Below are 69,034 nucleotides of genomic sequence, written 5' to 3'. Positions count from 1 at the left end.
TTCTTTGGAACGTCTTCCATCACCTACTTAAGGCCCAAGTCCAATCATTCTGCAAGAAGTGACAAACTGATCTCTATTTTCTACACCATTGTGACTCCAATGTTTAATCCCATGATTTACAGCCTTAGGAACAAGGATGTTATAGCAGCACTAAGCTCAAAAAGTAGCATTGTTCAGCTTAAATGTTATTGCTTTAACTGACTGTAACACAATTTTCAAAGATACATCTCCAATGTTACCCCTCTGACAAGATAATCATTTCTGTCTTGTGCTGTGATTTCAGATATGTAGCCTGCAATATACTGTGCTTGAATATATACTAGGCAAATAAATCTACCTTCAATACTATGTGCCTAAAAAGCAATCTTATCACATATATAAAACAGCAATTTGCATCACATTTTTCCATTAAAATCTGTGAAGAGAGTCCAAGATTTTAAGATATTTGACTTAAATATATTGAGAAGTATATATGATTAGTTCCCCAAATAACAGCATAAACCCTCACACTTGTATTTCCTAGCATTCTTCTCTGATTATAAGCACAGAATGCAAAGGTGATGGTTAGGTTTATGTTTCAACTTGGCCAGGTGATGGTGCTCAGGTGTCAGGTCAAGCAAGCACTGGTCTATTACTGCAAGGACATTTGAGGCTGGCTAATAAATCAGAAGGCTGGTTTATTAAATCAGTCAATTAACTGCATCTGTAGCTGATTGCATCAATGAAGCATGTGTGTTCTGCAATGAGAGAATTCAATCAGCTAGATTTAATCCAATCGTTAAAGACTTTTAAGGGAGAAGAGAGAAAACCTTCAATTTTTCTTTGGCTAGCCAGCATCTCCCGGAGAATTCATTGAACACCTTCATCGGAGTTGCCAGTTCACTGACTGCCCTATGGAATTTGGACTCATGCATCCCCACAGTTGCATGAGACACTTTTATAAAATCTTATAATTACAGATATCTCTTGTTGGCTCTCTTTCCCTAGAGAACCCTAATTAATACAGCCACTAAGTGAATAATGAATGTTGAGTGAATGAATAAATTACCAAATGGATAAATAAATATCCATTTAAATGAATATTGTTATGCCCTACTTCAAACTCTTGCCAAAATACACAAATTTTAAATCAGTAAATATTGGAAGCATATTTATTTAATCTCCTTTGTCCCTGTATAGATTTACTCATGCCATGTTCCCAAAAAACTTTACATGTATTTAGCTCTCTCATGTGTAAGTTCCTAACAGAGCACATGATATAATAGGAAACTCCTATCTGTCACAACTAATTTATTTTGTACTTATTTCTATGTTATTCTTAGCAATTATAGTCCTAAAGTAATGTTTTCAGATTATTTTATCTCTTTCATTACTTCACTACCAACAGATATATCCTCAGTCCATTTTGGATGAATGCTACTGTATATAAAATGTTGACTTTTGTCTTTCCTTCTAAAGGGCCAATTATAGGTGGTCTCCTTAATAATAGTGACATCTTTGATATAAGGTCTTTCTGTATCCAAAGAAAATATCCTTGAAAACTCAAAAAAAAAAATTATCCATGAGATAGTAGCATTAATTAGATATTACAAAAACTCATTTCATCAAAGAATTGTATGGCAACAAAAACAAGATGAATCTTGAGATGGAGAGATTATCCTGGATTATCTGCAGGGGCCTAATCTAATCACCTGTGCCCTTAAACAGGAAGAGGAAGAGGAAAAAAGTATATGTGCAAAAGATACAACAACAGAAGGAAAAACATAACAGAAGAGGCATTAGTTTTCCCTATGTGTTTCTGTTTTCAATATCATTGATTACTGCTTTAATCTTAATTACCTCCTTTCAAATGCTTGCTTCAGATGTTTGTTGCTATTATTTATCTAATTTCTCAGTTTGGAAATTTTTATCTAATTTCACTCAGGCAAAGCAAGCATCCTTTCTTGGGCGGGGGAGCTCTCTGGGAATTGGTGGGGACCCTGCCCAGCTGGCCCAGAACATCTCTTCCAACACCGAGAAGATCACACAATGTTCTGTGGAAATACAAAAGACTCTGAATCAACTTGCAACACCCAAGATTCTCCCAAATTGAGGCAACAGCTGCAACAGAAGCAGCAGTATACTAACCAACTTACCAACGAAACAAATAAACACATTAGAGTTTGGATCTCTTCCCACCACCCTCCAATGAACAGCAGCAAAAGAAAATAAAGAAGGATTGCTTAATGGCTGAATTCACAACCTCACTGACAAACTTTCAGAAAGTCCAGAGGCAAGTTGCTGAGAGAGAGAGAAGGAGTTTGTTGTTCAAGCAAGAGTCAACTCCAAGGTATCTGGTAGTTTTCCAGAGCACCATCCAGATGAAAGGAATCTTGTATCCTGGGAAAGCCAAACTCAACCTCAAGTGCATGTGCAGGATGAAGATATTACAGAGGATGACCTCTGCTTCATTCATGAGGCAGAGTCTTCTATTAGACAACTCGAAGCTGATTCTTATGGATATTAATGAAATATTTATAGATTTAGAAATGATTCAAGAACAAGGAGATGTCATAGATAGCATAGAAGTCAATGTAGAAAATGCTGAGGTGCACATTCAACAAGCAAACCCGCAGCTGTCAAGGGCAGCACATTACCAGTGCAAATCCAGAAAAACTCTGTTCACCATCATTTTATCCTTGTCATTGGAGTTGTGATACTGGTCTCATCATATGGGGAGTGATAGACTGAAATTCTAAAGGAGCACACTTTGACATACATTACCAAAATTATATAGGAAGATTCCTGTAATCGTGTTTTTGTTTTCTTATGTAAGCTATGAGTAAAAGGATGGTTCCACATACATTGTTATTTTTATTTGGGAGGAAGTTTCCTTTGAATTAAATCTGATATTTTCTTTAAAAATAAATAAATAAATAAAGAGTCCTGTGGGTTCTGCGGGATGACCATTTCTAATTTTAATTGGATTTCTTTATTTACTGCTAGGGTTTTACAGTTCTTTATATAGTCTAGATACCACTTTTCATTGTGTATCTTGGTTTGCAAATATATTCTCCCAGTTTGCAATTTGTTTTTCATCCTCTTTCAGAGAGCAAAACGTTTAATTTTTATGAGGTCCCATATATGGAATTTTCCTTTTATGAATTGTGTTTTTACTGTCAAATTTAAGCATTGTTTCCCTAATCTCAGATCCTGAAGATTTTTTCCTAGATTATTGACTTAACAAATTCTTTTCAAATATAAATGTTTGGCTTCCACAAGTTAGATTTATATTTCTCTCACTTCCTTAAAAGAATTGTAAGGATAAGATTTATACAGTGGCTTCAAGGAATCATCAGGGAACCATGTTCCAAACTTCCTGCTCTGCTATCTCTGAATTTGTCCTCTATCACTGGTTCACTTTATGGTTCAAGCTGGTTGTGGAACCTCCAGGCAGCAGGAATTAGAAAGTTCCCATCCTTTCTCAATTTTTTTAACTGTGACAATTGTAGATTCACCTAAATTTGTAATAATATCTTTAAGTATTTTCCCATTTTCTAATGGATTCCTTTATTTACTACTAAGGTTTTACAGTTCTTTATATAGTCTAGATAAAATTTTTCCTTTTATATCTGCTTTGCAAATATATTCTCCCAGTCTGTAGCTTGTTTTTCCATCCTATTCAGAAAGCAAAATATTTAATTTTTATGAGGATGAAGTCCCATATATGAAATTTTCCTTTAAAATTTATGTTTTTGGTGTCAAATTTAAGTATTGTTTCCCTAATCTCAGATCCCAAAGATATTTTCCTTTCTTTTCTAAAAGTGGATACATTTAAATTTTACATTAAAGACTATAGTGCATTTTGAATAAATTTCGTAAAAGAAATGAGATTTAGGTTGATATGGATTTTTTTTTTCCTATAGATTCCCAGCTGCTCCAGCACTATGTATTGAAAAATCTACCCTTCCACCAACAAAATGATTTTCCAACTTTGTCAAAATGAATTGACACATTCTACTATAGTGCACATGGGTCATTCTCAAGACTAAATGAAATGTTATGTCACAAAACAAGTGACAATAAACTTAAATATATAAAATCATACAATGAAATTTCTCCTACCACAATGGAATGAAGCTAGAAATCAATAAAAGAGGGTATAATGGAAAATTCCCCAATATGTGGAAATTAAACAACACACTCTTAAAAACTCAATCAGTCAAAGGGGAAATCACAAGATAAGTTAGAAAATAAGTTGAGTAAATGAATATGAAAATGCAGCATACTAAAACTTATGGGATTCAGCAAAAGCAGTACTGAGAAGGAAACTTATAGCTCTAAATGCTTGCATTACAAAAGAACAAATACCTCAAATCAGAGACCTAACCTCACAACCACAGGATCTAGAAAAAGAAAAGCAAAATGAACCTGAAGGGAGCAGAAGGAAGGAAATATTGAATGTTATAGCAGATATAAATGACAGCATAAAAAAAAAATAGAAACAAGAAAAGCAAAAGTTGATTCTTTGAAAAGATCAATAAAATAGATAAATATTTAACTTGACTGACAATCAATGACACTAATCAGAAATGAAAAGGGGTACATAACTACCAAACCAATATAAATGAAAAGGATTATAATAGAGTTCTCCAGAGAAAAAGACTGGTCAATACACACACACACACACACACACACAAACACATGTAGATAGATAGACAGATAGATAGATAGATGGACAGATAAAAATTGATTGATTATAGGAATTGGCTCATGCAACCACAGGGATTGCCACATCCGAACTCCACATTAAACTTCTGTCTTTCCTGAAGGCAACCTCCATTATTGATGTACATGTAATCAAGCCTAGATTCTATCAATTGACTTATTAGTTAAATCCATGAAACACCCTGACAGTAACAAGCAGGCCAGTGTTTCCTTTAACAATAATTGTGCACATTTCATCTCAACAGGTGAACTCGCTGCCCTCCCCCCTACGTGGGACCCAACTCCCAGGGGTGTAAATCTCCCTGGCAACGCAGAGTATGACTCCCGGGGATGAATGTGGACCCGGCATCGTGGGACTGAGAGTATCTTCTTGACCAAAAGGGGGATGCAAAATGAGACGAAATAGTTTCGGTGGCTGAGAGATTCCAAATGGAGTCGAGAGGTCACTCTGGTGGACATTCTTATGCACTATATAGATAACACCTCTTAGGCTTTAATGTATTGGAATAGCTAGAAGTAAATACCTGAAACTACCAAACTCCAACCCAGCAGTCTGGACTCCTGAAGACAATTATATAATAATGTAGATACAGGGGGTGACAGTGTGATTGTGAAGACCTTGTGGATCACACCCCCTTTATCTAGTGTATGGATGAGTGGAGGAATGGGGATAAAAACTAAAGGACAAATGGGGTGGGATGGGGGGATGATTTGGGTGTTTTTTTTTCACTTTTATTTTTTATTCTTGTTCTGGTTCTTTCTGATGTAAGGAAAATGTTCAGAGATAGATTATGGTGATGAACGCATAACTATGTTATCATACTGTGGACAGTGGGTTGTATATCATGGATGATTGTATGGTGTGTGAATGTATTTCAATAAAACTGAATTTAATAAAAAAAAAAAAAACAGGAAAAAAAAATAATTGGGCACATTTAACCTAGCCAGGTTGACACATGGATTTAACCATCACATTTCACCTCTTGTCAAATTTGAACACATACACATTTCCTTAAACCATACTTAAACTCTAAATAAAATTAACAACAGCCATACTTTTGCATAACATAATACAACTGTCTTTTGTACAACTGGAAATGCACTAACCCTTTCCCCAGCAGTCCTTGAGTAATGTACACTCTTAAACTTGATATCCTGTTACTTAAGTATCATGACAGAGAGCTAATAAAACTTATATGATAAGGAGATAAGCTAGGGAAGAAAACAAAGATATTTGCTTATTTGCTTTATGTAGCTATATAAACATATTCATAACAAAACCGTGAAAGAAATACTCATAACCATTATGCTCCACATTTCTGCAACTACTGCTCATAGCTCATATTTATTACTAGATTCTTCCACAACTCATTCCATACTCTCTTTACCCTCAGGAAACAACCACTGGTCATGATTCTTTGCCTGGTGGGGTGACTCAAACCTTCATTCCTGACCAGTCTGGGTTATCAGAGATCTTTCTGGGATTGAATTGCTGTAGTTTTCCATTGACTTTAATCACAGGGCATAGTAGTATTAAGAGATACCTGGAGATCTCTTTTATTCCAGGCAACCTCTTCTTTACCTCCATCATGTAGTAACATTCTTAATATCCATTTGATACACAGGATCATTTACCACAGTCAGTTCATTAATTTGCTTTTTTGCCTGTTGATTCAGAGGTATGAGGAATCCAAAGTAGTTGGACTTATATTAACTTCCAGTTCAGTGGAATCATTATTATTGATTCTGGTAGAAGCACTGTTCTTTTTGGAACTAAGACATGTAGACCAGAAGAGCTTAAGGCTGTGGAGAAAAAAAATAAAAACTTTTCTAGGGGATCACTAGGGCCAATAGTTAAGTGCTGCCACTCCCTTTTCCATCCCTTGATTCCTGGACCCATGAATCCTGGCTATTGGAGTATAATCATCATAAAGTAGATGCTGATTTGGACAGTATTCAGCCTCCTGAAGAATATTGCCTCAGCCTTACAAAGTATTGCCACCCAGTTGGTGCTGTAACTGAGTCTTCGAAAGGGCATTACACTTTTCTTTCATTGGAGCTGCTTCAGGATAATGGGAAATGTGATAAGACAAGTGAATTTCATGAGCATTTGCTCATTTAGAACTTCATTTGCTGTGTAGTGGCTCCTGTGATCTGATGCAATGTTATGTGAATTACCTGATAAATCATGAATGTTCATTTTGGCAGAAATATTATGTGCAGGAAAGGCAAATCTGTATCATGTCTATTCTTGTAAGAACAAAACATTGCCCCTTCCATGATGGAAGTGGTTCAATGTAATCAACCTTTCACCAGGTAGCAAGCAGATCAATTCAGGGAGTGGTTCCATATTAGGAACTGAGTGTTGGTTTCTGCTGCTGGCAGATTGGGAACTCATCAGTGGCTGTAGCCAGGTTGGCCTTGAAGAATGGAAGTCCTTGATGCTGAGCTCTGCCTAACCTCAATCCCTACCACCACGGCCTCTTTGGTCTTGAGCACTATAAGCAATGTCAGTACTTCTACTGGCTTCTAACAGGCCTTCCCTACCTTCATTCCACAATAATAGTCCTCATTCCACAAGTTCAGGAACCAATGTTGTGATTTTGCCAGTTGCTGATTTTAGTCCACAGTGGACCATTTCTCTGCCCAGGGAGTAGGTAGGGACTGAAGGGCTAGGTTTGGTCCCATGGCTGCACTGAGAGCTTGGCATGACTCCAGGGCTGCTCTACTTAGTGGCTCCAGCACAGTGTGAGTTAGGCAAGCGTATAGAAGGTGGGGGAAAGGAAGAAGGGAGAAGTGGTCCCTAAAATTCCTATGGAAGTTTTAATGAACAATTTAAGCTCAAATAGTGCAACAGATAATACTGTTGGAATATTATGAAATAAGTGAATGAAAATTGTAAATTATAAAATTATTCATTTACGGAAAATAGATCATATTCTTTCCCCTAAACCTTTCTTGAGAGTCATGATATCACTATATTGCTGAAACAATCTCATGAATATTTTTAGATATTTTGGAGCTGATGAAAATTAGTCAGGATTGCTTTCTTGGGCTTCAACAAAAGATGAATTTTTTTTGTGAAAATTCACATAAAATGGTATAATTTCTCTCAATTTCCTTATTGTTTGTATGAGGATTGTTACACTAGAAAAAGTACACCTCAGATTCCCTCCTGACAACATCTCAGGCAAACTGACCTTAGATATTTCTGTGCCTTAGACAGAGAATAATTCATTGGAAGTTCCTCCAGACAACAATGCCCAAATGGAGATGTCAGAACATTTTCTACTTTCATCTTCCGTTAATATTTTCCCTGATTTTGATCAAGAGCAGAGTAGCATATCTGAGAGGATCTTATCCCAAGTTTTACTGATGTTCTCTGGGTTAAAGTGGAGGAATAGCTGTTGAAAAATCTGATGTCAAAACGGGTGGCTTTTGTATTCTGGATTTAGATTTCAGATCTTCTTTCCTATGGAAAATTGAACTTGTTCCTGGAACCCCAGCATGTCACAGAGGGGAAGTTTTTCAGCTACCTAAAAATCATGAAGATTTTCATGGCTCCCAGACGTGCAGTGGCCAAAATGCAGGCAAGCCTGGAGCCTGCATCACCTGTATTTTCAATTTCCGTGATTGCGCGGGTCGGCCGCTAGGGGTCGCGCAGCCACTGATAACCTGGTGCTTGCAGACGCTTCCTGCGCGTGCGCAGACGGCTCGCAGAGAGCGCCGAACACGCTGGTTCTCGCCAAACCGCGTCGCAGACAGGGCAGGAAAGGCTTGTTTCCAGCGTGGCTGAAGTTGGTTCGCAGTCCATGGAGAGAACAAGAGCTTCCTTCTCGGCAGGACCCGCCAGCCGAGGGAGGTGCTGGAGCAGCTTTGGACCGACTTGGGGCCGCTTGGTTGGTAAAAAGCGTCCTTTGCCAGCCCAGAGTGCTGAGGTGGGAGCTTTGCTGAGTGCTGAGGTGGGAGCTTCTACCGTCATATTTCTCTTAAATGGAAGTCTCAGGACCTTTGTTTCCTGGACCGTCCTCAAGTGTTTTATTGTTTGCTTCCTATTATAGTAGTTTGGCGTGACTTATTTTACAAAAAATATGCTACTTTTTAGGGTTTTGATGGCCCAGTTCAGAGAAGCTATCGTGTTTTCCACATATTCATGATTGTTTAGGGGCAGAAATCCCGACACCAATTTAGAGAAAGGGAAACACAAACAATTGAGAAATGAGCACACAAAATCCTGGCACCTTCAGGGAATGAGTTGGTGACAGGGCTCACCAGGCTAAGACTTACGGGAGCCCACGTGAAGAGGGAAGATGCGCCCCTGTATAGTCTCAACAACTTTTATGATTAATTTCCTTCTCTTTCCTTTACTGTATATCCTGAAAAATGGACAAGTAGGTGTAATAAACTCACAATTGAAGCAAATGCTCCAATTATTAAAAAAAAAAAAAAAAAAAACTTCTTTTCTTTGCTTTGCTTCTTTTGAAATGAGAGAACAGCTATCTTTGTTAATTTCTCATAACCCAGAGAGGTTTTTTAAAAAAATTTTATTTCCTTTTTCTGAAATGTCTTTCACAGGAACCCCCACTCCCTCCCTTTTAAAAAGAACAAGTCAGTGGGCCCATACACATGTAGGTAACATTGCACTAAGAATAGTTCTTCAGATCACATCTGGCAGATCAGAACCTGCTGGTTTTTTTTTTTTTTAGTACCAATATTGATATGCATACTGCTTAAATCCATTTAGATGAAATTTGTAAAGGAGTTACATTGTCAGTATATTTAAGAGCAAATTCACTGGCAGCAAGTCAAATGTATTCATTGAAAATAAATTATTTCTGTCAAATTCAAAATCTGATGGTACATTGCTTAATTTTTTTTAATCTCTACTTCGAAATTAAAATTAGGATGTGTGTGATATCATTTAATTTTTAATATACCTATTGCACACAATAATCTTTTACACAGTGATTCATACATTTCCTATTTCATGTCATTACTTTTCCTTTTTGTTAATTTTCAAATTTGGAAAATATGTACGTATGTCTTGCTGAAGTTTTGCATTCATCAAATATACTTTTGAATTTTCTGTGTTATTTCTGGTAATCAAAGTGAAAAGCCATTTAATAAATGTGCAAGTTTATATATTGTCAGGTTTTCATTGGAGTTTTATGTATATTTTGTTGTATTCAGTTGAAAATATCATTCCCCTCTGACACATTGCATAAAAATTTGTCATTGTTTCCACCAATATGCTTTTGATTTCAGCAGGGTGTATTTCTTCATTTGGTATTATAAGGATTACATTAAATGTTGTTAATTTGCATGAAAAGTAGCAGATTGTATCTGATCTTTATGTTCATCAGGTATCTTTGTAGGTATTTAGAAGATTAAAAGTTATCATTATCTGTTTAGAAGATCAAATCACAGTGGTATTTTTTAAGTACCAATTATTGATATTACATACAACTTAAAACCATTTAAAATGTAACATGAATCCTATTACTAAATAAAGCAACAGGAGTATTTGAAAGAGACTATTTTTAGTAACTGATACTTGGACTAATTACACAAATTGTGTATGCTGTCTAATACAATAATATTATAATAATTTGCTCTATAATGTAAACATCTTGTTTTACAACAGTTTTAGATTTGCAGAAAAATTGTGAGGATAGTAGAGAAAGTTCCCATAATCGCAAATTGTTTCCTTATATTATTGAGACCTAATGTCGGTTGTTTTCTTTTCCCAAGTAATTGATACATTATTAGTAACTGAAATCCATACCTTTTTTAGATTGTCTTAGGCTTTAATATTTTCTGATCCAGGATATCACATTATATTTACATTTCATGTCACCTTAGGCTCCTCTTGGCTGTGACAGTTTCAGAATGTCTTTCATTTTGATGGCTTTAACAATTTGAGAAACACTGATCATGATCAATGTACCCCATTTGGGATGTCTGATATTTTTCTGACAGGTACACTGGGATACGTGTTTTTCAGAAGAAGACCACAGAAGCAAAATTCCATCCTCATCAGTTCATTTCAAGAACACAGCTCTCAGGAAGACATGTCACTCTTGATGTTAACCCTGATCACCTGGCTGAGGTAGTGTGTGTGAGGTGACTCTATTATAAAGTTACCCTTAGCAAGGCTGGAGGGTATGTGGTTTTAGGGTGAAATCTCTATACGCACCTCTCATTTAAGGAGGTGGGAGTTCTGGTCCACCTCCTCTAGGGCCGAGTATCTATGTAAATTCTTTGGAATTCTTCTAAATGTTAGATTTTTATTCCCTTATTTATTTGCTATGTATTTCAGTATAGATTCATAGTTATTTATTTTATATTTTGGGATCTAATACAATGATATTTTATCTGTTTATTTTTTCAAAATGTTTCAGCTTTGGCCAATGGGGCCACTTTCCCGTAGATCCCTGTGTTCCACTTGGACGTGCCAATCCTTGTCTTTTGTTTATGTTGTTTTCTTTGGATGGCCTTGCTTTTTCTGGCATTACATAGATCCTCCAGGCATATCTTGTATAGTTCTGCCTCAGTCCTACAAGCAGCCATTACTACAAGGAGCCCTGGTTCCTTATATTGAAGAATGGTATTTTAATTAGGTCTGGGAGGTAATTTTGCTCATTGTTATTGAGGTTTCCTTGCTTCGTTGCTCCCTCTCAAGGTGCAAGAGATGTCTGTCTATTTACTAATTTACATATATGCATTAAATAAAATTTATGTATGAGTCATCTGAATATATATTATGCTCCATGTATGTTCAAAGTGATCTCTCCAACTCCATTCCATTGTTATGAGGATCTTCTAGACCTCTTCCTTGTAATTTTTCACTCCAGTGAGGAAGTTGGCACCCACCATCTACCATCTATTGTCTTAATGTACCACTCCAGAATACACATATAGTGGTTTTGGAATTGTTAACCAGTGCCCCAGTGAGAAGTAATTGCATCAGCTAGATTTCTGTGCCTCCGTGAAAATCATTTTAAGTGGAGTTTTAAAGATTCCACACACTTTTCTCCAATTCCTATCTAGAGTTTCTTTGTTTTATATATTTGCATTACAAGTGAGATTATTTTGTCAAGGTCTTCATGCCATTCTAGGATCTAACAATCTACAAATTAATTTTGTCATTTTTTACCTTAATTTTTTCTTATTTTCATAACTTAAGATTTATGCTTTGTGCTATAAAATTCTTTGGATGTTGACAAATGCATACTGGCAGTTATTTATCATTAAAGTATCAAAAAAGATACTTCACCTATTCAGCTGTCCCATAACCCAGCTTACACCTGCTGATCTGTTAAAAGCTCTGCAATTTTACTTTTTACAGAATGTCATACAGATGGGATCATATAGTATGTAGTCTAAATGTGTATCAAGTTTTAAAAGTATAAATGGACACAGGGTAAAAGTCCAATTATATAAGTTTTAGAGTGCAGAAAGAAAATCCCCTTTTCCAATCTTCCCCAAATCTGCATTTGAATTCTCTGTGTTCATGTCTGTTATTTTTCTGTTATTTACCTCTGCATTTGAAAATAATGCTCTATGTTGCCATTTATCTCTATTTTATAAAATTTCTAGTAATGTGAAAAATGAGGATCTAGCTCTTTAACTCCATGTGTCTCTCACCCATAGACTTTCTCTGATTCGTTCTTCCAAAGAGTTCTCATCACTTTTGAGAAAATAATCATGATTTATATTACTATATTTATTTGAAAAATCTTGTAACCAGGGTTCTACAGAACCAATAGAAGATATAAGACTCCTTCATCCACCACACACAACCATACACACACATTTTAAAGAATGGTCTTGGGTGAATCTGGGACCTGAGGGTTGGAAAATCAGAAATCCACAACTAGACCTGCTGACTAGAAACCCCTCAGGAATTGTCTACTGTCTTGAGGAAGAATTTCTCCTTTCCAGGAAACCTCAGTTTTTATACTAAACGCCTTCAGCTCATTAGATGTGGCCCACCCAAATTGTTAAATGTAATCTACTTTGCTTAAACTCAAGGGATTGTAGATGGTAATTCACATTTACAGAATAGCTTCACCTGCCCCCAATCCTGGGGAGTCATTTCAGACTTTGCAAACCTGAGAAGAGAGTTCTGCAGTCCTATATCCTGACTTTAAAGCAGAATCAAGAAAACAAATTGAAGGAATAATGATTTTCCAGTCTCTAATTTATATATTCTATGCAAGTAACTTTTTAAATTGTTCCTTCTTAGTCTTTAGCTACACATTTTCCTCCTGTTGCCACTGTCGTTCAGAGTTCACTTTGACTTGAATGACATCAGCTGTGTAAGGGCAAATTTGACCTCAACAAAACTTTCCCGTTAAAGAATTAATTTCCAAGAGAAAAACTAAGTACCATGATTCCAACTCAACATCATATCATTTTAATTTTCTAAGATATAAAATATTTGTTTGTCAACAAAATTAAGGTATACAACAAAAATACTGCAGCAAGTTTAAGCTGCTGCACCTCTGGCATTTCTAGGGCATTAAATAAAAAAAAAAATTAATTCCTCCATTTTTTCTTTTTCCAATATCTGCACATATGATACAAAGGAAATATATTCAAACTTCAAAAAAAGCACACAGGAATATGTGCTTAAAAAAGAAATGTTAACAAAACCTTCCCCACAACCTGTATTTCATTGAAAAGCAATTGGTAATTTAAAAAAAATAGCAGTGGTACCTAATTTGGGCCTAGGAGAAAAGAAACAAGGAATGAAAAAAAAAATTCTTGAAGGCATAAATATTCTGAAAATTCAGGATATATAATGAAATCAGACATCTCAACAATAAGATAGACAATTTTTAAAATGGGGAAAGGACTTGAATAGACATTTCTCAGAAGATACAGAAATTGCCAAAAATCATGACATAAGGTTCGACAACTTGAGCTATAATGAAACTACATATCAATACCTCAATGAGATATCATTTCATACACACTACAATGACTACAATAAAAAAAAATCACAGAATTACAGGTGTTGGCGATGATGTGGAGAAATAGGGATGCTCATTCATTGTTAGTGGCAATGTAAAATGGTGCAGCTGCTGTGGAAGACAGAGTGGTGCTTCCTCAGAGTGTGAGGCATAGAATTACCATAAGACCTGACAACCCCACTAGAAGGTATATTCCCATAAAATTTGAAAACAGACATTATTTGCATACCAATGTCTTATTGTGGCATTAGTCACAATTTCCAAAGGACAGTTTCAATCCAAGTATCCATCAACCAATGAATTGATAAATAAAATGTGATGTATAGATACAATGGAATATTATTTATCCATGAAAAGCAATGAAGTTTTCTTACATGCCACAACAGGGATGAACCTTGAAGATACCATGTTGAGTGAAATAAGCTAGGCATAAAATGACAAATATTGTATGATCTCACTGATATGAAATAATTATAATAAGCAAATTCATAGAGTCAGAATCTAGAGTATAGTTTACCAGGTACTGGAATGGGGCTACAGAATGGAGAGTTAATGCTTCAATTGTACACAGTTTCTGTTTGGGTTGATTGTAAAGCTTTTGTCATGGATGGTGGTGATGGCTGCACAACATTGTGAATGTATTTAATGTAATTATAATTCCTAAATTGTATATAGGAATGTGGTTAAAGGGGCAAAATTTAGATTGTGGATGTGTTACTAGACTTTAAAAAATTAAAAACATGGATTGTACAAGAGAAACAATGAACCCTAATGTAAACAGTGGAATATAGTTAATAATACAATTATAAAAATGTTCTTTCATGAATTGTGCAAATGAATCACACTAAGCAAGGTGTTAATATAGTGTGGTATTTAGGAAACCTGCATTATATGCATAGTTTCCCTGTAAACCTATAATTTCTCTAATAGTTGTTTTAAAACATGGGTATCAATTTATTGATCTTCAGTTTTTCATGGGAAAGGAAAACACTTCTGCTGCACTCAGTGCACTCCAAATGAGTATGTGGGTTGGCCATGGGCCCTTCTCACTGAGGTCTTTGGCCCTGTGCCTGGGAAGTTGGGAATACATCATGGCTTGCTCTCTTCTCCCAGATTGGCATGCTTATTGCATTGCCTAGTTTTAGGAGAAGAATTCAGAGAAGACAACTGACCAATTAAAATGATGGGTTTTATACTGATTATGCCATAGATGGATAGGAGTTTCCCCTTCTTTTGAAATGAAAACATGATTGATTTCTGAGGATGTGTGTGTGTGTGTGTGTATATATACATATTCTTAATCCAGTCAGGTCCTATTCGCCATTTGGACCACCACTTTTGCTTTGTCCAGTCTCTGAATCTTACTGAAATTCAGGGACTGCTTAATAGATCATATCTTATTCAGACATTGAAAAATTGTTTTTGGCCTCCATAAGGACAAACATTCACAGAGCAGAGCACGTAAAGCTGAGATTTTGTCATCAATACTTGGTCTCCTTGGAGAGATCATTCATGCTTTGAACCGTTAGTTACTGCAATGTTCTTAGGCATGTGTTGACAGGTAGTTGAAATGAGGGGAAGAGACAACGTTCCCAGGCTAGATGCAGAATCAGATGTATCAGCAGGTTAGTTTAATCCTTACAGTGGATACGGGCTGGGATGCAGGAAGGTACAGATTTGTGGGGAGCACAAGTTAGGGCTGCAGCACTTCTGTGGGGGTTGGTCTGGGAAAGAAATCAGGACTCTTCTAAAGATTCTTATTCTTCCAAATCTACTATACTTTGTATAGATAATAATGTAAAATACCAAATTCTGTTGCAATTTAAATATTGGACATGCTGAATTTTTGTCTGCAATTCTTTTCCCTGGATGTTTCAGTGAAAAATTCATCTCACGTATCTCAACTCAAATGTTTTATCCTAGAGATAGCCTCATTGGCCATCACTCTAAAAAGTTCCTTGTATTCCCTACCACAAGAGCTGCGAATTGCTTTCATTACACTGTTTGTAATGATCTATTTTACTTATTTTAATTCTACTATATTTATTTATTTATTTTGTTTAAGGGTTTCCTTGTTTATTTCCTGCCTCATTTCCCTGGAATACAAGCCCTTTGTGGTAGATACATTTTGTCACCTACCACTTATTTCCCAGAACAATACCAAGTTCTGGAACATATTAGGTAAATAAATTAATACATGAATAAGTGAATATGCTGATCCAGATCATTTCCATGGCAGGTTTGTACCAGTGATTCTTCCACGTTTGTGGGTTACATTTGGCCACAAGTGTCTGAAAAATAGTATGGACCTTTTCCACAAATAAGGGTGCAGATATATAAAACAGACAACAGGAAGGGCTTTATAGACATTTTAAAATCCAACCTTAATCTATTATTTTTATATAGTCCAAAATCTAATTATCACTTCTCTGGAGAAGGAGAAAATACTATCAATGGGACAGGGTCCACAACTCCTCTTTCAGATTCCACCCTCTCTCCTTATACAGCTCTCCTGTAGGCTTAACTTCTGTGATGAGCATACTTTCTTTTCCTCAGTTTCTCAGGTCTTTTTCAGATAGGGCACGTTACTCCATGCACACAAACACACACGTGGATTATTTGAGAGAGATCGTATGATGACAGTCTTCAAGGGGCAGTGCTTTGTAATTGCACAAATTAGGATATGGACCCCCTGATTTTAAGGCATTCTAAATATGAGACACTCATCAATTCTGCAGTGTCTTTCTACCTTCTAATTCCTGGAAATTTCTTCATTCCTGTTGACTAAAGCTGCATCATAGTAACATAAATAATATAGGCGATGACCCTGGGCTGTCTCAGGGTTCTAAGTAACTTTGCTGCCCAGTTCCTCCTAACTCTCCAGGGTTGGCACTTTGTATTCTTGATGATGATGATGACAATGATAGAGGTGGAATTCATGTAACCTGTGAGTAACTATTTATTCAGTGACATTTAGTACATTTGTGATGTTTTTCTAACACCATCTCTAACATTTCCAAAATATTCTCATCACCCCAGAAGAAATCCCCAAACCCATGAAGCATTCCATTCTCTCTTTCCTGCCCCGGTCCCTGAAAACACTGATCTGCTTTCTTGTCTCTGTGGATTTACCTATTCTGAATATGTCATATAAATGAACTTGTACTATATATAATCATTTGTGTCTGTATTCTTTTACTTAATATAAGGCTATTGCTGTTAATCAACATTCTTGCATGGATTAGTACTTCATTTCTTTTGATGGATAAATGATTTCTCAATCACATTTTGTTTATGCATTCATTCATTAGGAGATACGTGGGTTTCCTTACTTTGCTATTGTGAATCAAGGTTATATGAGTATCTCTGTACAAGCATTTGATTGCCTTTTCTTGAATCTTATTTTTAAGAGTGGAATTGCTGCATATGTTAATTTTTTGTTTAAATTTTTAAGAGATCATCAAATTCTTTTCCACAGCACCTGCACAATTTTGCGTTACCACCAGAGGTATAGAAAGGTTAAAATCTCCCCAAATCCATCTCAATGCATTTATTTTCCATGAAGAAAAATTATACTGTTCCTAGTGGGTATGAAGTGTGTACCAGTTTGAATGTATTATGTCCCCCAAAATGCCATTATCTTTGATGTAATCTTGTGTGGGCAGACATATCAGTGTTAATTAGATTGTAATTCTTTTGAGTGTTTTCATGGAGATGCACCCCACCCAACTGTGGGTGATGACTCTGGTTGGATGGTTTCCGTGGAGGTGTGGCCCTGCCCATTCAGCATGGGCCTTGGTGAGTTTACTGGGGCACTGTATAAGCTCAGACAGAAGGAGCAAACTTGTTACAGCCAAGAGGGACACTTTGAAGAATGCACAGTTTGAAGACGGCCGTTGAAAGCAGACTCTTGCTCCAGAGAAGCTAAGAAAGGAGAAACACCCAAGAGCAACTAAGAGTGACATTTTTGAAGAACTGCAGCCTAGAGAGGAACATCCTGGGAGAAAGCTGTTTTGAAACCAGAACTTTGGAGCAGCCACCAGCCATGAGCCTTCCCAGCTAACAGAGATTTTCCGGACACCATTGGCCATCCTCCAGTGAAGGTACCCAATTGCTGATATGTTACCTTGGGCACTTTATGGCCTTAGGACTGTAAATGTGTAACCAAATAAACCCCCTTTTGTAAAAGCCAATCCATTTCTGGTTCGCATTCCGGCAGCATTAGCAAACTAGAACAAAGTGGTATATCATGGTGGTTTTGTGGTTTTGAAGTTCTTTTCCCTAGGAACTAATGAGTTTATCCATGTTCCCAATACGTATCTTCTTTGGAGACAGGTCTATTCAAATCTTTTTTTTTTTTTCAATTTGGCTCATTTGTCATTTTGTTGTTGAATTGTATGAGACCTTTTATATTATATATTAATCCTTTATTAAATACAAGATTTCTCCCTTCCAGTAATTAGTTTTACTGCCTTGATACTGTCCTTGATTGAGAAAAGTTTTAAATTCTGAATGATTTCTACCATATCTGTGTGTTTTTTTATTGCTTGTGCTAACCTAAGGTCATCAAGATTTACCCCTATATTTTCTACTGAGAGTATTTTTTTTTAGACTATAAAGGTAGTTCATTGGTCCATGTTGAGTTAATTTTTGTATGCTAAGTGTTAGGAGTCCAACTTCATTCATTTGCCTGCTGATATCCAATTTCACACCATCATTTATTGAAGAGATTGTTCCTTCCACATTGAAGTCTCTTGGCAGCCTTGTCAAAAATCAACTAGCCTTGATTTGATTGTGATTTCTAGGAAATCAATTTGATTCCATTGGTCCATATTTGTATGTTTATGCAAATATCACACAGTTGATTAGTGTAGCTTTGTAGAAAGCTTTGAAACCAGTAATGGTGAGTCCTCCTCCTTTCTATTTTTATCTCAAAAAGGATTTCGCTATTCAAGTTCTCTCGAATTTTGTTTTTAAATTTAGGATAGGTTTTTCCGTTTATGCTAAAAAAGCCTTTGGTTTTTTAATTTATTTTTATTAGATCAGTTGTTAAGTTTACAGAAAAATTGTGCAGAAATGAAAAATTCCCATATACCATCCCACAGTTTTTATTTGTGTGATACTTTGCTTCATGATGAAACATTATTACTATAATTATATTAGCTTTATTTTATATTTTATATTAACATTTTCATTTGTGTGATACTTTGCTTCATGATAAAACATTATTACTATAATTATATTATTAGCTTTATTTTATATTTTGTATTAGCTTTCACTCCCAGTGTCATCCAGTTTTGTGTTTGTAGTTTAACTTTAATATGGTGACATATATAAAACCTAAAAATAATCATGTAAATCACTTCCAAGTACACATATCATTGGCATTAAATACATTCACAATGTTGTGCTACCATCACCACCGTCCATGACCACAATACTTTCCAACAAACCAAACAGAAATGCTGTACCAATTAAGCATTAACTTCCCATTCTCCACACCCACTCCTGCCCTTAGTCTCCTACCCTCTATTTTATTAATTTGCATATTCTAATTATTGAAGATAAATGAGATCATACATTATTTGCCATTTTGTGTCTGCCTTATTTCACTCAACTTGATGTCATCAAGGATCACCCATGTTGTAGCATGTATCAGAACTTCAGTCTTCTTTATGGCTGAATAATATTCCGTGTATTATATACTACATTTTTTTATACCAGCACTCTGGGTGCAGAATATACTACATTTTGTTTATCTATTCTTTGAAGGACATGTGGTTACTTTCAGGTTTTTTGGCATTGTGAATAATGACACAAGGAACATTAGTGAGTAAATATCTTTTTAAGTCAGGTTTCTATTATTTGGGGTATATTCTTAGAAGCAGGTCAATTTTTAATTGTATACTTAACTTTTTCAGGAGCTGCAAAATCATTTTACTTCCACAAATATGTAAGAAGGTGCCTATTTCTCCACCTCTTTGCTAACATTTATTACTTCTGGTTTATAACTTGCAGCCATTTTAGTGGGTTTGAAATGATATCTCATTATGGTGTTGGTTTACATTTAATCTTCTTTGAAGAATTATCTATTGTAGTCCTTTGGCATTTTTAAATTGCATTGTTTGTCTTATTTTTGAGTTGTAGGTATTTTTCCGTATTCTGAATATTAAACCATTCTCAGATATACAGCATGTAAATATTTTCTCCCATTCTGTAGGTGTCTTTTCTCTTTGTTGATAATAATATCTATGAGGCACAAATGTTTTTGATATTTTTGAAGTCCCGTTCATCTACATTTCTTTCCTCGTTTTTTGGTGTGAATTCTAAGAAGCGCTTCAGAATGCCAGGTCCTGAAGTTGTTTTCCTATGTTTTTTTCTAGAAGTTTTGTAACTTTAGTGCTTATATTTAGAACTTTGATCAATTTATAGTTGATTTTTTATTTGATATGAGGTAGTGGTCCAATCTCATCTTTAGGCATGTGGATATTCATGTGTTGAACAGACTGTGCTTTCCCAGTTGAGTGGACTTGGACCCTTGTACAAAATCACTTGGCATGGATGTAAGAGTATTTTTTGAACTCTAAATTTGATTCTATTGATCTTTATGTGGGCCTTCTGCCAGTAACACACTGTTTTGATAACTGTAGCTTTGTAATAACATTTAATATTGGGAAGTGTAAAACCTCCAACTTTGTTCTTCTTTTTCAACATTGGTTTGGGTATTTGGGGCCCTATCGAAATTTATGATTGGTTTTTGATTTTCAGTGAAGAAGGCTATTGGAAATTTTATTGGATTCTGTTCAACCTGGAAATTGCTTTGGGTAGAACTGAAACCTTAACCGTATTTAGTTTTTCAATCCATGGATACAGAATGCCCTTCCATTCATTTTCATCTTAAATTTCTTTCTGCAATGTTTTGTAGTCTTCACACTACAAATACTATGCATTTTTTGTTACATTTATTCCTAGATATTTGATTCTTTAATTTCTTCTTCTAAATGAAATGTTTTAATTGATTTCCTTTTCCAATTGTTCATAACTAGTGTATAGAAATACCAGTGATTTTTGCATGTTCATTTGACAAGCTGCCACTTACCTGAATTCTTTTATAAGCTTTTGTAGCATCGTTATTGACTTTTTAGTATTTTTTGTATATAGGTTCATGTTGTCCATTGTATATTTGATGAGATTTGCATTGAATCTCTATATTGCTTGGGTAGTATTGTCTCTCTCAAAAAATTAAGCCTTTTGATTCATGAAGAATCTTTCCATTTATTTTGGTCATCATTGATTTCTTTCAGCACTGTTTTGTAGTTTTTAAGGTAAAAGTTTCATGCTTCCATGGTTAAATTTTTTCCTAAGTATTTTATAAATATTGTAAATTGACTTGTTTTCTTCATTTTCTTTTGGAACAATTTATTGCAAGTGTATAGAAAGAGAAGTAATTTTCACACTTGTTATTGTATTCTGCAGCATTGCTGAAATATTTTTATTAGAATAACATATTTGATGGGTTACTAAGGGTTTTCTAGGCATGAGATTGCATAATCTGCAATTGCAGATAGTTTGACTTCATTCTTTATAGTTTGGATACCATTCATTTCTTTTATATGCCTAATTTCTCTGACTAGAACCTTTGGTAATAGGATGAATGGAAGTTGTGAAACCTGGTCTCCTCGACTTGTTCCTGTTCTTAGAGGAAAAGCCTTCACCCTTTCATCATTGAGTATGATGTTAGCTGTGGGCTTTTCATTTATGACTTTTCTCAAACTGAGGGAGTTCCCATGTTATTCCTGTTTTATTGAACGTTTTCATTATAAAAGGATGTTGGATTTTTTTCAAATGCCTTTCTAATTCAAATGTATTGATCATGAATTCTTAGTTTTCTCTGCTTTGTTCTATTAATGTAATGCATTACTTTGATTTTCCTATGCATATTCATCCTTGATTCCTGGGATAAATACTGCATTTGATCATAGTGATAATCTTTTGCATATGCAGCTGAATTCAGCTTGCTAATACATTTTGAGGATTCTCGCAGTTATCTTTTTAAGGCACATTGTTCTGTGGTTTTCCTTTTTGTAGCACGTTATTCTACTTTGGTATCAGGGTAATAATGGACTCATATAGAAAGAGTCAGGATGTGTTCCTCCTCCTCAAGTTTTTGCAACAGTTTGAGAAGGAGTGGTGCCAGGTTTTCCATGTTTGCCAGTATTCACCCATTAAGCCATCTGGCCCTGGGTTTTTCCTTGTTGGAATGTTTTTGATTACTGATGCCCTCTACTTCTTAGGAGTCTTTTCAGGTTTTCTCTTTATTATTGGGTTATTTTTAGTAGTTTGTGTGTTTCTAGGAATTTGTTCATTTCATCTAGATAATCAAATTTTTTGGTCCATAATTGATCATAGAATTGTCTTATAATACAACTTATTTCACTAAAGTCAGTAGTTATAGCTCCTCTTTCATTTCTGTTACATGTAACAGAGGCTGTTCTTTTTTATTAAACTTAGTTAAATTTTTGTAAATTTTTAATCTTTTCAAAGACCAGCTTGGTTTGGTTAATTTTCTTTATTACTTTTATTATGTATTGCATTTTAATCAACTCTAATTTTCATCACTTTGTTTATGCTGCCAGCTTTGTGTTTAGTTTGCTCTTTTATCGTACTAAGTGTACCGTTAGTATATTAATTTTAGATCATTTTCTGTAATGTAGACATTTAAAACTATACATATATCGCTGAAAAGGGCTTTCAATCCATCCCATAAGTTTTGGTGTATTTTATTTTAATTTTCATTTCTATCAAAATATTTTCTCATTTGCACTATTTATTCCTCTTTGGCTCATTGGTTGATTAAGATTTGTTGTTTAATTTCAAAATACACGTGAGTTTTGTAATTTTCCTTCTGGTATTAATATAGAGTTTCATTTAATTATATTGTAAATGATTCTTTTGTGATTGGAATTTTTTTTTTTAATTAGAGATTTTTTGGCCTAATAGATGGTGTATCCTAGATAGTATTCCACAGGCACTTGGGACTAATGTACACTCTGCTCTTGTTGGGTGGAGTGTTCTGTTTACTCTAGTTAGTTTATAGTGTTATTCATGTCCTGTATTTCCTTTTAGATATTTTGTATAGATGTTCTATCTAATGTTGAATGTGTAGTATTGAATTCTCCAGATCTTATTGTAGAGTTATTTATTTTTGTTTTGAATGTGAACTGATTTTTTTTGTTTCGTATATCATGATTTGGGGGCTTTGTTTTGGGGTGTTGTGTATGTTTGTAATTGATGTGTCTTCTTGATGGCTTTGCCCTTTTATCAATAAACAATGTAATTTTATTGTCTCCTATAACAGGCAGTTTTTGATGTATAGTCTATTTTCTGATATTAGTGGAGCCACCCCATCTCACTTTTATAATTTTTAACATCCAATAACATGTGCCATCCTTTCACTTTCTATGTGTTTATGTCTTATATCTTATAGACAGCATATTGTTGTATTAGCATTAATATCCATACTTCCAATCTCCACTTTTTAATTTGAGAGGTAATCCATTTCTTGTTAAAATTATTACTGATATGAAGGGCTTCCACCTGCCGTTTTGCCTTTTTTTAATATATTTCTGACATCGTATTTGTTCCTCATTGCCTCCAATACACCCTTCTTTATAACTGAGATCTTGTATTATACCATTTTGGTTCTTTTCTTATTTCCTTGTTATATATTTTTAAATTAATTTTATTTAAAATTTTTAGAACTGATCATTTAAAGTATTTACCTAGTAAGTCCCATGTCCTTGCTTTGTGAAGGATAACTTCTGCTAATTTCTCCTGGGAATGGGGCATGATTTCTTTTTTCCTTTTCATGATTCATAATTTTTTTAAAAACTGAACATTTTGAATGATGTTATAAGTCTGGAAATCATGTTCTTTCACCATGTCACACTTTCTTTGTTTCTGGCAGTTGGTTACAATTTTGTGTTTGTTTAGAGACTTTTTAAAACTATTTTTGTCAATGATATGTTTTTATCCTCTGGGGTGTCTTGGTTGACTTGGTGTTAACTTGGTTACTGTAAACATTTGATTATTTTCCCGAGTTCAGACAAAAGTTATTCAGACAGTTTTTGCTCATGTTTTTAGTGTTTCTGTGGAATGTTCGGTACTTGAAATGAAAATGACCTAACTCCACCGTTTTCTCTGTTATCAACCAACTTGCCCTCTCTTGGATAAATTAAAATTAGATTTTAAATTGTGGAAGTAATTGAAAATACATTTTCGAGGTAAGCATTTAAACTCACTTAATATTTATGTGTGACTTTTCACCAATACAATTTGCTGCCTGTGTTCTCAATTAGCAATTTGTTTAGAATATTCATCTCATTGTTTATTACTATTTACCTAATTATGTTTTCACTATCCTTGAGGACACTTCACAGTCCTGCATTTTTTTCCTCCATTTTATTTTCAGAAATGGGCCATTCACCAAAAGTCTGAATTCTTTATTTAGTTGTGTGGTAAATATTTCATTATAGAGTATAAGATTTCTTAAATGAACCCCAGCTGAAACCTTTCCATATAAACTCTAGACCTGGGTATCTCCCTAATGTGAATACTTCAATGTGGCCCTAGAATGAGTGATCACTGAAAGCTTTTATTTATTCATTACATTGAGAGTATTTTATATAGTCTGAATCTTCCACATATCTTCTGTGCTGCTTTTCTAGCATGTCTCATGGTTCCCAAAAGGATCTCTGCCTGAAGATTGAACTACATCCTAGTATGAGTTTTCATGCAGATATTTCTGGTGATATCATTCTTGCACATTAGATCTGTGACTGTAAAGATTTATCCACACTATTTACAGACATGAAGTTTCTCTTGTTCATGAAGTCTTTTAACTGTATAAAGGAGTACACTGTAGTGTAATTCTTTCCCACATTTATTACATTTACAGGGATTCTCTTAGTGTTTTATTACTTGAGAAAATGAGTAAGATATTTCCTAGCATTTTTTTCTCAGTGTGTTTGTTTTCATCTTGTTTAAGCTATGAGTATTCAATGAAGCCTTTCCCATACTGGTTAAATGTAGAAAATTTCTCTTCCATGTCATTCGCTGTTCTCTTTAAATTGAAAGTTCCACTGAAGTCTTTTCACATAATCAAAACGTTTGCATGTTTTTTTTTCTCCAGATGAATTTATTCATGACGTTTGCAAGATGGAGATCCACTTACTCTTCCAGAGTGGTTAACTGACATAGGGTTCCAAACATTTGTGAGTTAATCAGCTCTGCATAAAATTGAGCACTATTGCTGACTTCTTGCCCCCATTCATTTCATTTATAAGTCTCACCTTCATTGTAAGCACTCTCTTGCTGTTTCAAAGTTAGAGCATTGTCTAAAGGATTTCAATCATAGATTACCTTCATACAGTTTCTACCCATTGTGAACTTGCCAATATCTATAAATGAATGGTGAGGAGTGCTAGCTTCCCACAGTGCTTTCATCCAGATATTCTCATGACTTATCTCTGAAGGCTCTCCCTTTTTGATTATAGACATAACATTTTATTTGTGAAAGAATTCTCTTGTGCATTTATACTAGTGCTACAGCTGAATTATTACTCAGATTCAATAATTATTGGGTTTTTCTCAATGTTAGTCTCCATTTATGATGTGCCAGTGTTGAGCTGTGAGTGAAAACTTTCTCATAGTCATTACATTCAGATGCTCCACACACACCCCTCCCCCGTGTGCCACATCTGTTTTTGAGAAGAAAATCAGATTGTGGTACATGTTTGTATACATTCATTCCTTTATTATTTCAGTCATGAATTTATTTTCCTATGTATTATCTACTGGTCATTCAAAGTTCCTGTACTTTTAAATTTAAGTCCATACTTAATATATTCACATTCTGTTCTCCAGCACGCACAATATTTTTCCCTTTGTGTGTGTGTGTGTGTGTGTGTGTGTGTGTGTATTTGTCTTGTAAGGTAGACACTATTTTATCACAAATTTACAGATAAGGGAACTGAAGTATGTTGAGACTAAGTACTATACCTCAGGCCACAACTTTGGTAGGATTTGACCTGGGAATTCAAACCCAGACTGTCTGAATCCAGTGTCTGGATTTGAATTTCTCTGCCTGCAGCTCCAGGCAGGAGACACTCTCACTTTGACACTGACATAGAGCAGCTGATTGGTGGGAGGCTCTCGTGTGTGGGCACTAGCGGGGTCTACTGATTTCCAAAAGTCATTTACTTCATCACCATCACCACCCACTCAACAGCAGTGAGCTTCATTATTACATTTGTAATACTTTTGTCACTTTCTGCATTCCATTCTGGAATCCACCCACTTGTAAATGATTGTTTTTCTATTTTGTATATATTAAGTCTTTATGCTATAGATTTCTATACATTTTTGCTAATATATGGTGACAGATATCCAACATTAAAATATCATAAAGCAGCTTCAGCAATACAACTCTCGTATCTCCAATGAAACCCTGGCAGACCTTAACCTGTTCATTTTCTCTGTAAGTTTGTCTTCTCCAGAATTTGAGTGATAAAATCAGAATATAGCCTGTTAAAATTGGCTTCTTTTACTTAGAAATATCCATGTGTTTCCTTAGCTAGAGAGCCCATTCATTTCTGTTGCTAAATAATATTCCATTGTATACTGTATCTCAGTTTCATTCTCTGTTTAACTATTGTAGGACATTTTGATTCATGTCTGTTTTAGATGATTATGAATAAAGGTGCTAGAAAACATAGCATGCTGATTTTTACATGGCATGAGCTTTCAAAATGATTTGGTTTATTCTTGGGAATACTATAGCTACCTTGCTTGGGAAGACCCTTTGTATTTTCAGATTGTAAGTGCCAAGGTGTTTCTGCCATGTTGTATTCCAACAAGCAATGGTTGAGGTCTTTTTATTTAAATTTTTAATTAGAGGAGTTGTAGTTTTACTGGAAAACCATGTTAAAAATTACAGCATTCCCATTTATGCCCCAAAGTTGACACTGCATTAGTGTGGTATACCTTTGTTACAATTGATGAAAGAATATTAAAATTGTACTATTCACTATAGTCCATAGTTTACATGACGTGTATTTTACCCATATACTGCCCTATTATTAACACCATTTATTAGTTTTGTACATTTGTTAAAATTTATGAAGGAATATTTTTATACTTGTACTACGGACTATAGTCCATTGTTTAGAATAGATTTCGGTGTGTAAAATAGTCCTACATTTTCACTTTTAATTTTTATTCCTTAACATGTATAATACTCTTTTAGCCGCATTCACACATACAATTCTTTCCTGTTAATTATGCTCACAATCGTGTGCTACCATCACCACCACCCATTTCCAAAACTTCACAGTCAACCCATTATTGAAGTTGGTATATTGAAGTCTCCAATTATTATCATGGATCTGTCCATTTCTACCTTCAAATCTGTGAATTTTGCATTGTGTAATTTAGGACTCAGTTGTTAGTGGCATGTACATTTATAATTGTGTATTCCTTTTGAATGTATCTTTGATCAAAATATAATGTTCTTATTTTTCTGCTGTAGCCTATTTTGATTTAAATTCCATTTAGTCTGATAAATATAGACAACCCTGCTCCTTTTTGGTTATTATTTTCATGTAATATCTTTTTCCACACTTTCACTTTCCAGCCCAATGTGTGGTCAAAGCTAAAGTGGTGTCTTTTACACAGCATAGAGATTTATTCTCCATTAGTCAGTGTCCTCTAGAGAATCAGTAGTAAGATATGCATATATCAAGGGATCTTTTAGAGGAATCAGCCTGTGCTAGACTGCAGATAGGCAAGTCCAAATTCTGTAGCATATTCCACACGCTAAAAATTTCAGACAAGATGACTGTGAAATCTGACACATCCAAAATCTGTACGGCAAGGCACAAGCTGGAAATTCCTAAGGAGTTCACGTTGTATGCCCTAAAAGAAGCAGGCTGGCTAAAGAAAAGGAAGAAGTAAATTTTTTGACTTCTGAAATCTTCAGTCTATCTTTGTGTTTCCAACTGATTGGTCATTGCTGAGGGAAGTCTCTTTTCTTGATGAATGAATGAATCTGCAAAATGTGATACATAGACACAGTGGAACCTTATTTAGCCATAAGAAAGAATGAAAATATGAGGCACTCTGAATATGGAAAAAACTTGAAAACATGCTTGGTGAAATAAGCAATATACAAAAGTATCACTCATAAGAGATGTCTAGAAATAGCAAATAAATATACACAGTAGATTAAAATTTATCACATGGACAGGCAAAAGCAGGACCATTTGTTTTGAAAAATTATATGTATATATATTTTTAGCAATAAAAATATGTCAGAATGATACTAACTAATACTGATGAAAGGAAAAAAGCCTGAAAATAGGGAAAAGTTAAGTATGCAAATGCTAACAAAATTTGAGGATAGATTAGTAAATCAGTTGGTTATGTATACATTTAGAAAAATAAGCACAGATGCTTCAAGTCAGTATGGTTTCACTATGAAAAAGTCATGATTAATATAAATGGCACTTTTTTATATGGATGGCCAGCACATCATGAAGGCAAATACTCCGTGGCTATCACACACTGGGCCATTCCAGGGACATAGTGGACTCACCTTCTCTTCTGATCCTTAGAAACACTACAGCTTAAACAATGGGCCTGTATCACTGGGAAGGTTGAGAGTAACATTCCCCTCACAGGCAGGCTAGAGTCCTTTGTTTCCACCCTGCTGTTCTCCAGGCCTGTGGCCTGGGTCGTGTACTGTTCTGTGACCTCTCTTAGCCTCAGTCTCTCCCTGTGTAAATGGGATAACAGCTGCACATGAGGAGATAGTGATGTTACATGGGATGTTAGAAATGATAGAAAGCTAGTAAGCTTGGATTTTTTTAACCATTCATGTTCCCTGTTTATAGCACATGCTAACAGGTAGGATAAGTGACAAATTCACAATTGTTTAACATTAAGGTTAATAAGTGATTTTAAAATTAAAAATCTTCCCAAATACATCGTGGGACTGAGAGTATCTTCTTGACCAAAAGGGGGATGCAAAACGAGACGAAATAGTTTCAGTGGCTGAGAGATTCCAAATGGAGTCGAGAGGTCACTCTGGTGGACATTCTTATGCACTATGTAGATAACACCTCTTAGGCTTTAATGTATTGGAATAGCTAGAAGTAAATACCTGAAACTACCAAACTCCAACCCAGCAGTCTGGACTCCTGAAGACAATTATATAATAATGTAGATTACAGGGGGTGACAGTGTGATTGTGAAGACCTTGTGGATCACACCCCCTTTATCTAGTGTATGGATGAGTGGAGGAATGGGGATAAAAACTAAAGGACAAATGGGGTGGGATGGGGGGATGATTTGGGTGTTCTTTTTTCACTTTTATTTTTTATTCTTGTTCTGGTTCTTTCTGATGTAAGGAAAATGTTCAGAGATAGATTGTGGTGATGAACGCATAACTATGTTATCATACTATGGACAGTGGATTGTATATCATGGATGATTGTATGGTATATGAATGTATTTCAATAAAACTGAATTTAATTAAAAAAAATATTCCCAAATAAAAGTAGAATTCTCATGCAAGAAGGAGACACTCTCTAAATCCTTACTGTCATGATCATTTCCATTGAGATAAATTTTATTCCTTTTTACTTTGAAATTTCTTCTTTGACTTGTATTTCATTTACAAGGCTACTTCTCAATTCCCAAACATATGTAGTATCTCTAGTTCTTATTGATTTCTAGCATAATTACCTTAGGATCAGAAAATGTGTTTAATTTGATTTTCCTAAAATATATTGAGAGTAATTTTTTACATAAATAGATTAATTTATCTGAATGTTACATATTTAGTTGAAACAATATATGTTCCACAGTTATTAGATATAAGTCTTGCTTTCTTCATTTTGATACATATACGTGTGTATATATGTATATATATGTGTGTATATATATTTCTGCATAAGGTTTATGTTTTGCTGTTCATATCTCCTATTCCATTCTGATATTTTGGCTTTTTATCAGTTGCTGGAGTGGGATGTGATAATCTTCCACTCTGCCTGTTTAATGGTGACTTCTTACAGTGGTGAAATCATTTGCTTTATAATGTTTGCAACTAAAACTGACCATTGGAAAATGGGATATAACAGAGGGAGGGCAGCAAAGAGAAGAGGGAGGAGAGGACAAAGTGGATTGGGAAGGCACAGAAATCAGAAAGTTCATGACATTCTTTGAGAGGATACCCTTGGGAATGGCAGTTGATAGTGGATCAGGTGGTGGGTGCCATTCTTAGAATGGGGTCACAGGGTCACCCACTGTGACAAGCAAGGAGCAGAGGCAGGGATTGGTTGAAGGAAGTATTTAAAGCACCCAGGTCACCAAGGCAACCACCAAACAGGAGACGGCACGGAGGAAGAAGGAGCTCTTATCTGAGTCCTCATTTGCTCTTGAGAGTTCAAATTCCCCTGCTGCTTGTGTCCTCCCTGCTTGCTTACCTGCTAACTTCCTGACCTCCTCACTGACCTGAACCCATCCTCCCTCCAGCCTATTCTCTGTCCCTCTACCTATCCCTAAATGCCCCACCCCGTCCCTTCTTCCTCCAAGAAATCCAAGCATTCTGCCACCTTCCATTACTCAACCTAAACTCTTCCCCTGGCCACACCCTCTTTCCATCCCCATCTCCGGGCCACACCCACCCCTAGACCCTGTCTTGGCCCCTCCCCTCCACTCTTTGAGGCCCCTTCAGTGCCCCCAAGAAGGCAAGGACATGAGGTCATTCTAGGTACTGTTCTGGCTCTTCCTGCTGGGGTTTCCACGTCACCCAAAATGGAGGGTAAGTAATCACTGGACATACGTGCTTTATTGCTTTTATTGGACTCTTCGTTTCACATTGTGATTTAAGTAAAGTTTTTCTTGGGGGCTTTGGGAGGGGTCTCCTTCCTCCTGCAGTCACAGGACCTCAGTCTGGGTTCCTAACCAGCCTGAATAGACATTGGCACCATCTGTCCAGGTAGATGTCTGTGTCCTCTGGTCCTGCTTTATTCCATACGCAGGAAAGGTTGAAAAGATTGAAACTGAGAATTGTAGCTTCATAGCTTCAAAAAGAACAGAACTGTACATACTCTAAAAGATGCTGAGTTGTGTGTTTTTTAATGGGGAATTGGATGGTATGTGAGTTATCTCAGTGGATCTGTCTTATGAAAGAGTAAAGATTTCTTATTTGACTGGACTCTGGGCATTACACTTACAGTTGGAAGCTCTCAGCAAAGTTCGTCTTCAGGTGTACATTTTAGATTCCACCCCATGTGCTTTATTCATATTTCTGAAAGTCTAGCTGCACTGGAAATGGTGGTACCGAATAATTGGTATCGTTACCACTGTGTGAAGAAAACAAAATATCATTTGCCTTCTGTGTTCTGTTGGTCCTTGCATGGCTTTAATAACTTCTGGGTCAAACCTTTCCTTCTCTTCCTGGAGGCTGCTTCAGGGGCATTTCAATATTTACTTCTGAAAAGAAGGGGAAAAAAATACAGGTAAAATCATTCCAGTTTTGGACATGATAGAAGTTGGTGCTGAACATACTCTCCAATTCAAAACAACTGCAAAAGTTGAAAAAAGTTTATCAAACACTAGAGGCAAGTTTTCTGAGAACAACCAATACAAAAAGGACTTGAACTGCCACATCCCTGAGGAAAAGGAATCACAATGACTTGAGCACCACATTCACACTCTCCTCTTCCCTGAGGCACTTCCCATTGTGCAGGTGGGAACAGAATCCACACAGAAAGTGACAGCTGTGCTGGGCTGAGGAGAAGGGGTTGGCATTTAATCCTGGCAAAGTGAATGGAACTTCCACTTCCAGGTAGGCTATAGCAAGCAAAGGCTTGGGGGCAAGTAGAATAAATGGATACATTGCAAAAGTCTTATGTTTTTAAATATCTGAGCCCATCCAAGTCCTTGAAAGTAAAGAGCAGTGAACTGAGGAAACCAGGCATTTCCTACCTGGGGGATTTCATTAGTCTCTACCCTGAGGTGAGGATTTCTGTAGACAAAAGGTCCCTCTACTAGGGCAAAATAAACCAGCAGGGCTTTAGATGTGAGGTGGAGTCTGAAAGATTCCCAAACACATTCATGGATTTCCCAGAGGAAATTTGCTGTGGACTGGGAGAGCCAAGGCTGGCTCTTTGCTCCCTTGTGTGTACAGCCATGACTGCCAGTTCTCGGTCCAGAGTGTTTACAGGAACAGGAGAGACAGAGACTCACATCTTGTATGTTCTTCAGGATGCCACCAGGCAGGTGGGAGGTTGGTCCCTGCTCTCTCCAGGTCTAGGAACAGGAACCCACAAAGGGAGCAAGAGCTGCCTGTGCCCAAATGGAGAATGGGTGTGCGAAGTTCTCATAAAAGTGCTGTGAGGTTTTCCTACTATATTGAAGTTGCATTTTTTAAAATCAGCATTCATTATTTGATGTACACCTTTAACTGTTTCCCAGACATCTCAGTTGCTTTGGCCAGTCTCTGCCTGTTTTTTAGTGTTCTTTTGGGGGAACAGGTTTTTGGGCCTCTTGGATCTTGTTCTTGTAACTCAACTCCCTTGTCAGACAGATACTTCTAATTGTATTTCTCAATGGTTAGCTCATCACATAAGTGCAATCTAATAAAAAATATGGCTTGAAAACAACTAAGATTTGGCACTGTCATTTTTTTAGGATCTTTTTTTTTTTCAGATGAAGAAACTTTTCCTATAGTATTTCAAGTACAATTATGAGAAATTGCTGCTGAATTACATAAAATGGCTAAAGATTTTCACATGTATTCTCATGTAAATTTTAGTCATTTATATCTTCATATAAGGACACAAGTTTAGATACATAGATTTTAAATGTGATAAGGTAACATTACCTATAGTATGTTTTATTTAGCTTTTGTATAGTTTTTTAAATGGTAGGAAAACCTCACAGCACTTTTACGAGACCTTAGCACACCCGTTCTCCATTTGGGCACAGGCAGCTCTTGCTCCCTTTGTGGGTTCCTGTTCCTAGACTATACAAAACATACTATAAAAAACTTTTCTTTTGCTTTTAACTGTGGATGTTGAAATTGTCCTTTAGTTGAGTTAGAAAGTGTAGTGAAACATTTGATTGTTCTCTTTGTTTTTTCAAATCACAGATGTTTAGTCATTTGTCATTTTTCTTTTGTTTAATTTGTTCATCTATTTTTGTTTTTAATCCTCTCTCCTTACCTTTTAGACCTTTGTCAATATATCCCTTAATTCTGAAAGTGAATTAATCTACCAGTCATATTCTAGCTTTCTTTAAGAAATGAATTTAAGGTTTTTCCTGATAAGTAAATGCTGAAACGACAATGTAACACAACTTGTTTATTTCTCTAAGGGAAGAAAAGAACCCACAGAAACCACAGGTAGTGAGAATTCTCAAATGTTTCTTTAATGTGCAAAGGACCAGGAAATAAATCCGAGTAAGAAAAGAAAACAAGAAAGAGGATGCCAAAAACTTAACTATGTCCAAACAGTTTAATGGGACCTATGAGTAGCACATGATACAGAAAAGTAAATGGCTTCACAATGGTCGTATGTTTATAAGGAATGGATTTATGACTTGAGGACATGAAAGCAGGAAATGAGTTCCTGTCTTTTCCTTTGTAAAACAGGTCATATGCAGGCTCTTGATTTACCCAGAACAGAAAAGTTCTTGGTGACTTAGTATTTTCCAAGCATTCAAAAATATCTGAAACCAAGTGGAAAAATTTCACTCTCATTCAGACTAAGCCCTCCATAAGAGAAAAAGAAGGATAAGAAAGCATAGAGAAACTGGAAAAATTCTTAAGAGCCAAGTAATATTTTTTTTATGTTTGTGCATGCACCAGATTACCAAATGGGAGCTGGAAAGCACCAGTGGTCAGAAAACACCTTTGTTTTGAGAAAAAACATGACAAAGGATCTCTGGGTGTATCCCTGGTAGTGGTATTGCTGATTTGTGTATATTTAGCTTCCTGAGGAACAGCCAAACCATCCTCCACAATGGCTGTATGATTTTACACTCCCACCAGCAGTGAATAAATGATGATGTCTCCGCATCCTCTCCAACACTTGTAGTTTCCTGTTTTTTTGTAGTGGCCATCCTACTAGGTGTGAACTCATAGCTCATTGTGGTTTTCATTTGCATTTCCTTAATAGCTATTGAAACTGAGCATCTTTTCCTCTGCTTTGTAGCCATCTATGTTTCCTTTTTGGAAAATGTCTATCATGTCTTTTTTCCATTTTTTAATTGGGTGGTTTGTCTTTTCATTGTTGAGTTGTAGGATTTCTTTACCTATTCTGGATATCATATACCTCATCAGATATGTGGATTCCAATTATTTTCTCCCATTCAGTCAGTTGCCTTTTAGCTCTTTTTGCAAAGTTCTTTGAAGAACTCAAGCATTCAATTTTGAAGAGTTCCCATTTATCAACTTTTCTTTTGTTGCTGGTGTTTTGGATGTAATGTTTAAGAAACTACTGCGTAACACTACATCTTGGAGATATTTCGCTACAGTTTCTTCTAGGGGTTTTATCCAGTACTGATTGTTATATTTAGGACTTTGATCCATTTTGAGTTAATTTTTTATAAGGTGTGAAGTAGGGGAACTCTTTCATTGTTTTGGTTATGAAAAGCCAGTCCTTGCAACACCATTTATTGAAGAGACTGTTCTCTCCAAGTTGATTGGGCTTTGGGGTCTTGTCACAAATAAGTGGACCATAGAACTGAAGGTCTATTTATGAACTTTCAATTCGATTCTCATTGGTCAATATGTCTTTCTCACTGCCAGTACCGTGCTGTTTTGTCCACTGTGGCTTTCTAATAAGCTTTAATGTCAGGAAGCGTGGTTCCTCCAACTTCATTCTTCTTTTCAAGATGTTTTTAGCTATTCAAGGCCCCTTGCCGTTCCAAATAAAATTGATAATTTCCTTTTCCATTTCTGCATAGTAGTCTGTTGGAATTTTGATTGGTATTGCATTCAATCTGTAGATCAATTTGGGTAGAATTGACATCTTACCGACATTTGGCCTTCCAGTCCATGAGTACACAATGTCTTTTCATTTATTCAGGTCTTTGATTTCTTTTTGCAAAGTTTTGTAGTTTTCTGTGTACAAGTCCTTTATATACACCTTAATTTTATTCCTAGATATCTGATTCTTTTATGCTATTTGATTCTGTTGTAAATGGAATTTTATTGTGAGTGGTATTTACATACTGAAATTATATTTCCATATCTCACCAAATTATTTGTGCTTCCCTCAGCAACTGATCACCATTTAAAATATTTGAATGGAGCAATCAGTTCTGCATGACAAGGCATTTTTTCTTTCCATGGGGTTTCCTTGGAGTTTTGCCTGGATTGTATTGTGTTGTAATTCATTAATGACTTCTGGGAAAGTTTGGAATTCGGGAAGCACTTTTTGTACCCTCCTGAATATCAGCTGTCATTTCTGTTGTTCCTTGTGTATTTTCTCTGGCTCTGTCATACTCTCATTCTGATTTGAAGACATCAGCATTTAGTGGACTGGCAATCTTAAAATACACTTATTTGTAAGAATAGTTTGTTAATCCAGCAAATACCCACCTCTGAATGAGATGTCTAAGAAATTCCTGTGAGAGAAAGAAGCACACTTTTGTCTGATGATTTTACCTCTGTTTTGTATTCAAAACAGATTTTGATACAAAAAACAGATTTATAATTACTTAACCCTATTGAGGCTGAAAAATAATTTTAGTTAAATGATGCATTGCCATAAACGTGAGTAACATCTTTGTCATTTGCTTTGTTAAAATTAAGTAGATTGCTGTTCATTTCAAATAATTAAGGCTTTTTGGATTAAGTTATGGTATTTTCCTTCATGCTCTTGATAAACAAAATGGTCTATAAATTATCACCACTTAAACAGGAAATCCCTTTATTCCTCTTTTAAAATTTTACAAATTATCATGCTGAATTAAACTATAGGTGTAATTTTACTGAAATAAGATTTTGACTATTTTATTAGGATCTATAGATCTTTGTTCATAATATATATTGTCATGAATTTAATTTTGTTTTCCTTCTTGTAGGTGAAGCATCGTATATATCAAAGTAAGCATTTGTACTTACATTGTTTTTGTAAATAGTCTCAATACTGGAAATTAATGAGTATCTTAATTCATCTGGTAGTGAATATGGTGACTTCTGATATCTGGTTGGCTCCTTACTTCTTGACATTTTCGTGTTCCTGGGTTATTGCCCTGTATGACAGAGTAGATGGAGATGTATCCAAATGGTATAGGAGACAAGAAAGAGGAGAATGTTGAGGAAGCAATGACATGAGTCTGAAGTTTGCAGGGAGGTGTTCTGCATGACCAGGCTCTTGGGTAAAAGTAAAGAGGAATATGAAACTGTTGTACCTACTAAATATCTCAGGCCTGAGAGAAGACTTCAGATAATACTAGGCAAAGTGTGTGTTATAATAAAGTTTTAAAATAGATTATATGACTATCAATTGAAGGGAGTCATTAATTCCAGTAGAGAAAGAGTGGAAGTGAATATGATACAAAATAGGGGTAATGAATTCGGCAAAGGCTTCACAATTGTGATGTCTGTTGAGATCTAGGGAAGCTGCCTGGCAAAATTGCAGCCCCCAGTGCTGATGTTTATCACAGGGCAGGTAGTATTTGGATGGTGAAAACTGTAACCTCAGGCAACAGAGCTTTCCTGTTGGGAAACAGAAGATACCTTTGCCAATTTGTGGTCAGATGAGAGTGTTAAGTGCCAACTAGAGCAGGCTGGAATCCTAGGCCCTATTCTAGATGCTTTCTATATGTTATCCAACTACAAGTATAGGTGCTTTATGCATGTGGTTTTCCATTACTGTGGGTGCTAACATTCACATCTTGGAAATGAACAGTCTTGAGTCTTAGTGAAATTTTGAATTGTCTAATATCCTTTAGTGGCTAACCGGTAAAACTAAATATTGAACCACATGTATTTGATTCCAATGTCCTTACCCGCTGATGCCCCACCCAGTTCTCATGGAATGGAATCTACTTCACAGTAGGAAGACATTACAGTTCTGTGTAATAGGCCAGTAACATTTCTAACATTTTAGCAAGGAATCTATAAGGAACTGTAAAGTGAATGTGCTTGTAGGTGGGGAGAACTAGAGATATTGATGATTGTATTTTTAAAACCAGTTGCCACAACCTGTTTATTTACAGTGACATTCACACTAGAGAGGTGTAAGTGTACAGTGTGTGAAATTATATATCTGGTTCATGATTGGTGGTTATATAGATATTTGAAGTGATTACATTTTCTGTGTTTGGTGCTTAGTGAAGGGAGAGACCAAAACCTAAGATTTTATATTGGGTTCCCCCATTTTTGAAACAAATAATAAACAGATATCTCATTGAAATTGTATTATTTTCAAACTTATTTTCATAAGCGTATAGTGCTGTGGAATTAAAATTGCTTCATTCAGGCAAGATACTAATGTTACAAAGATATTTGCCCATAGTACTAGATAATGTACCTTTGTTGTTAATGAAATAAAAAATTCAATGTTGGGTTGTACTAGTAATCTTAGAGATTGTTTTTGTATTTTTTAGCTAATTTACAGCAGATTTCTAAGAAGATAAAGAATATCAAGGATGAAAATGCTGAAATTGTCTAAAAAATATTGATTCAGGAACAGAAGGTATAATTATTCTTTTACTCCCTCTTCCCATGACTTCACTTTGAATTACATCCACTTTCCTTTATTTCAGGTATCATACTACCTGTTCTTTCATCTTGGTATCTTATTTCATTATATTCTCTAAACTGTCCAAATTCAAAGCAGGCACCATATGCAAAAAGAAATGCTTTCAAGAACCTGGGTTTTGCTAGCACTACAATTGATGTTTTTCAATCATGAATCATTTATTATCTATTAGTATAGACCAATGAAAATGAGAAATGTATAACAAAAAACAACTGGCAAAATATTCTTCTGTCTAAGGAGGCAAAGAAATTTAAGGTAAGTATCTTTTCTTATTGTCAATTACATTTTAAATTCAGAAGTAAAGTAATGAATAATTATTACTAATCTCGATATGCTTTGTTGAAGGATTATATCAAAACAGTTGAAGGGGGTAATGAAATGCTGAAACAGATGATTGAAACTCTACCTGTTGCCTTGAAGCTCAAGAAAAATGAAGATGTAATAAATCAGGTCTTGGTAAGAGTTTTGCTGTTAAAGTGCTACCGTAATTTGTACTTTGGGTGACTTGAACCCTACTTTTCCGTAGTGGTTGACAACAGCGAGTGTGGGAGTCTGGGAATCAGAAAGTACTGAGCAAAGATCTGGATTTTCAGGTGGTATGATGAAAAGATATTTGTTTTTACAGGCCTGGGAAGTACACATGTTTTCCTGAAACCTGGGTAATTTTCTCATCATGAGGCACTTCCCTCCAAGTTGTGTAAACTGAGAAACTATGGCAGAGATGACTCTAGATGTGTAGCCAAGATCAATAGTCTGTCCATGTATGCAAAACAGAATTTTCAATGAAATTAATAGTTTTATCAGCCATTAAAGAAAATCATTTGTGTGGTTTGAGTTTAATGATATAAAAACGTGTTTTCTATCCACTTGTCATGCAGTTGCCTATCGTTCTTTGTAAGCATGAATGTTGGGGATATAGCAAAATATTTGTGCTTCCAGTGTCTTTGCTTTCCTTTTTTTTTAGGTGTTTATATTTCCTGCTAAGCCTAAACTGGATCAGTTATTTTTGTGTCAAATAGCAGAGCTTGATGAGGGACATGTCCTGTTGAATTTTTTTCTTGTTGAGTATTTCCTTTTGAAATACTGTTTGTTTTGTTTCTTTCCTATATGCTGTTACAGAACGAAAATGCTTGTCTAAGGAATAAGAATGAACATATAAAAAATTCCATAGTTTTTATAAAATACAGTACTGAAAACATTATTTCCTGAATGTCTTTTCAAATCTGTTTTAAAATTAGGAGATGTGAGTATTTAGGGTGCTGTTGTCACAGTGCCAAAATTTCTAGTGTGTCTCCAAGATAAGGGGAGCTTGCAGTTTATTACTTCTTATGCATCTCTCTACCTTCTGCACCATTTCTTGTGACCCTCAAGATTATTCTTTCTCCTGTCACACACAAACCAGATTCTAATATGAGTCACCCCAAGGGCTGAGGACATGGTAATTAGAACAAAAGTCGGGTCTTTGATGACCCTGCTTGGGCAGTTACTGTTCCAGTAACCCAGTGAGGTTATGGAATATAGAGTTCTAGACCTCACACAGGTTCTTCTTGGGAGACCCTGAGACATATTCATTTCACACTGGAAATGAATCCTGTGAACTGGCTGCTCACTCATAGTTGTTATTAGGCCATACCTGTGTTTTTGAATTTTGTTCTAAACAGTCACTCGGTCACCTTCTTTGACAGCTATTTCTGAGGCCCACTCAGTTCAGTCTTCACTCTAGTGTTGAGGGTGGAGCAGCTTCACTCCTTTTTTCCAAGGCCATAGTTTGCAATGATTCGATTAAGACCCCAAGGAGCGGGCAAATGCCACCAATGATGAATGTTTCCCAGGTATAATAATTTTTACAGAATATCCTAAGTGTACCTGAATCCTCTACTGCCTCATTTTAAAAGTCTTTCTCTGTTTGGAATCCTTAGGTAAAAATGACCATATCAGCAATTGAGGAGGCCCTGAAAGAAATATAAGGTAAGCTGACATCCTCAGTGAACATTAACTGTAACCTTGAAGGTATGTTCTGTTTTTGGAAGTATTCCCCAATTAGCTAATTTGTTCATGAGCCCATTGGGCAATGACGGGTGGCTGGAGAGAGAGGCTGACTGGTATCTACTGAACAGTTCATCTTATCCACCTGATTATTAAAATCTCCCTCTGCTGAAGTCACCCTCTGGTGAGTATGCACATGGGACACAAATATCTTCATCATCTTTGCCCACTCAGAAAGGTCAATCCACAAACCATTTCCCCAGACTTAATTGTCACCAATTTTCCAATCATTTTCCTTCCAAGTCCTTGACCATCCAGCCAAACCGTTAGCAACAACCCATGAATCAGTATACAGACGTGCATCTGGTGCATTCTCCTTCCAAGCAAAATGAACAACCAGTTTCATTGCTGGAAGTTCTGCCCACTGGGAGGATTTCCCCTCACCACTGTCCTTCAGGAACATCGCAGATGTTCAGTGCTTCAGTGCTGCAGCTGTCCACTTTCAGGTGGTGCCAGCATATTATGCAGAACCAACTGTAAACCAGGCCCTAGTTTAGTCTTCCTCAGTCAAATGATTGTAAGGAACTCACCAAGATGCCATAGCTGTGGGCTGGGAAAGAGAAAGTAAGCTGAAAGGTGTGGGGGCCATGGGCATTTGGGTCACTTCCTCATGTAACTTACTTTTGCCTTCAGGACCCGCTCAAGTCCTATCTCATAAATACTATTTCAATTTTATGATGGAGTACTGGTCTGCATGCCCAACTTTATGGCTTGGTGGGTGTGACAGCACCCAGCTCATTATAGGTAATTCAGGTCTCATGGTAACTTGGCGGCCCATGGTTAAGTGTTCTGTCTCTACTAAGGCCAGTAGCAGGCTAACAGCTGTTTCTCAAATGGAGAGTAGTTATCTGCAGAGGATGGTAAGGCTTTACTCCAAAATCCTAAGGGCCTGCATTGTGATTCTCCTATACGAGCCTGCCAAAGGCTCCAGACAGCATCTCTAGTTGCCACTGACACTTCTAGCACCATTGGATAAGCTGGATCATATGGTACAAGTGGCAGAGCACCCTGCACAGCAGCCTGGACCTGTTGCAAAGCCTCATCTTGTTCTGGTCCCCACTCAAAACTAGAAGCTTTTTTGGTCACTTTTACTAAAGTGGAAAAACCCATTTTTTTATTGGATTTATTTCCCATCCTCTATCAAGCAAATACCTTACCAACAAATCTAGAGTAGTTGCTACTTCTTGCTCACCAGGTCCAATCAACATGATATCATCAATATAATTGATCAGTGTGATGTCTGTTGGATGGAGAAACAATCAAGATTCCTGTGGATATTATGATACAGGGCTCGAGAACTGATATACCCCTGAGGTCGCACAGTGAAGGTGTACTCCTGTCCTTGCCAGCTTAATGCAATTGTTTCTGGTGGTCCTTACTAAAAGCTATTGATAAAAAAAACATTAGCCAGATCAATAGCTGCATAACAGGTACCAGGGGATGTGTTGATTTGCTCAAGCAGTGATACCACGTCTGGAACAGCAGCTGCAATTGGAGTCAACACCTGGTTAAGCTTACGAGAATCCACTGTCATCTTCCAAGACCCATCTATTTTCTGCACAGGCCAACTAGGAGAGTTGAATGGGGATGTGTTCACAACCACCATCTCTGCATCCTCAAGTCTTAAGAATGCCATTAATCTCTGCAGTCCCTCCAGAAATGTGGTATTGCTTCTGGTTTACTATTTTACTAGGCAGAGGCAGTTCTAATGGCTTCCACTTGGCCTTCCTACCATAATAGCCCTTTTACCCCACGAGTCAGGGAACCAGTGTGAGGATGCTGCTCCTTCCTGAGTATGTCTGTCCTAATTATGCATTCCGGAGCTGGGGAAATAGCCACAGAATGGGTCTGGGGACCCACTGGACCCACTGTGAGATGAACCTGAGCTAAAACTCCATCAATCACCTAACCTCTGTAAGCCCCAACTCTGACTGTTGGACCAGAGTGATGTTTTGGGTCTCCTGGAATTAATGTCACTTCTGAACCAGTCTCTGGTCATTTCCATTTCCCCAATGCACAGATACCCTGGTAAAAGACTGTAGGTCCCCCTGGGGAAGGCTGGGAGGAAGATTAACAGTATAAATTTTGGATTGTATAATACAGTCCTTCCCCAAGGGTACCCGGCCTTCCCCTCATTCAAGGGATTTTGGGTCTGTAAACTCTCTCAATTCTGGGATTTGATTATGGGGCCATAACTCTCTGTTTTTGTAATTCAAGGTAGACTTTTGTTCATTTGGCCTAGAATTCTTCTGCTTATACAGATCAAACAAGAATTTAGTACACTACCCACCTATTTTACTTCTAGGTACTTCATGATCTACTAGCCATCGCCATAAGTCTCTGTGAGTCAGATTATTTTGACTGCTACTTTGAGCCTGTTGTCCATTATGGTAGCCATGCCCTCCTTGTCTTTGGCTATAAACTGCTGCCACGTGGCTTCTGCTGACTCGGGATCCAATTGTCCCCATTGAGTTTAAGCATTCCAGATCAGTGACAGCAGTTCCCACAGTAATATCTGACCTACATAGACGGGCAACTCCAGGGCTCTTCATGGATAATGGAGCTAATCTCACAAATTTGTTCTTCACAGTCCTGGTAGAAGGTGTGTCCTCTGGACATTGCAGGGGTGTGTGAGCGGGTCTTCCATAATAAATCCAATTCCAACATTCTGGTTTCTCTAAGCCTTTGAATCCCCTCCTCTACATATATCAGGGCAGTTCTGGCATTTCAGCTTTGGATAATGTTGGACACATTTTGATCCATGTTTCAGCCAACCACCCAAACTGTTAACCTCCTTTCTAACCCCTCAAGCTACAACATTGAATGCAGAATCTGTGCTTAGAGGTCCCATATCAGTAAATTCAGCCTTACCCAACTTTATACTTCTTCCACCATTATCCCACACCCTTTAATATCCATTCCCACACATAATTCCCCTGATTTCTGTCTATAGAAATTGGAAACTCATACATTTCCTTTGGAGTATAGTGTGCTTCCTCATGGGTCACACTTTGTACCTCACCCTTCTGGGCCTGTTGGGACTTTACTCTGGTTATAAGTCTTCAGGCAAAGACTGGTGATGGGGGTGGGTCATGAAGAGAACTAGAAGTCTCCCTCAAGCCATTTACCTCAGGATCTTCTGTTGCAGTTTCATCTCATGAAACAGGATTAATCTCTCCAGACAGAAGAGTGAGGGCTGTTTCCCCTGGGGAGGTGATTATAGGTTTAGCAGGCACTGAAGGGTTAATCTCTTTAGGTAGAGGTTGGAAGGCAGGCTCCTCAGGGAAGACTGGAGGTCAAAAAGCTGTTTCCTCAAAGCAGGCTGGAGGTTGGGTAGCAGTCTCCTCAGGGCAGACTGGAGATGTGGGTGGGGGCTGTTTCTTCAGGGCAGAGCATTATAGGTATGTCTAGCAAAGACTCAGCAGAATCGAAGATTCCAGTGTCCTCACTGCCATTATTATTAATCCATATGTCCCCATCCCAAGTTTCAGGATCCCATTCTTTTCCAATCAATGCTTTTACTTTAAGAGCAGACACCCTGCGAGGTTGAGATTTTAGTTTATTTTGTGAATCTGCTACTTGCACAATGAGAGTAATCTCAAGTCTGCAGCCACAGGAAATGAGATTTTCTTTCAGGGCTCATATAGAAACCTTTACATCTGTCATATGGCACTTAAGTTTCAAATTTGAAGCCATTAGTTCATACCTTTCTCTTACAACTTTATCCAGCGTATCTAAGAGCAACCAACCAACATTATAACTCTTGACTCTGCAAAACTCTGTTAATGTGTCAAAACCCCGGTAACCCAGAGCCTTGCTCTCTACACGAGTATGATTAGGAGAATCAAATGGTGATATGTTGCGTATCTCCATTGCCAGCTCACGCCATGGACTGTCAGTGCCATCTTGATTATTGTAAATGCAGTCATTAGTGCCTTTGAATCTAATCAAAGTAGAAAACTAATTGTAAAAGCCCTTTTTAAGATTCTGTTTCTCAAGAACTGCTCCCAGAACCAAGCTCTGTTAGGGTTCTCTAGGGAAACAGAACCAACAAGAGATATCTGTAAATACAAGATTTTATTAAAGTGTCATACGCAACTGTGGGGATGCCCGAGTCCAAATTCCATAGGGCAGGCTATGAAGTGACAACTCTGATGAATGTGTTTGATGAACCGCTCAGTAAATGGTTCGCTGGCTAGCTGAAGAAAATTGAAGGTCCTCTCTCTTTCTCTCTTAAAAGTCTTGAACTGATTGGATTAAATCCAGCTGATTGAGTTCTTTCATTGTGGAAGACACAGCTTTTGTTGATGTAGTCAGTCACAGGTACAGTCAATTGATGATTTAATAAACCAGCCTTCTGATTATTAACCAGCCACAAGATCCTTTCAGTAATGATTAGGTCATTGCTTGCTTGACCAGAAACCTGGAAACCATCACCTGGCCAAGTTGATACATGAACCTAACCATCACAGCCATATGTATATTAATGACATTGAGACTTCTAATTTATCAACACAGAATATTGTTTATATATTTAGGTCTTCTTGGCATTGTACTGTATTCTTCCTTGTATAGATTCTTTACACACTTGGTTAAATATATTCCTACATATTTGAGTATTTTAATTATTATGATATATGGAATTTTTTTATTTCTTCATATAATTCATTAGAGGATATAGAAATACTACTGATTTTCGCGTGTCAATTATGTATCCTGCCAATTTTTTCAAATTATTTATTATTTATTTATTATTCCTTTCCAATTTTCATTTTATTTTTTTCTCCTGCCAAATTGGTCTAGCTAGAACATGCAGTACAATGTTGAATAACAGTAGTCAGTGGGCATCTTTGTCTTCTTCCTGATCTTAGAAGGAAAGTTTTCACCCTTTCACCATTGAGTATGGTGTCAGAAGTAGGTTTTTCAGATCTGCCCTTTGTCATGTTGACAGAGTTTCCTTCTATTCCTAGTTTTCTAAATTTTTATCAAAAAGGGATGCTTGATTTTTCAAATGCCTATTCTGTGAAAATTGAGATGATCACTTTTTATTCCTTCATGCTCTTATTATTGGTTACTACATTAATTGATTTTCTTATGTAGAACCACCCTTGCATGCATGGGATAAAGGCCACTTGTTCACAGGGTATAATTCTTTTAATGTGTTGTTGGATATGTCTTAAAAGTATTTATTTTGTTGAGGATTTTTCATCTACATTCATTAGAGTGATTGGTGTGTAATGTTATTTAGAACTGTAAATTTCCCTCTCAGTACTGCCTCTGCTGCATCCCATAAACTTTAGTATATTGTGTTCCATTTTTACTCACCTGAAGATGTTTCCCAATTCTCCTTGTGATTTCTTCTTGGACCCATTTGTTGTTTAACATTGTGTTGTTTTATTTCCACATATTTGCATACTTTCCATCTCTCCTCTGTGTTATTGAATTCTATCTTCATTCCCTTCTGGTCAGAGAAGATACATTGTATATTTTCAGTATTTTAAAATTTATCAAGTCTTATAATGTCAAATGTGGCCTATCCTAGAGAATTTCCCATGTGTTGTTACCAGTGGGAGCTCAGGAAATTCAGATCAGTTCATCAATAGCTAGAATCAGAGGAGTCCCTGTCTTCTATCAAGAAGCAGGTTCTTTCACCCTTTACAAATCTGAAGCAAGAATCACTCTGTCCTTACAGGGAAAAGCATAAACCATTCTGTCACTGTTTTGTATTATTTTCTTTGCCCCCTCTTTCATGAGCTATTTTAGTTATTCCCTTGAACTATAGAAAATCAAGTATCATTTTAAATGAGAATCACAAAAAATATATCACATGAAAACCTAGCAAAAAACTTTTTTAAACTTTGTCCTTTGCTGTCCACACTGTGTACTGATGAACTCAGTCCTGTTAAAGTAGACTGATACCCTGATTTGAAGGTTTCTATCTAACATTTCTTTGCAAGGATAACATCAGAACTATGAGGCAGTTCAGATCATTTCTTAATTCCGTAGATATTGCCAGTACTAAGATAGGCCATTTTTCTCAACAAAGAACCTTTGAAGTAGGTGTCAGAGATTCCTCATCTGAACTGTGCAACTCTCAGGTAGTTCACTGCACAGTGTTAATGATGCCATGTCCTGGAATCATCTCTCTTTGGCTGTCGGTGTTACAGCACCAACCTTGGAATGCAAAACTGGTTTTCCCATGGGGAAATCAGACAATTTACCATCTCCTCCCTCAACCTAATCTGTTTAGATGTGACAAATTGTTCATTGCTAATTCCCCACGTTGGATTAAAATCTCCACTACATAGAACTTTCCCCAAAGTCACTTAGCATGTCTCATAGGTGCTTATTTTATTTACTAATGAGTAGGACCCATAAGCAGAAGATCCAAACTGTAGACAACTTGCTAGCAGTCCAGAGCTTGATTTTTCATTTCTCCCTGAATGGGAGACTTGAATCTTTCCTCTAATTGTGTTTGTGAATCTATGTATTTATATGTTAGGATAGAAAGGGATATTTGAATGATGACCTTCAGACTAATGGGAGGGAAGGAATCAGAATTTCACATGGTGACTGGATAATGGTGTATGTTTCATTCCCACCTTAGGAAACTTGAGGATGAAGAGCACAGGCAGCAGGAAACCAAGCAGCAGTTATCAGTTGCAGAGGAAAAACAAAAATTGGCTACAGAGGAAGTAGAGAAGTACAAGTGAGCTCATCTACAAAATGCCAGTTGCTCATATATCCACTGTTAGAGATTGTTTTGTAAACTTTTGTACAATTGCTTAGAGCCAAGATCTTCAGAAACATAAATAAATGATGAGAAGATATGGGGAATTCACAGAAGGAAAAAATTTACTTTTGCAAAAAGAAGAAACATTTTAAGTTGCCAATAATTTATTGAGTCCCCATGCAAGCCAGAACTGGGGATGCTGTAAAGATTTGGGCTCCCTAAGGAAAGAAATTCAATGTAGGAGGAAACTTAAATGAAAATACCATTTGACAGACTCACTTGTCACAGCCCTGGGAAATATGTAATGAATATAAGGAAGGGTAGAAAATCCCATTAAAGTGAAAGCTATTTATACGGCCAAGACTACTACACATCTATTAATATTCATCTTCCAGATAACAAAAAGGTACTTATAAGATTGGGTACAAAATTCAATTCAGGTATCTATTCCTGAGAAGTGAACGCAAGTTTGTTTCATTGCATATAAGACACACAGATGCAGGCAAATACTGAAATATTCATCATGGGCCACAAAAATACAACAGAACACAAAATGTATTGATTTAAACTCAATCGCTTGCCCTACAGGACAAACATATTGATATTTGAAGAGGCTCTTCAGTGACAGTCAACAGGCTGCAGTAATTATCATCTTAGACCATGTGTCACATCTGCCTTAATATCTGAATATTTCCCCTGTCCAATCCTGTTTCCCCTCCTTCATACCTGTCACAGGTGTTACCACTAATAAAGCTTTTGTTTATCCAATACCGTCTCAACATCTTATAGGACCCACTGACACAACTCCAACCCCCGGGCACTATACAGAGAGCACTTTATTGTGTGTGCTGATCAAACTCAGGCAGAAATTATGGTTATGGAGGTAAAGACAAGGTTACATGTTGTTATAACATTGACAGAGGTGAAGATGAATCCTGGATTCAGCTGGAAACATCCTATATCTAGATCGTTTATGGTGGTTGAACTAATCCAATTCAAATAATGTTCAGTATTTTCCTGGTTACTGACAGCCAAAGGGGTGCTGTGTTATGATGAACATGTGTCTGTTTCCATGAGTGGCTGATTTCTGCTGATGGGGGATAGATGTGGGGCCAGGAGTGGCCAAGGGAGAACAATGAGAATGCGCCATAGTTGTCCAGGATTTTGCCGGTGTCCCTTTTCCCAATATTCGATCTGTCATCCAATACCTCCTAGTTCAGGAAGGCTCTTGGGGAACTTATCTGTGGGCTGAATATTCTTCTCAAGTCCTACAGCTCCCATAAAACCCCTACAATTTCCATAATGTGGGACGAGTTAGGCAAATGTCAGTGATAATGACTCCCTCCTATGAAGAAGGTGCTGTCCGGAAGCCTTTAAATACCCTTCGTATACCTCAATGCATTGCATTCTGTCCCAGCACATCCTGGACCCCACAACACCTTCCTTCCTGCCAGAAGAGGCATCTCAGATTGTGAAAACATTGTGGTGAAGGGCAGAACCCCAAGGAATTTTGGACAGGCTCTTTACTGGTTACTCCAGGGGGTCTGTGAACATCAGCATGACGTAACTCCAACTCTGGCAGGGACAGTATCAGTAAATCCAGTTCTCATCAGATGATACACAGCCTCCTATGGAAGGCAGAGTTGTCAGCAGAAGAGATTAATGCACCCACTCTAACAGGATCTGTGATGGAGGAAAGTGCAGAATGAGGATGTCTAAGAGAAAGCCACAGAACTTCCATCAGAGAGGGTCATTAGAACTCAAAAGATTTTTATTCTTATTGAAATTAATTAAAATTGCTAGATCATAATCTAATCTACCAAGTTACTACTTTGCTTAAGACCACTGGACATGCTCAGCCTTTCTCTGGCATACCTTTTCCTGACTCTTTATGTGTATCCTTAACCTTTGTATTAAACTTCAATTACCTTTAGTATGTTCACCATAACATAATTTGTGTTCTGTCTTTTTATCTTCTCTGTCATTCTGCTTTCTCATTTTGTCCTCAGATCAATTCTCCAAACAAACCACCTACTAAGAACTGACATAATCCTGTAGAAAACTATGGGGTAAAATGAGGCTCTAAGATGATTATTTTCTTATATATAAAACAGACATGCATGTCCTCCATTAAAGTTTGTTCTCCCAGTGAAGAGGCTCTATCTGTTACGCTTAGAATGCTCTGAATGATGCAGTGAGTTGGACTGGATCCTTAGTTGGTAGTGAGGGGATTTTGAATGAGTGCCTGGAAATTTGGGTTACTTCTGGAATTTCATGACTTTCCTCCTCCTTGAATTTTGCCTGTTTTGTGTGGTCCTGCACATGTGCTTGGACTTCTCAGGAAGGCAGCCTTGTGTCTAGATAATTGACACTGCAACCTCAGGGAGATGGGCATTTACCCTATTTTTCTGCAATGAGAACATTGTTTCTGGAGAATAGATATGTTGTTACCCCTTTCCTACCACCGAGATATGGAACTTCTTGGCATGACCAAGTGTTGTCCATAGATACGCTTTTCGAATGTGATGTTAACCAGGTCTCAGTGATTCTTAGTTTGGACAAGGGACTGACTTACGGTCATGATCTACTCACCACATTTCCTGTTTTGGTGCAGCATCCATAAGACCAGTTGTTTACAGGGCAAGTAAAGGAATGCTTTCCTCAACAAGCACTTATGCTCTGTGGGAGATAATTTATGCATTAACCTAGTAAGTATCTCCAAGAGTTCTAGGAATGTGGTGAATAGAGATGATAGCGACCAGTAGTAGAGATGATAGTCAGGGCCTAGTAGGCAAGGCCAATTCATCACCACAGAAGTTTCATCCATCCACCATCACAGGTGCTATGATGGAGGAAATGCAGAGTGAGAGTTGTCTAAGAGAGGCCACGGCCCTTCCATGGGGGTGGGTTTGAGAATTAAATAAATTAATTCCCATTTAAGGATTTTTATTCTAACTAAACTAATAAAAATTGACTGATCATAATCTTATTATACCAACTTCTTACTTCTATTAAGGCCTTTGGACAAGGAAAACCATGGTCTTCTATATTTTCTCATGGCTCTTCATGAGAAAAGTTCCTAATCCCCTGAGCCTCATCCAGTAGGCCTTATCCTTATGGTTAACCATCTTGATAATCACCACACAGGAACCCCAGGCTGCCCCCTCACAACACACAACCCTTCTTTTTCTTTTTCTTTTTCTTTTTCTTTTCTTTTCTTTCCTTTTTTTTTTTTTTTTTTAGTCTTTTCTTTTTTTCTAAGACAATTATTCTAAGTAGCCCATTACAGACAGCCTCAAAGACTTGCAATTTGGGCCCAGGCAAGAGGAGAGCTAGGAAAGTTCTGAGAGACAAAGCAATACATGTAGTGGCACAGAAAATTCACTAAGCACCATAACTTCCCAGGAAAAGGGAGCATGGCCCAGTTCCAGTGGTAGCTTTCCTTTTGGGAACTCAGATCCAAGGGGCTAGAATTCAGAAACCAGCTTCAGTCAGCCATGCCCCAGCAGGGTCAGGGTCACCAGGAGAACTAAGGGCTCCACACCTCCTCACACTGATGGGGAAACTGTGGGCTGGCAAGTGCCACCTTCTGGACAGCACAGGAGAAGCACAGAGTCTAAAGGCCTCACAGAAGGTCTCATTCTCAAGGAAATTCCATACCCTCCTCTGGAGACCTGGACATCTCTGGACTGGGAAAACCTGACTGTGTTGACCATACCTTAGGAGACCATCACACAAAAAGGAAACATAGAGGCAGAGCAAGAAACAGAAAAAAGGTGGAAAACTGTGATCAACTAAACAGAACCTAAGTTAAGGGTCTAGAATAAGCTGAACTGAACACCAAAGGTTAGAGAACAAAGCCAACCAACAAGAAAACCCTAGGTAAAAGAGGGAAAACAAGCTCCAGAATAAACTAATCAAGAAATTCAGATGCCTAGAAAGCTTAAGATAATGAGCCATACTAGGAAACACGAAAATATGGACCAGCCAAAGGAACAAACTAATAGTTCAACTGAGATACAGGAGTAGAAGAAATTATTGCTAAATCAATTCAATGAACTGAAGGAAGAACTAATTGGAAATATTCAAACAAATCTAAATCAATTCAAAAATCAAGTCAAGGAACTGAGGGAAGACATAGCAAAGAGATGAAGGCTACAAGGAGGACACTAGATGACAATAAGGAGGAATTCATAAACTTGAAAAACAAATTGCAGAACTTATGGGAATGAAGGCCATAATGGAGGAAATGAAAAAGACAATGGAGGGATACAACAGTAGGTTTGAACAGGCAGAAAAAAGGATCAGTGAATTGGAAGACCATGCATCTGAATGCACTCACACAAAAGAACAGATGGTGAAAAGAATGGAAAAATATGAGCAGGGTCTTAGGGAGCTGAATGACCACATGAAACACAAGGAGTAGTTTGTAAAATTCTCAAATATATGGAGACTAAAGAACACACTCTTAGAAAACCAATGGGTCAAGGAATAAATTACAAGAGAAATTAGTAAATATCTCAAGGCAAATGACAGTGAAAACAAAACATATCAAAACTTATGGGATGCAGCAAAGGCGGTACTGAGAGGGCAATTTATTGCCCTAAATGCCTATATTAAAAGAGAAGAGAGAGCAAAAATTCATTCATGAATTAACTGTCCACCTGGAGGAACTAGCGACAGAAGAGCAAATTAACCCCAAAGCAAACAGAAGGAAAGAAATAACAAAGATTAGAGCAGAAATAAATGAAACTAACAACAGGAAAACAATAGAGAGAATCAACAAAACTAGAAGCTGGTTCTTTGAGAAAATCAACAAAATACATGGACCCCTAGGCCGGCTAACAAAAAAAAGAAAAAAAGAGAGTGGATGCAAATAAATGCCATCAGAAATCGGAAAGGTAGCATAACTACTGACTGTGCAGAAATAAAGGAGATAATTAGAAGATACTATGAGCAACTATATGCTAATAAACTGGACAACTTACATGAAACAGACAACTTCCTAGAAAAGCATAAACAGCCAACACTGACCCAAGAAGAAATAGATGACCTCAAGAGACCAATCACAAGCAAAGTGAGTCAGTCATCAAAAAGCTTCCCAAAAAGAAAAGCCCATGACCAGATGGCTTCACATGTGAATTCTACCAAACATTCAAGAAAGAATTAATAACAATCCTGTTCAAACTCTTTAAAAAATTGAAGAGGCAGGAAAGCTCTCTAACTCATTCTATGAAATTAACGTCACCCTAATACCAAATCAGAAAAAGATGCTACAAGAAAAGACAAGTATAGACCAATCTCTTTAATGAATATGTATACAAAAATCCTCCACAAAATACTTGCAAATCAAATCCAACAGCACATTAAAAGAATTGAACACCAAGACCAAGTGGGGTTTATTCCAGGTATGCAAGGCTGGTTCAACAAAAAATCAATTGATGTAATATACCGGATGAATAAATCAAAGCAAAATAACCACATGATCATCTCAAGCATGGTAGAAAAGGCATTTGACAAAATTCAACATCCTTTCTTGATGAAAACAATTCAAAGGATAGGAATAGAAGGGAATTTTCTCCATATGACAAAGGCAATATATGAAAAACCCACAGCTCACATCGTACTCAACGGGGAGATACTGAAAGCTTTCCCTCTGAGATCAGGAAAAAGACAGGGTGCCCACTGTCACCAGTGTCATTCAACATTGTGCTGGAAGTTCTAGCTAGAGCAATTAGGCAAGAAAAAGAAATAAAAGTCATCTAAATTGGAGAGGAAGAATTGAAACTTTCATCATTTACAGATGACATGATTCTATATGTAGAAAATCCAGAAAAATCTACAGCAAAGCCATTACAGCTAATTGATGAATGCAGCAAAGTGGCAGACTACAAGATCAACATGCAAAAATCTGTAGTGTTCTTATACACAAGTAATATGCAACAAGAGGAAAAAATTTTTTAAAAATCCATTTACAAGAGCAACCAAAAGAATCAAGTATTTAGGAATAAACTTAACAAAGGCCACATATGACCTACACAAAGAAAACTACAAGAAACTACTAAGAAATCAAACAGGACCTAAAGAAATGGGAGAATATACCATGTTCCTGGATTGGAAGACTAAATTTAATTAAGATGTCAACTCTGCCTAAACTGATTTATAGATTCAGTGCATTACCAAATAAAATCCCAACAACTAACTTTGCAGAAATAGAAAAACCAATAACCAAATTTATTTGGAAGGGCACAGTGCTCCAAATAGCCAAGAATATCTTGAGAAAAGGAATGAAGTGGGACTATGTAGCATATTACAAAGCTACAGTGGTCAAAACAGCATGGTACTGGCATAAGGACAGAGATACATACCAATGGAATTGAATTGAATGTTCAGAAATAGACTTTTGCATCGATGGACAACTGACCATTGATAAGGCAGTCAGGCCAAAGCAATTGGGACAGAGCAGCCTCTTCAATAAATGCTGCTTGGAGAACTGGATATCCATTTCCAAAGAATGAAAGAGGACTCCTACCTCACACCTTATACAAAATTAACTACAATTTGGATCAAAGACCTAAACATAAGCACTGAGACCATAGGACTCTTAGAAGAAAATGTAGGGCAATATCTTAAAGATCTTGTGATAGCTGGTGGGTTCCTAGACCTTATGCCCAAGCGCGAGCAACCAAAGAAAAAATAGACAAATGGGATCTCCTCAAAATCAAACATTTTTGTACATCAAAGGACTTTGTTAAAAAAGTAAAAAGGCAGCCTACACAATGGGAGACAATATTTGGAAACCACATATCAGATAAGGGTTTAATATCCCAAATGTATAAAACAATCCTACAACTCAACAACAGAAAGATAACCCAATTAAACAGTGGGCAAAAGACATGGACAGACACTTTTCTGAAGAGGAAATACAATGGCTGAAAAACATGAAAAAAATGCCTAACTTCACTGGCTATTAGGGAAATGGAAACAACAATGAGACATCATCTCACACCTACCAGAATGTCCATTATCCAAAAAAACAAGTACAAGTGATGGAGAGGATGTGGAGAAAGATGCACACTTATTCATTGTTGGTGGGAATGCAGAATGGTGCAAGCACTCTGGAAGACAGTGTGGAGGTTCCTCAGGAAGCTAAATATAGATATGCCTTGTGACTCAGCTATTCCATTGCTAGGTATATGCTCAAAGGAACTGCAAGTTAAGACACAAACGGACGTTTGTAAACTGATGTTTATCACGGCATTATTCATGATTGCCAAGTGATGGAAGCAGCCCAGATGTCCGTCAATGGATGACTAGATAAACAAATTGTGGTATATAGACATGATGAAATATTATGCAGCTGTAAGACAGAATTAAGACATGGAACTTATAATAACATGGATGAACCTTGAGGAAATTAAGTTGAGTGAAGTTAGCCTGAAGCAAGTGGACAAATACTGTATGATCTCACTAATATGAACTAACATTAATGAGCAAACTTTGGGAGTTAAAAGCTGATAACACAGGCTTCCAGGAAATAGAAGAAGGGTAGAGTTCAGGCATCTTATGCTGAAGGACTACAGAATGTTCTGCATGATTGATTGTATAGAGCCTGAAATAGCATAATACTGTGTGATGATAGCACAATATTTTAAGTACACTGAACAAAGATGTCTGTGAGTAAAGCTGAAAGAGGTGGGTTAGGGGAATGTGTGACACCAGAGGTAAAGATAGATGATAAATACTAGGACTGTATACCTTGTCAAAAAGTGGAGTGGCCAATGACTGTTACTAAATGTACAAATATAAAAATGTTTTCACATATGGGAGATCAAATGAATGTCAACCATGCAGAGTGTTGAAAAAAGGATGGTATTTGTGAAAAAGCATAATCAAAGCAAACTGGAGTCTATGGTGTACAGTAACATTGTATTATTCTTCCATTAAATGTAACAAAGGCAATATACCAAAGTTAAATGTGTATGAGAGGGAGATATAAGGGACAGATATATGATTTTTGGTCATGGTGTTATGTGTCCTTACTATTGTATTGTATGACATTTTATTTTTCTTTAATTTTTTTTTATTATTCACCAAAAAAAAAACTTTTTCATAGTAATTAGTTTGTTCAAGTACTGACTGTGGTGATAAATGTACAAATATATGATGATACCATGAACAGTTGTACACTGTGGATAATTGTATGTTATGTGAATATAACTCTCTAAAATTATAGGAAAAAAACATAAATGGGGGTTAAAACTGCTGGAGAAAACATGAAGAAAGTGATGTACCTGTTTATTGTTGATGAGGCAGAATGGTGCAGCCTTTCTGCAGGTCACTGTGGTGGTTCCAGAAGAATCTATGTGGAGGAGAGAAGGTCCTACAACCTCATTATGGGGCATGTACTTGGAAGATCTGAGAGCAGAGACATGAATAGACATTTTCACATTGGTGTTTATGGAGGCAGTATTCATGATTTGCAGTGGGGGGAGGTGGCCTAAGGGTACACCAACTGAGGAAAAGAGTGGTGAATTATGGTGTATGCATACAATGAATATTGACCAACTATAAAAAGGAGTGAAGTTGTAAGACACCCAACAAGATGAATGGATCCTGTAGACAGCATTTTGAGTGAAGTACACCAGAAACAAAGGCAAACACTATAATGCCTCACCAATATGGACTAAATACAATTCGTAAGCTCAGTATTGAATCTTAGAGCACAGCCTAACGGGAATGATTATTGTAATGGTCCCTAGATTGTGAGCTCTTACAGCAGTCAAATGTATTCCTGAATTGTAATGGCTATCTCTAAACTCTGAGATGTTGATCCCTTTGTATATAACCTGATTGGTCTCTGGAACATTGGGTGTCTGTGTGACAACTGAAACTCAGAGCTAGAGCTCGGCAGATATGAATGTCAGTATTAACACATACAGCAACTGTTTAAAAAAAAGCTGAAAAAGATCCCAGACTTCAGTTAGAGATATGAATGAAGCAGATCTGTTTAAGACAATGGCAAATCAGGCCAAAGGGTAAAGGTTGAAACTGTGTGTTAAAACTTCAAATTCCATATGAGACCAAGGGAAGAGATGTTTATTTGATGTAGATCTATATTTTCTAAACAATATAACTTCTATGGTCAGTTTGTTCAAACACCACAATTACATGGAACTTGGAAGTTATGTATAGGTTAGAGTGAAATAGGAACACATCCCAAAGTAATTTGTGTGGGGAATAAAAATATATATTCAGGGTCTTCCTGAGGACCTGGGGGAGCATGCGGAGGTGTTGGACTTCCTCACCTGGATTGTTGATGTTCTCGCAAACGTTGGGGACTGATGGCTTGAAATGTTAAGCCCTCTGTCTTGGGGCTTGCCCCTATGAAACTTGATACTGCAAAGGAGAGGCTAAACCTGCTTATAATGGTGCCTAAGTGTCTCCTCCTGAGTACCTCTTTGTTGCTCAGATGTGGCTCTCTCTTTCTAACTAAGCCACCTTAGCAGATGATCTCACTACCCTACCCCCCACCTTGAACCTGACTCCCAAGGATGTAAATCTCCCTGGCAATGCAAGATATGACTCCTGGGGATCATTCTGGACCTGGCATCATGGGATTGAGAACATCTTCTTGACCAAAAGTGGGATGCGAAATGAAACGAAATAAAGTTTCAGTGGCTGAGAGATTTCAAGTGGAGTCGAGATGTCACTCTGGTGGACATTCTTATGCACTATATAGATGACCCTCTTTAGGTTTTAATGTATTAGAATAGCTAGAAGTAAATACCTGAAACTATCAAACTCCAACCCAGTAGACTTGACTGTTAAAGATGAGTATATAACAATGTAGCTTACAAGGGGTGACAGTGTGATTGTGAAAACCAGATCACACTCGGCGCGTCGGCCTTGCCGAGCCGGCCGGCCGGCCTGGCTCCCCTCCCCGGCCCCGACGGGCTGGCGGGCTGCCCTGAGGAGGCGGGGAGGGGAGGACTGGGCCGGCCGGCGGGTGGGCGACGATGCCGAACTTCTGCGCTGCCCCCAACTGCACGCGGAAGAGCACGCAGTCCGACCTGGCCTTCTTCAGGTTTCCGCGGGACCCGGCCAGATGCCAGAAGTGGGTGGAGAATTGTAGGAGAGCAGACTTAGAAGATAAAACACCTGATCAGCTAAATAAACATTATCGGTTATGTGCCAAACACTTTGAGACCTCTATGATCTGTAGAACTAGTCCTTATAGGACAGTTCTTCGAGATAATGCTATACCAACAATATTTGATCTTACCAGTCATTTGAACAATCCACATAGTAGACACAGAAAACGAATAAAAGAATTGAGTGAAGATGAAATCAGGACATTGAAACAGAAAAAAATTGATGAAACTTCTGAACAGGAACAAAAACATAAAGAAACAAACAACAGCAGTGCTCAGAACCCAAATATAGAAGAAGGGGGTGAAGAACAGGATGAAGATATTTTACCTTTAACCCTTGAAGAAAAGGAAAACAAAGAATACCTAAAATCTTTATTTGAAATTTTGATTCTTATGGGAAAACAAAACATACCTTTGGATGGGCATGAGGCTGATGAACTCCCAGAAGGTCTCTTTACGCCTGATAACTTTCAAGCATTGCTGGAGTGCCGAATAAATTCTGGTGAAGAGGTTCTGAGAAAGCGCTTTGAGACAACAGCAGTTAACACGTTGTTCTGTTCGAAAACACAGCAGAAACAGATGCTAGAGATATGTGAGAGCTGCATTCGGGAGGAAACTCTCAGGGAAGTGAGAGACTCACACTTCTTTTCCATTATCACTGATGATGTGGTGGACATAGCAGGGGAAGAGCACCTGCCAGTGTTGGTGAGGTTTGTGGATGAATCACATAACCTGAGAGAGGAATTTGTGGGCTTCCTGCCTTATGAAGCTGATGCAGAAATTTTGGCTGTGAAATTTCACACTACAATAACTGAGAAGTGGGGGCTGAACATGGAGTACTGTCGTGGACAGGCTTACATTGTGTCCAGTGGATTTTCTTCCAAGATGAAAGTTGTTGCTTCGAGACTTCTAGAGAAATATCCCCAAGCTATCTATACACTCTGCTCTTCCTGTGCCTTAAATATGTGGTTAGCAAAATCGGTGCCTGTTACGGGAGTATCTGTTGCATTGGGAACGATTGAGGAAGTTTCTGCTTTTTTCCATCGATCACCACAACTACTTTTAGAACTTGACCGTGTAATTTCAGTCCTTTTTCAGAGTAATGAAGAAAGGGGTAATGAACTGAAGGAAATTTGCCATTCTCAATGGACAGGAAGGCATGATGCTTTTGAAATTTTAGTGGAACTCCTGCAAGCACTTGTTTTATGTTTAGATGGTATAAATAGTGACACAAATATTAGATGGAATAACTGCATAGCTGGCCGAGCATTTGTACTCTGTAGTGCAGTAACAGATTTTGATTTCATTGTTACCATTGTTGTTCTTAAGAATGTCCTATCTTTTACAAGAGCCTTTGGGAAAAATCTCCAGGGGCAAACCTCTGATGTCTTCTTTGCAGCCAGCAGCTTGACTGCAGTGCTACATTCACTAAATGAAGTGATGGAAAACATTGAAGTTTATCATGAATTTTGGTTTGAGGAAGCCACAAATTTGGCAACCAAACTTGATATTCACATGAAACTCCCTGGCAAATTCCGCAGAGCTCAGCAAGGTAACCTGGAGTCTCAGTTAACCTCTGAGAGTTACTATAAAGAAACCCTAAGTGTTCCAACAGTGGAGCACATTATTCAGGAACTTAAAGATATATTCTCAGAACAGCACCTCAAAGCTCTTAAATGCTTATCTCTGGTACCCTCTGTCATGGGACAGCTCAAATTCAATACGTCGGAGGAACACCATGCTGACATGTACAGAAGTGACTTACCCAATCCTGACACACTCTCAGCCGAGCTTCATTGTTGGAGAATCAAGTGGAAACACAGAGGGAAAGATATAGAGCTTCCATCCACCATTTATGAAGCCCTCCATCTGCCTGACATCAAGTTTTTTCCTAATGTTTATGCTTTGTTGAAGGTCTTATGCATTCTTCCTGTGATGAAGGTTGAGAATGAACGCTATGAAAATGGACGAAAGCGTCTCAAAGCATACCTGAGGAACACTTTGACAGACCAAAGGTCAAGTAACTTGGCTTTGCTTAACATAAATTTTGATATAAAACATGATCTGGATTTGATGGTGGACACATATATCAAACTCTATACAACTAAGTCAGAGCTTCCCACAGGTAATTCAGAAACCATTGAAAATACTTGAGACTTTTAAAATAGGTTTTCTCTTATATTTGGAGGAAGAGCTGTGAGGTGTATGTAGGCTGCTTAATCACTGACTATCTTTGCCTATAGGTCTCCCATTGAATACATTTGTTATTAATAATCTACCTATTTAAAGGGCCCCCATTTGAACTCTCATGCTTTGAAGACCTGTCTGTTCTTGCAGAAGGTAGCATTGAAAGTGCCACGTTTCATTTCTGTGTGCTCTCCATTAGTGGCACTATGGAATTATTTTAGTTAAGTCATTTTAGACACGACATTAATCATCACTGTGGCTCCAATTGTCAAGTTACCAGTCCAGTTATCAGTACTTTGAAGAAATAAATTTTGACGAGGTATGGAAGGAAGGAATGCATTTTGTAAAGTGTTACAATGAGGTTCACTATTGACCTTTAACTAGAAAGACTTTAAAGTATGTTGTTAAAATTTATGTTGGACAGTTAAGGGAATTACCAGAGAGTGAGAGAAACTGAGCTCGCCAAGCAAGGATTTCAGCGTAGATTTTGTCTTTATCAAATGAACCTAAAGGAACAAGTTACAGTTCGAATGCCTTTTTCTACATCTGGTTATTGCTGTTTACATTCCTTTATTGAGCCCATGCTTTCATAAGCTGTTTAGCAGGTATATGTTGAACATTTCTGTTTCATGGTCAAGATAGAATCAGAGGCCATGGATACTGACCACTGATTTGTCTGATTTCTTCTATCTATTTCCATGACTATGTCTACTGCCTCATCTTGATTATCAGCAGAACCTGGAAAGCCTACAAAAATAAGTGTTTTGTGGTTTATCTAGGAATAATACAGAAAATATTGCTATTATTTTTGGTGAAGAAAATCAATTTTGTACAGTTTATTTCAATCTAAATAAAATGTGAATTTTGATTAAAAAAAAAAAAAAAAAAAAAAAAAAAAAAAAAAAAAAAAACCAGATCACAGTCCCTTTATCCAGTGTATGGATGGATCAGTAGAAAAATGGGGACAAATACTAAATGAAAACTATGGTGGGATGGGGGGATGATTTGGGTGTTCTGTTTTCCTTAATTTTTTATTCTTATTGATTCCAGTGTAAATCAAATGTTCAAAAATAGATTGGGGTGATAAATGCATAACTATTATGATGGTACTGTGAACAGTTGATTGTAAACCTTGGATGATTTTATGGTATGTGAATATATCTCAATAAAACTGTATTTAGTTTAAAAAATAAAGCCTATTAATTTAAAAAATCACTTGATTACAAGCATATGTTCCTCAACTTTTTATTTGAAATACTGTCTGATAGGATAAGAAACATGGTCCTGGTTATAATTAGAGGCTCATCCTTCTCTTTTCTAAGCCTTAACTATAGCTGATTATCTGCAACAAGCTACCTGGTGAACTTTCTTTATCCCCTCAGGCAACAGGCAAGCCAATTGAACTTTGAAATGTTTTTCACTTCTTGTACCCAACTCTTGGTCCTTTCCAACTTTAGCCCGTATCATTGATAAAATGTGAATTTCTCTTTCAAAGAGCCAATTATGTTGTGCACATTCCAAGGTGGCATCTGTGCCCTCTTCTCTCACAGGGTTAAATTTCTGGAAGCAAACAATGGTTCACACTTATTTTTAATTTTTATAAAATATGTGCAGGTTAAAGAATTGACTGTTCAGCAAAAAAAAAAACCATTAATGCATATAGATAAAAATGAACAATGTAGTTCTTCGACATACTCATCTCCTCTTGCCCCTACAAACTCATCTTTAGCGCTGCATTTTGCCATTAAATGCAGAAATTGAATGGCTCCTGGCCCATTAAATGTGTGTGGAAGTGAATTTTCATGTGTACAGACTTTCCCATGAAAATTTCCCATGTGTCATGATTTTTCCCTGTACAATCTGTGCAGTAGGCCTCAGCAAGACAGTCACAATATGAGTTACATGTTAAGTGTGGAAGTGCTTCGAAGGAGAAGGTGGGTGGAGTCCACAATCACGTTTACAAGGAATTCAGTAAAGGAGTGTCACCTGATCCAGGAATGCCTGCCTTGAATACTTACATGAAAGAAAGAAAAATTTGTGTTAACATCAAGTTATCCTTAGCTTTGACTTATCTTTTCCAGCAGCTGCCATTACTGTAAACAGACAAGGGAATTAACAAGTTATAATAAATTATGGGTTTTTTTAAAGAAAATACTTTATTAATCAACATTTGCCATGAAAAGTGAAATACCAAAATGTAGAACCAACAATGGTTTTTAAACTTCTTTGAAGTCTATAAGTGAATATTTTAAATCATAAAGTTGCATATTTAAGGAAAATGGATCACGTTATAATCTTAAAATTATTTCTTGTAACACATTAATGCATTATATTATTAAAGTTATTACATGATTTTGGTTTCTGCTATTTTTCAGTTGGCTCATAAATATGCGTTGAGATTGCTTTCATGGGCTTGCAATTGATATCTTATATCCTTTTATGCTTGGCAGCTATATTCTTTTTTTAAAAAAAATAAATTCAAACTTACAGGACAGTTGCAAAAATAATACAAAACCCCATACACAGAACTCCAGCCTACTCCATCCCCCCTGCACCAATACCCAGATCTACCAACTTTAATATTTTGTCACTTTACCATTTCTTTCTTTCCCTCCCTCCCTATCATCCATCATCTAGTGCTCTGTCTTCTGAACATATGAGAGCAAGTTCACACATCCTTGAACAAATAATATAATTCACATATACAATTCCTATGAACAAGAATATTCATTTATGTAATCATATTAAGTGTAGTTAAGAAATTTAACATTGATATAAAGCTTACATTCTATATATATATTTTTTTATGTCCCAATTGTGTCCTTTTGAGTCTTTTCTCCTCTATTCTTAGATATCAAGGATCATCTGTGGCATTTAATTGTCATTATCTATTTAGACTGTCTTTTGTTTTCAATTGTGGAAACATATACAGCATAAATCTTACCATTCCAACCCCTCCCAAGCATTCCATTTAGTGAGATTAATCATATTCACAATGTTGCAATGCCATCAACTTCCCACCATCCATTACTAGACATTTCCCTTCACCTCACACAGAAACCCTACACTCATTTTTTAACTCCCCATTGCCCCTTCCCCCACTTCTCTTAACCCATACTCTACTTTTCATCTCTATGATCATATTCTCTGATACTTTCTTTGTGTTTACCGTGGGGCTTAAATTTAACATCCTAAATCTATAACAATCTTGTTTTCTTTGATACCAACTTAACTTCAATAGGACACATAAACTATGTTCCTATACTCCATCATTCCCCCACCTTTATGTAGTTCTTGTCAAAAATTACATATTTTACATTCAATCCAAAACCACTGATTTATCATTATACTTTATGTATTTTAGATCCTGTAGGAAGTAAATAGTGGAGTTACAAATCAAAAATACAGTAGTAGTGGTATTTATATTCACCAGGTGATCTTTATTGGAAATCTTTATTTCTTCATGTGGTTTCAGTCAATTGTTTAGTGTCCCTTCCTTTCAGCCTGCACAGTTCTCTTTAGCATTTCTTATAGGACTGATCTACTGGTGATGAAGTCCCTCAGCTTTTGATTATCTGGGAATGTTTTCATCTCCCCTTATTTTTAACCTCCAGGTGTTTGTGAATTTTCTAAGTCTCTGATGGTTATTGACTTCTAATTCCATTCCACTATGGTCAGAGAATGTGCTTTGAATAATTTCAATTTTTTAAAAATATATTGAGGCTTGGTTTATGTCCCAGCATATGGTCTATTCTGGAGAAAGTCCCGTGAGCACTAGAGAAGAATGTGTATCCTGGTGATTTGTGATGTAATGTTCTATATATGTCTGTTAAATCCAATTCATTTATCAGATTGTTTAGGTTATCAGTTTCCTTATTGGTCTTCTGTCTGGTTGATCTATCTATAGGAGAGAGTGATGTGTTGAAGTCTCCCACAATTATTTTGGAACTATCCATTGCTTCCTTTAGTTTTGCCTGTGTTTGTCTCATGTATTTTGTGGCACCATGATTGGGTGCATAAACATTTATGATTGTTATTTCTTGTTGAATTGCCCCTTTTATTAGTATGTAGTGGCCTTCTTTGACTCTCATAACATCCTTGCATTTAAAGTCTATTTTATCTGAGATTAATATTGCTACTCCTGCTTTCTTTTGGCTGTAGCTTGCATGAATTATTTTTTACATCCTTTCACTTTCAATTTCTTTATGTCCCTGTATCTATGAAGAGTCTCTTGTATGCAACATATTGATGGTTCATATTTTTTGATCCATTCTTCCAACCTATATCTTTTAATTGAGGAGTTGAATCCATTTACATTCAACATTATTACTGTGAAGGCATTTCTTGAATCAGCCATCCTATCCTTTGGTCTATGTTTGTCAGATATATTTTTCCCTCTCTCTCATATTGTCCTTTAATGGACCAATATTGTATCTCTTTAGTACTGAACCTTTCTCTATATCTCTCTTTCCTTTCTTTGTTTCTCTGTCAGTAGGCCTCCCTTTAGTATATGAAGTAGGGTTCATCTTCTGTTAGCAAACTCTCTCAGCATCTGTTTGTCTGTGAGAAATTTAAGCTCTCCCTCAAATTTGAAGGAGAGTTTTGCTGGATAAAGTATTCTTGGTTGGAAATTTTTCTGTCTCACAATTTTAAATAAGTCATGCCACTGCGTTCTTGCCTCCATGGTGGCCGCTGAGTAGTCACTACTTAGTCTTATGTTCTTTCCTTTGTATGTGGTGAGTTGCTTTTCTCTTGCTGCTTTCAGAACTTTCTTCTTCTCTTCAGTATTTGACAGTCTTCTCAGAATATGTCTTGGAGTGGGTTTATTTGGATTCTATTTGGAGTTCTCTGGGCATTTATGCTTTGTGTATTTATATTGTGTAGAAGTTTTGGGAAGTTTTCACCAACAATTTCTTTGAATACTCTTTCTAGACCTTAACCCTTCTCTTCCCCTTCTGGGACACCAATGAGTCTTATATTTGGACATTTTATTTTATCTAGCATATCCCTGAGGTTCATTTTGATTTTTTCAATTTTTTTCCAAATTCTTTCTTTTGTTCTTTCATTTTCCATTCTGCGGTCCTTGAGGTCGCTGATTTTTTGTTCAGCTTTGTAGAGTCTTGTACTATGAGTATGCAGAATCTTTTTAATTTGGTCAGCAGTTTCTTTTATTGCCATACGATCATCTATTTTTTTATTTTCTCTTGCAGTTTCTTCTTTATGCTCTTCTAGGGTCTTCAGGTCCTTTATATCCTGTGCCATGTTCTTCTTCATGTCCTTTATATCCTCTGCCATGTTCTCATTGTTTGTCTTTAGTTATTTGATTAATTGCTCCAAGTACTGTGTCTCCTCTGATCTTTTGATTTGGGTGTTTGGGTTTGGGTTATACATATCGTCTGTTTTTTTCATATGCTTTAAAGTTTTCTGTTGTTTTTTGGCCTGCTGGCATTTGCTTTATTTGATAGGGTTCTTTTAGGATCTGTAGAATTATTCAAAAGCTAATCTCTAATTTTTCAGATCTACAGCTTGTTGGTGTACATTTTAACTAGCCAGCAGATGGCGACCACGAGTCACCTCTTCCCCTCAAGTCAGTTCTCCCCAACTTTGTCTTTGTGGTGTGTGGGGTCTGATTCTTGTGGATTCCAATTGGTGCACCAAGTTTGGCTGTGTTGTTGGTGCTGTCTTCCATGAATGTGAGGCATGTGTTTGAGCAGTTAGGTAGGGAGGGCAGCTTTAATAATCAAACCTCCCAGGTGTTCCTGGAGATTTAAGGCTGTTGCAAGAGTCTAACCTTCATTTCAGTCTTTCCACAGATTGTCTCTGCTGCTGACCCACAAGTCCTTGGTATTGGCGTATGGACCCTGGGATTTCCAAGTGGGTCCCTCTTCCAAGCTGTGCCCTTTTAGGGACTCTGCTGAGGGAAGGTTGTGCTATGTCAAAAGTGCGCACTGTCCCTCAAGGGAAGTTCTGGGTCACCGAGCCATGTAGGTTCATTCCCAGCCTGCTGTAAGGATGGCTGAATGGGTTGTGTTAATTTCCCCCTTTTCGCACAGCTCTGCCTTCCCAGCTCCAGGACAATTAGCTGTGGGTGTGCAAAAGACTATTGTCCACACCTGATATTGTGGTGTGTGTGTGTGTTGCTGAAACACATCCTGTCAGACAGGGTTTTTGGGCGTGGCTCTGGGCTGTGGTACCTGCACTGGGCAGGAGCATTCCCTGCCCACTGGGAAGATGGCTGCATGGGTGTGTTTTTTTTCCCCTTTTGGTTCACCTCTGCCTTCCTCACTCTGAGACAATTAGCAGCAGGTGTGTGAAAGGCTTTTTTCCACACCAGATATTGAGGCATTCACACAGCCCATTCCTGCCACGCTTCACTGTGCAGTTCTTGCTGCCGTATCTGCAGCTGCTTTTGGGTTTTTTAAAAAAGAACTAGTCCACCTCCAAATGCCAACCCACAGTTTCCCCACACTGCAGCGTGCCTCCAGATATTCAGCAAGCTTACTCGTTTCAGAATGCAGACTCCCGGTTTCACCAAGTGCACAGTCCCTGTGGATTTAGCAGACCTTGTCCAGCTGGTGCATCACTGGAATTGGTGTTCTGGGTCACTTTTTGGCTTTAATCTAGTATTTTTCATGGAGCTGTTTTTTGCCCTGTCTCTCCTAGCCACCGTCTTAGGTTCTCAGCTATATTCTTTTGCAATAAGATAGGAAATTAAACTTGGGGGTTTATTATAAAGCAATTTGCAAATTTGACAAGCCAGATTTTTGATTTTCATCTTTTTCACCAGTTTTTCCTGATCCTGATCAAGGCTAGAGTTTAATTTTCCCAAAAAGAATGTGTCTGAAACTCTACTGAAGTCCTCTGCATTGAACACGTAAACGATATGGAAGAGAATCTAATGATGAAAACAGGTGGCTTGGGTCATGTCTTCTTGATTTTCATGACAGATCTTTTTACTTTTTTAATGGAAAGTTTAAGTCAGCCTGGAATTCTCACTTGGTATAGAGGGAGATATTTTCAGATGTAAAAAGAGAATGAAAATCTCCTTGTTTTCCAGGTCTTGTCTCTAAGGTATTTGGCAACTAAGGCATGGCTGGAGCAGAGTGATCATCAGGTCCACTAGCAGAGAGACCTGTGTATTGAGAATCTGTGTCTCCCAGTAGGCTGGATGGGGGCACAAGGCAACCACAAAACAATGTGCACAGAACTCCCTGCCTGTGCGCTGACAGCCAGCAGAGGGCGTGTCAGTAGAGAGTCTGTCTCCAGGTCCAGAGTTCCGAAGGTGGAGTTTTGCTTTGCTCTACTTTCTCCAGATACTTTTTTCTTAAGCAGAAAACCTTTCAATTTCTGGAATTGTCCCATGTGTTTTCTTTTTTTACTTTATCATAATAATTGAACAAGACTTCTGGTATCAAAGTATTTGTTGAGGGGTTTGCATGTTCCAAATCAGTACATGTAGGAGCATTTTCTACAAATGTGGCTTTATTTGGGGGGGAAACACCCCGACACATATTCAGGGAAAAGGAAACATACAAAATATCATGACTTCCGAGGCCTCGGTGGGAGGCACCATGTGACCTGAGTTCACATGGTCAGTCCCATCAGCGCTTTATTGGACCCAGAAGGGAAGGGGAGGATGCCGAGCCTTTGTACAGGCTTTCATTACATTTTAATAGTTACTATTTTCTATAACATTAATGTAGGAGAAAAATACTGAAAAAATTAAAAGCACGTGTATTGAAACTCACACTTTTTAAGTTTATTTCATTTACACCAAAACCAGAATTTATTATAATTTTACCTTCCTGGCTTTAATGGAAGCAAACATTAATTATATGATCAAAATAATACATCTTAGTTTGTCTTGTTTTTAACCTGAAGAATTTACATGTTTGGCATTTTTTCATGACTGAGTAACAACTTTAAATATATATATTTAATTCTCTGCTACTGACACAACTTTCACAGGACACCTCTGAGCAAAATTGTAAAAAAAAACATTATAAAGGCATTTCCAAATTTGGATAACATTGCACTAAGCAAACTTAGTGAATCAGTTTTAGAGGATCAAAGCACCATAGTATGTTTTTTTCAGTACAATGTATAGATGTTGCATACTGCTTAAAACCATTTAATATGAAATCTCTACAGGACTATAATCATTGTAATATTTAAGATCCAACTCAGAGGATGTAAATCAAATGTATATATTGAAAATGATATTTTTCCACATAATGATATTTTGTGTGCCAATTATTGACGATATTGCTTACTGCTTAAAATCCTTTAAGATTGCAACATAAATGCTATTAATTAAATGAAACAACAGCACCAGTTAATGATAGCCATTACTGGTAACTTACAGTAGGACAACTGAAACAAAAGTTGTTAGAAAAAGAAAACAATGTTTTAATAAACTTTTTTCATTTAATAGCTTTAGGTTTACAGAAAAATTGTGAAGATAGTAAAGAGTTTTCATATACCCCATATTGTTTTCAGTATTAGGATTTAATCCCAGTTGTTACATTTAAAGTTTTCTGTGCCTGGATCCCATTCAAAACGTCACATTACATTTAGTCCTCATGTTTCTGTGGGACCCTTTTGACACTGAGAGTTTCTCAGAATTTCTTTATTTTTGATGACCTTGATAGCTTGGAGGGGTACTGAGTTGATTCAGTAGTGTTCTCATTATTGTCCTGGAGTCATGTGTTTTTGAGAGGAAAACTATGGAGGGAAAATTCCATCCTTATCACCCCTTATCAAAGGCCCATGCTCTCAAGATGACTTCTCACTTTTGATGTTAATTTCAAGCACCTGCCTGACAAAGTATTTGTCAGGTTTTTCCACTGCAAAATTATCCTTTTCCCCAGTGCATAGTAGAGGGACACTTTGGTTCAAGTCACTGTATGCCACCTTCATTTAAGGAGTGGAGAGTTATGTTCCAACTCCTTGAAGAAAACTCCCCACTTAAATCATTTTGAAATCTTCTACAGGGAAAAATTTTATTCTGCCTATTTATTTATTTATTTAAATAATCATTTATTTACTTCAGTATTGATTTGTGAATACATATTTTATACTTTGGTTCATAAAAATACAGTATTACTTTATTTTCTCTCAAATCTTTGACCATTAGGTGTTCTTTCATTTGACTCCAGTGTCCACTTACACAAACCAATCATTTTTCTGCTTTTGTTTTTTAGGACTATCATTTCTGAAACTGAAAGTTTCTTAATGCTTATCTTGGATATATACTGCCCTGGGTTAGGATCAGATATTTCTCCAAGGAGCCCGGATTCCTTTTATCAGAGAATTTTATTGGAATCCTAGATTTGGGAACTCAGTATGCTCATTGTTAGTGGGGTGTCCTTGTTTTAGATCTCTCAGGGACAGTGCGAGGAAATCTGTGACATTTTACTAAACTGTGTATATGCACATAAATAGCTGGAATCATCTGAATACATCCTAAACATAGGTTTCATAATACTATGTCCAACACTAATCCATTATTAAGTGGCTCCCTCTATCACTTCTCCCCTGGCTTATTTGTAACCTTCCACTCCAACAGCAAGAAACCTCGCTCTGACCGTCTGCCATCTAAATATTCAATTCCTGTTCACCTCAAGTGTCTACCTTATATAGTGGTTTTAGAAATGTGAGCCCATCCCTCTGGGAGAAATAACTTCTCAACTTAAATCAGTGCTTGATTTAATTTTGGTCTTACAGATTTAACACATTGTCCCCATCACCTGCAGATAATTTGTTTTATGCTTTTTAATAGAGGTGGATGGTTTTGTCATGACCTGCATGCCACCCTGGGTTCCTCCAATTTCAGAATTTTTTTTTAGTTTTTCATACATAAAGATTCACTCTGTGTACTGTAAAATTATATGAGTTTTTACAAATGTGAACTGGAAGGTATTTACTTTTAAAGAATACAGACACATCAATTAATTAATCCTCATGTACCCCCACATAACTCCGGCAACCACTGATCTGTTTACCATCTTTATAGGTCCACCTTTTCTGGAATGCCATATAAAGGAGATCATAATATATGAATACTTAAATATTATTAAATTTAAAAAGCAGTACATAAACTCACATTATATAAGGCTTATGCAGAAAAATAGAAGACCCCTTGTCCCTGCTAACAACTCCTAATTTGAGATCACAGTTTTCAAGTCTTTGACACATTTTTAATCCACATTACTAAATAATATTATTATGTGACTATTCATTGAAATTTATATTTTAAATAATTTCTAGTAAAATGAAGTAGAAGAATCTAACTCTATGCCATGTTTCTTTAACCATTATGCCTTGCCTCTCTTATTTTTCCAAAAGCGCAATCATCATATTTGATGGAACAACTATAAATTGCATTAC

At 36.9% G+C, this 69,034-nt stretch overlaps 1 protein-coding gene, 1 long non-coding RNA gene and 1 pseudogene across 7 annotated transcripts; all 3 read left to right on the top strand.

The window, feature by feature from the left end:
* The window catches only part of LOC119518055, an 81,116-nt pseudogene extending 78,420 nt beyond the window's left edge, over positions 1 to 2,696 (top strand).
* Positions 2,697 to 8,446: 5,750 nt separating this feature from the next.
* LOC119517030 lies at positions 8,447 to 49,438 on the top strand. 6 transcript variants are annotated; one of them, XR_005213449.1, is made up of 8 exons: positions 8,447 to 8,645; positions 10,687 to 10,816; positions 35,841 to 35,862; positions 37,371 to 37,459; positions 37,698 to 37,780; positions 37,871 to 37,981; positions 39,445 to 39,493; positions 46,179 to 49,438. It is a non-coding gene; the product is annotated as an uncharacterized LOC119517030 (long non-coding RNA). The 6 variants fall into 6 exon arrangements; XR_005213452.1 differs by having other exon boundaries at positions 37,530 to 37,780; XR_005213451.1 differs by lacking the exon at positions 35,841 to 35,862.
* Positions 49,439 to 56,204: 6,766 nt separating this feature from the next.
* On the top strand, positions 56,205 to 59,496 carry LOC119517026 (52 kDa repressor of the inhibitor of the protein kinase-like). Its single transcript, XM_037813494.1, has one exon. The coding sequence runs from the start codon at positions 56,324 to 56,326 to the stop codon at positions 58,610 to 58,612; it is 2,289 nt and encodes a 762-aa protein (XP_037669422.1). The 5' UTR covers positions 56,205 to 56,323; the 3' UTR covers positions 58,613 to 59,496.
* Positions 59,497 to 69,034: the final 9,538 nt, after the last annotated feature.

This window comes from Choloepus didactylus, chromosome 21 (assembly GCF_015220235.1).
Source record: "Choloepus didactylus isolate mChoDid1 chromosome 21, mChoDid1.pri, whole genome shotgun sequence".
NCBI classification, from domain to species: Eukaryota; Metazoa; Chordata; class Mammalia; order Pilosa; family Megalonychidae; genus Choloepus; species Choloepus didactylus.
Note: the sequence above shows the minus strand (reverse complement) of the source record. Positions and strands in the feature narration are given on the sequence as shown.

Excerpts from the sequence above, each read along its gene's own strand:
- LOC119517026 (XM_037813494.1), top strand. The coding sequence starts at position 56,324 with ATGCCGAACTTCTGCGCTGCCCCCAACTGCACGCGGAAGAGCACGCAG.